Raw genomic sequence first — 72,089 nt, 5'->3', positions numbered from 1 at the left:
AAGTATATTATTTTATTTAGCAGCAACACTGTAGCTTCATTGAAGTTTGGAGGGGTATCAGAAAATATCAGATGTCTGAGTAGACAGCATTAGTTATCTAAGTCATGCATATGCTCTTCTTAGCATTGTCCTTGAGGGGAAAAAAAAATACTAATTGCTACAACACCATGATTGATACATTATGTACCAATGTATTCCAAATTCTGATGTTTCAGTTAAATCTGGAAGAGGAGTCATGCTTACATACATCACTATAGAAACCACTATATCTCAATATTTAAGAGATTGCTCCAAATACATTAATGATACTAATGAAAAAAAATTGAATAGCTAGTTATAACATGCCAGTTGCTTTTAAGTTACAAATGTAGGTTTGCTAAAATCTAGTTTGCAAAACAGCAAATACAGGCAAGGTGCATAGAAATTCTATAATTCAGCTGAAACAAAATTAATGTAATTCATCCAAGAACTCTTTCTAAACATTGCTGCTTTCTTCTTGCTTCGTACATGGAAGTACATGAATATTTTTCAGTCCCTGTTCATATTCACAAGAGCACACTTTAATCAGGAAATTTTAGATCAGTTTGTAATTAGTTTAACTTAAGCTTTACCACTGCTTTTGTTTAATTCTCTGTCACAATCTCAATTGAGGTATTGTCTGTTATTTGATTTTAATAATTCCTAGCTACAGGTGTGATGCAAGTGATAAAAACACATTATTCTGTGACTGTAGCTGTTGCCAGCCTTCTAAACAGCTGGTGTCCTTCCGTCAACATATACTCAAACATAATATAATACCTTAGTTTCCACTGGCATTTTACCATCCCTACTCTACTGTCATATTTATCTTGTTCCAGTGGACAGGTTTCTGGAGTACAGGTTATTTTAGTCTAGACAATAAGATTACTAAAATATAAACATTAATGGATGCAAATACAATTGCAATATTTAATCAAGCTGGCCAAAAACTACTCACATATCTGGTTCCAGGGATTTGACTACTGGACTTCGATATACTAGAATAATTGGATTGATCAGCAGTTTAAGAAGATAAATAGGACTTTGCAGGAGTTTAGTAGTAGTGCCATACAACTGGAAATACACTCCTACCCAGACTCAGGAACATAACCCTACATGAGGTGGCTTAGAAAATGAAATAGATTACTGAGCAATAAATATTTTATAGAATTATTTCCTCCTAAACCACAGAAAACATTGAGCTTCAAAAGATAAATTTTGAAAGATATAAATATGTAGATTTTTAAGTGTTCATTCCACTTCCAAGCACCATAGAGACGGTGGTTGTGAGCCTAGAATAAAAGCAGTGACTACAACTCTGGGCAAAGCACAGACCATATTACAGAATAGGAAAAAAAAGAGTGCTCCAAGGAGTGAAACAAGATTGTGGAGCTGCCAACAGCAGTTTCTCCTTCAGGCCATTGCTCCCTCAATTGCCTCTATGGCTTTCCACTTTGATCAGGGAAGAAAGCATGGCCAGGAAATCTTGGGAAAGACTTGTGATTCCATCAGTTTGTCCTCAGGCAAGGGAATGCAAGTGGATTCACTCCTTAGCTCCAATTTCTGCTGTAGATGGGGAAGACGAACTGAATGTGATGGGTTAGAAGGAAGACTTGGGACAGGGACGAGAGTAGGGCATCTATCTACAGGCCTCTATGGAGACAGCTGAGGCCTGAGTCTAGTGTGTGCAAAAGCTTAACCTTATCTGTCTTCTACATTCCTTATGTAGTCAAAGAGAGCTCTATAATAACATGTGCAATCTTGAATGCCTTATTAACCAAAACATAGAGAGACATTGTTTGCCAACTGCATTTTTGAGTCTTTCTTGGCTCAACTGTGAACCATCTGTCTTTAAATCATAAATATGCTAATAACATTTATTCTCTCACTTTCTAATCACCTAGGCTTGCTGATCTCTGTGTTATCATTGATTATTTTTTGACTTTGCACATCACCCACTCAGCAGCTACTGTTGTTGGACTATCATGCAGAAAAAAAATAATTGATGTGAAATTAATATGTAGTTCATTAGACTCTTTATAAAAACCCACATACAGATGTTTTTGTACATAAACACATTGCATTGATACCCCACTATTTTGAATAGCCCTTAGATCACAGGCTCATATTCAGCTCAAGTCCTCTGCACAGACTAGATGCAGCAAATAGAGATAAGCTCTGCAAGATCATTTTTGTGAGAGTAGATTCTTCTGAGAGCAGAGTCTAATTCCAAAGCACTGGCTTTTAAGTTATGGTATCCATTTTTTTGATAGCAGGAGTGTTCCTTACAACATATATTGTTTCTAAATATTTATTCAATTAGCACTTGAATATTCAAGAAGTAAGGCTTCCACTGCATTCATTGGGAAATTATTCTACAAGAATCTCTATAAAATGAAAACAAATAAATTCAGCTTATTGTTTTTCTTCTGTTTTTATGTTTTACCTCATTGCCCATTTTGAAAGAAAAGATGATCATACAAATGCTAAAAAATTAGCAGGCGGATGAATAAATCAATGGTTTTAACACTATTTTGTTCTTAAAACACTTCATCATCTACTGTAGCTCAAAGTCATCTGCAGAAGAAAGAAAAGCAAGAAAAAGAAGAGGCAGAAAAATGACAAAGAGAGAAAAGATTCTTGGCCTCTTTATACCTTCCTGTTAATAATGTCTATGTTCAGACTTGGCACGTGACTCTTCCTAGTAAGACTGCTTCAGACATGGTAATATTTCCTGTGCAATACCTTTGTAAGGATATACACATCTGCATAAGACAGGAGTAACAAGGAAGATATCCTAAAAAAGGATACAGAACAAGCAGAGAAGCTGGTAAGCTCAAAAAAAAAAGACTGAAATAAAAGGCCAGAAGAAAGATTGGCTGGCCTTAGCAGAACATATCCAAATACTTATGCTCACTCCCTATGGAAAAACACACATGTTGCATCCTCCTCATTTACGGGGAGGCAAGTGCATCATTTTTCAGTTTATGTGCCCACTCATGATAGTCCCCACATATATGTATATATACATGTATACTACCCATGATAGTGCAAGCAAAAAGACATAGAAAAGGAAAAGCAAACTCACTGCAGTTCTCTCCTGACTTTTCATGTAATATTCCTTTTACCTAGTAAAGTTCCAATTTCAGCTGCCTTCCCCAGCCTAAGCTTGTTTTAGTAGCAACAAAGCTTATTCTACAAAGAACACTACCAAAGCCACTGGCCTGAATTTTGCTACTGTCCTTCATACTTAGTATTAAACAACAAATGAAGAAAAGCACTGATGAATAAACATCCATAGGATGTAGGGGTGTTCTGCTAGCTGGAAGAGATACCAGAAAATTTTACACAAGCCCACCACAGGAACTTGCCTTCAGGAGACAGTAAAATCAGTTGTTTGGTAGAGGAAGACAAAAACAACCTTATCATCTTTATATGCTTGGTTTTCATTTTGATCGTTTGTTAAGTTATATTAATATAATGGAGACTGATGATTCAATGACAGAAGAAATACTCAATTTCAGACAGCCACAATAATGACATTTACATCTTCTGGTGATAAAAATAGGACTAAAAATTACAAACAGCATTTATTTTTGAGCTACTCTTTGTTTAAAGTATAAATAATCTTATGGCTTGAGCAGATTTACACAGACCATCCAGCTTTAAGACTCCAGTCCAACATGACATGATGTGCCATTTATCTTTTTTTGACTGCTTGAAATAATAAAATTCTGTGTAATTTTTTATGCTTTACTTACCCATTTACCTTAAACAGACGTCCACTATCATTTATTTCCATTTTACCAGTTGATACAGACCACATTGATTATTTTAGTGCAAATTCTATTCTTGCAAGTGTTGTATTTTGTTGATATCATGATGTGTCAGCCATGAATTTTTTGCTTAACAGGCAAGAATTTTGCCTTGGCACTGCTGGTCATTCATTTTCTGAATTATTCACCCAAAAGTATGCATTACTGTATAATAAAATAATGAAACTATCTTCTGTCTTACAGTCTGGCTTCTCAGGTGGGTTCAGAAAGTTCCATGGCCTCTGCTCCTCTTTCATCTTCCTTGCACTATGCCCTAAACTCTCTCAGTCCTGTCCCAAAGAGTTTCTGTTTGCCCCAGTTCTCAGCCCACAGGCAATGCACTGGTTTGTCACATTTGTCCTTGCTCATCTGCTTAAAAGCTGATCTCCTAGTTAGGAAATAAACAGAGAAAACAAACCAAATATAAACCAAAGAAATCTCGTTAATAAATGAAACATGCCCTACACTACATCCATTATCAAATGGCAGGATTAACATAACCTTCTCCTTACAAATGTAAACAATTTTCTCCATTGCTCCATATTTTACAGCTTTTGATATTGTTGCCTACTTATTTCACTTAGGGGAAAGCACTTTCACAGCAACTCATAAAATTCTATACCCTCTTTTCTCCTCCTTAATTATCATCCTTGTGATACTAGTAATTTCTCTTTTTATACATACACATCAGAATTTAGCTATCCAACTTCCTCAGTTTGAAAGAATATCGTTTTCTCTGTAAAATTTTTTACAAGAAAGAATAAGCTCCTCTGTTTAGGGTTAGATTGTAGAGTCTGGGTATATGTAGACTCATGGAATGCCTTCACCTTTGTCTGTTCTTTTACTGTGAAGGGAAATCAGACAAATTGATTCTTAATTTAGCTGAGATGCCTTGAACCCTAAACATGTGATCAAATTCAAGAGCAAACTCAACAACTCCGGCAAAGCTGCTACTTAGGAAATGTTCCAAGTATCTTGGTGTATAGAATTTGAAGCATTGTTTTGAGGGGTATAAATATAAACAAAAGAAACTCTTTTCAAATTATTTTTCCAGCCTTGATAATTGACTTGGTTAATGCAGGCAGGGGCAAAGGTAATGGGTAAAGGTAATGGCTGTCAGAATGTACAAGTTAGGTGACATTGCTGAAAGTTTAAGCTAAAATGTCTAAGGACTTTGGAAATAGTAATTTCACTGTTTTTCAAATCATAATGAATTGTTCAACAAGTAACACACAAGAGAACAAGAAAAAGCATTCAAAATGCTTAATCCTCTTTCTTTCTGCAGTCTGGGGTACAGAAAAATTAAGTTGTGTTTTCAAAGATTGTCTATAGCTGAAGAATTATCAAACATAAAAAAAAGGAATACAGATTAGTACAAATGAAAAACCCAAATTCCACCACTTTTTTTTTACAAGAATACAAAGGATTTTCTAGAAAATAAGAAACCAAAGAATTGGCTTCCTTTTGACCACCCACATAATGGATTACACTGGCAATAATTTCTAGAGACTCTGTCAGATTAAAGAAATTTTTCTACCATGTTCAGGTACCTTTTAGATAATAAACAGTAACTCTCCTACACAGATACAGGACTTGGCTTTCATATACTTGATTAAGGATACCTGGTGACAAAGTCTCACGGTGATAAGGTCTGTATATTGTACAAAATAATTTCCTAAAATTCCTTGCCATCTTGAGTGTAGACGCTAATCTTTCCATCTCTGCTCATATATAGCAAGAAAGTACTCTGAACTGTCCAGATACATGCAGATCACTTTGAAACACAAGAGGTGCCTGACAACAGAATTTTATTTGGAAATAGCAGCTAGAATATTTAGCATTTCCTAGTCATACTGAAAAGAAGAAAATAAGGGGAAATAGCTAGGGAAACACAAGCCTTCAATTTATACTATATATTCTTTCTAACATCTCACTAGCATTTCATTGATCTATTCTGAGGAAGTAAAGAATTTACATCACAAGAACTGTGGATAGCAAAAATCCAGTTGTGATTCTTACATGACAGTGTCAGTGTGTGGTGTGTTCAGATGATTCTGGTTAATAGTAGCACAAAACCAGACATGAGTACAACATAGAAACACAAGTTCCCCACAACTTACTGAAAGATATGAAAGGAACTATTGAAATACTACACATAAAATTGCTGCTTAATGATATGCTGACTGTCCATCTGTTCTAGAAGTGTTCCGACATGTCAGAGTATTCTTCATAAGACAATGCCATCAACCCTGATGTTCCAGACCACTGGATTTTTGTAACTGGAGTAACTGGTTTTCAAATCACATCTGTGCTACAGAATAAAACATTTTCCTTAAGTGAGGGTCTATATAATCATCCATAAGATTGAAGGGTCACAATACATGTGTTACTACTGCAGAATAGGTCTGGCACAGTGAAAATTGTGGACAAGTGCTGCTGAGTGCCAGATGGCATAAACATAATGCTAATGTGATGTTCTTCTTCTGCATGTAACCGTGGCTTCACAGTCTTTGAAGTCACACGCCACTGATGTGAATTAGTGCAAATCTGCCCCCTGCAGTCACCAGGCTCTTGCAAACATGGCCTTCATGCCTTTCCTCGTGTTTTATATCAGCTGATCCTTGTCATGATTCAGATATACAAAGGACATATGGTGCAGATCTCTGGCATTCAGGGACTCAAATTTGGCCAAATGGGAAGCAAGCCATGGAGGACACTGAGAGAAGGTTACTTTCATCACAAGCCAAGACTGTGGGAAATGTTCTAGACATTAGCAAACCTTTATGTGTAAGTTTCTCAGCATTGAAGAAGATGCATAGCCTATTCCATGTCTGCCAAAGTAAATAGTGTTTGCAGGACTCCCTTACTTCTCTGTTTTTGTACTAGACATCAGAAACATTTGCCAGTGTGATGGTGAAAGATATAAATTCAGTGCACAAAATACCACCTTCTTTGCTATTAATTGACAATATTTTAATGCTGCTGGTGAACCTCTCCTGTAGTTACCAGTTAGGCCAAAAACTATTGTACAGTTCTTTTTTAGATATCTCATGTTAGGCAAAGGCATGCCTAAATGAAACAAATATCAGAAAACTTTATTTTTTACAAAATTATCAAATTGAAATTTTTAGTCATAGCTTGGTTTTCATCCTCAGATAATTTAATGTCACAGTACAGCAAGAATTCCTGAGTGATTTGTCATTTGGATCACTCTGGAGAGACATTGCTTTTTCCATTTCTCTTTCCACAGTAATTCTATAGGACTCACATAGCTGTTCACAGCCAGTCACAAAACATACACATCAAATATAGCATTAGAATAATGTTGGGAAAACATGGAATCCTTTTAAATATTTTTAAATAAAAAAAGAAACATTCACTGTGTTCTGTCAACTTCAGAAAAAGTTGTTACACAAAACAGTTGTTTCCTCTATCTGATCTGTCACATACAGAGCCACTAAGAGGGAAATCAAAAGCTGTGTGCTGTGCCATTACCTATTAATTCAGTCATAGCAGGGATATTTGGTTTGTTCATGACTGTCCTGTGCCTAGAACAATGCAATCTGGAAACTTCAATTGTAATAGTTTTGGGAATAGGGAAACAGAAGTGTAATTCAAAATAGTTTTCATTCTTTACCCTGGAATAACAAAGAGGTTTCCAGCAGAAGTGCCTTTGCATCTGAAATTTCAGAGACATCAAAATTATTTTTATGCTAAGTACACCATCAATAAAGCTGTATTTTCGTATAGAAAAAAAGTAAAAATCACAGACATACTTATCTATCTGTATAGATCACAAAATATTCTGAGTTACAAAGGTCCCACAAGGACCATCGAGTCCAACTCTTAAAGTGAATGGCCTGTATGAGGATCAAACCCACAACCTCAACTTTATTAGCACCATGCTCTAAGCAACCAAGCCTATAATGTTTTACAGGACTACCTAATTATAAAGTATAGTCGTTGCCAGTCTTCTGAAGTCTTACTTAGAAAGAAACAAGCAGAGTGAAAAACATAGGCTTTAATGCTAGAAAGGATCATTAGATTATCCAACTTTTTATGTGTTGCAGAGCAAAACATCTAATACTTCCAGAGAATGGATCATACCATGATAGATTAACTTTTTTCACAGATCATTAGTGATTTAAGGCCATTCCAAGTTTGAATCTGCATAACACCTGCTTCCAGCTTTTGGTCTTTATTGTACCTCTCCATACAAATCTATGAAGTCCCTTTGTGCCTTACCCTTGGGAAAGTAATTAAACATGGAAATCTATTCATTACTTGATAGCCTTTAAAAATCAACTAGGCAGACTGAGCCCTTTGATTCTGTCATTCTAATATATACTTTCCAACTCCCAGACATTTGTATTCCTTCCCTGCTCTCTCTCCATGTATGCAACAAACTTAAATATCTTGCAGCTGTACAGATAAGTTACAGATATGGAGGTATAAAGAAAAGTTAAGCACTGTGATGCAACATACGACAAAGGTAGCACCATTTTTTTTTCTCTCTGTAAAAAACTTCTTAGCACATCTAATATGAACATAGAACTCTTCCCAGAATTTTCAGGAAGTAATTCTTCATTCTGTATATATGGTCTGTATTCCATATTTCTTTATGTGTAGCCTTAGTTTTGTTAATATTAATGCAATATTAAAGCAGCCCTGTCTTATAAAGTGGTCTGGACATCAAATAATCCATATGATTACATTTTTGTGATTACTTAACATGACTGTTACCAGCAATAACTTCATATTTCCAAATCATAAATCAAAAACAATTAATAAGCTTTATAAGCATTAGTTGATGTGTAGTCCCTTTTCAACAACCCTCCCAATTAATAACGAGTTGTTGGCAGTTCCTTTCAGATCAGTCTGTTAGATATTTGTAATCTGTCTACAGAGACAAAATGCAGACTATATATAGAACATAGAAAGCAAATTATGAGTGAGATTGTGGAAATTATAAAGTTTATTAAATGAGAAAAGAGCACATTCTGCCTTCTTCAAAAACAACTGATTCAATCCACCCAGTATATCACATGAAACTCAGATGGATGAATGCCCAGAATTTGTGGGGAAAAAAACTAGTGTCTTTTTTTCACATTGGGCCCCTATTATAGTCATTGTCAGTTAGGATCTCATAGACTGTGAAGCAGTGAATAGAAGTGTTCTTCTCCCACTTCTAATGTGTTTTTCCAGACTCTCTGCCTGTTAAAACAAACTGCACTTCTCTGCTTATTTATATACCCAAGTTTGCCCTGGGAGATGGTAAAAAGGTAGAGAGTATATAATTTTTAGCAAAGGCTACAGCCACAGGAACACCATGAAGCCTAAAACCAGAATGCATTTTCCAAAACATGTGCGAGATCTTAGTTAAAATCTGTGCTGTTACTGATTTTGTAAGTCTCATCATTTTCTCCCCATTCTTCAGGTCCCTTCTTCCATATAATTGAACATCAAAATATAAAACAAATTAATCTAACTTTTATCAGTGAGAAGGAGTGCTAAATCTTATAAAGTGATTCAAATTTCAAGATCACCTCCCAGTCTTTTTCTTACCACTGCATTTCCTTTAGTTAAGAAGTGGCAGGAATTTCGTGTACAGATAGCTTCTTTTACTGGACGTTTTGACTAGATTTAATATTCTTGGAGATATTTTGCAAATATCATGTTGCAAGTTATTATTAGACCTTGAGTTAATTTAAAAATAAAAGTTCCACATGACAAAAATATTACAGTACTTGTGCCTCCTCTGGCTCAAACATAGCAATCATCATGATGAAGTAGCCATAAGTTATGAGGTTTCCGTGGAAGAAACAATACTGGACAAGTGAGACAATGCTATAATCCAGCTGTAGCAATAATTCCAAGCAGCTTTCAGGCAGTGAAGTCTTAATAAACTTAAACACTTGTGTAAGCCAGATTTATTGAAGAAGTTTCACATACTGTGGTTCTGGTTTAGGGTTTTCTATTCTGGGCAGAGCACCAACTGGAAAGAAGCCTTGGAATATGCACTCCCTAGTCCACTAGAGAGTCTACTGAAGATATTATATACTTTTTTCTCTGCTCTTCCCTGTCCTCCCACCACACTTAGTACTAGTGATAAATAATAATATAGTTCACTATTTTGTGATGGAAAAGAACAAGTTTCTGACAGTTTTCATGTGAGAACTTACCATTGCCTTGAATATCTGGAAAAGCTTTCACAGCGTTGTTTATTTCAGGGGTTTTAATTAGGAAAAAGATAACTACACACTAAATTTTCTATTTGCATGCTTCATGATATATTGTATTACTTATCCATGCTATTTTTGACTCTCTTTTTTTAAAAAAAAAAGTAATTTGTCCTATATTTATCCCTCCAGAATTCTAGAATGGCTTCTACTTAGATTTCACTTTTTAGTCATATCCAGGAGCTATTATAATTACTATGACCACTCGTTCTGTCAAGAATATAGGTTTCTCTCCTCCTTCCTGACCTACTCAAAGTTTTTCCATTGGTATCTACATTTCATTTCTGTTTACAAATTTAAAGGCATATCATTTAATTTTGGGACTTCTAACCATAATTCTTTCCTTTCAAACATAAGCCAGTCTGGAATTCATCTCTATTCTTTCCAATAATAATTTATACATATGAAAACAGAGATTACTTCTCTTTCAAAGCAGATTAGTCTTCACCATACTGTGAGGTCTCCAGGATCTCTTTGAGTCTAGCAAGATTCCAGCTCAGCTCTAGTCTAACAAACGAGAAGCCATGTATGAAATAAGCTGCTTTGTATCATGCTACTAAATCTTCAAGTTCCTTGCTTCTCCAAAAATCAGTACTGTAATGAAAAGAATCAGTGTGACTCAGTCAACGCTTCTTGCTATTATTCAAAGTGGGTGGTAATTAAAACTGAAAAGAAAATTCCCTCGATTTGTCACTATTAGTGACACCTTCAAGTCTTAACAAAAATTACTGGAAAACCCTTTCAATCCAAAGCATTCTTTGAGGAAAGCAGTGAGGAACTACTATCCATCCTGGACAGAGGATAGTGGACAGTGGAGAACAAGGTGGTTCCTTCAATATCTGACACAGTGTGGTGCCACTCATCAGCCATGAGGCTGCATATGGTTTAACTGCAAGAATTCAAGCAGTGTTATGGATACAGTTACTTTGTATGGGAAATTGCAATATAACTCCATAAACTGAGAAAATCCAGTCCCAACAACAATTCAGGCCCATATTAACTTAAAAACACATTTCTGTTGTTCAGATGAGAACTAAATATAAGCCAGTGACTCATGTTCTGTGCCAGTCTGCTGTGTGCCCTGGGTTTGTGTGTGATTGGACATGTTCAAATCTCTAGTTTTCATAACCAGCATTTTTGTACTTTGTGCCTGGTTTTCTCCTGTAAATACACCCTGTGCCTTGAGAGGTACAAGTTAATCTCAGGGTATGAACACAAGATTATTCAAGAGAAGGTGAAATTTAAGACATTTCTCTCCTGTCTTGAAAATTTCAGTCTCTGATGTCAGTACTGTTATTTATTGCCTTTCTTCGTTGTATAGGAATATGAAAGAACTCCTAAGATGCAGAATTAAGCTATTATAGGAAGGCACCTTATAATCCTTTAACTAACAGAATTTAATAAACCTAATTGAGTCCTGTAATAAAAAATGTTAAAAACTTGTATTAGAAGACTGAGAACTAAAGTAATTAAAGTCTTACACTTTCAAAACATCATCTTGAAGTTTACCCCTAGCCAGCTCCTATAGAATACATCATTGTATAGACTTTTCAGATAGCGAATTATGACAAGGAGTTAGTCGTTTACGCTGTATGGGAACAGCAGTAAAGACACAGAGATCATGTGAGGATGAATTATTCCCATTGAAGATGCTAAATAACTCAAGTTCACAGAAGTTTAGAGATACAAAAACTTTGAGTAGCATTTCCATAAAGCACATTTACTTGCTTCACTCACTAAGATCAGGAGAAAAACAAATCTTTTTAAAGTGCTTTCTTGACAGCACTGTGATGTAAGTTTATTGTGTCCAATAAAAGATGCAGACATAATTAAAGACAAAGCAATACTTGGTGTTGGTTGGAAAACAATAGTTAGTAAAAACTTCAAATTAACTTACAACATAAGAGACAGTAATTATATCAGTACATTGTTTTAAAAGAGTAAGGTACAGGTTATAGTTAGAATAGATCAACAAAATAAGATGTAAGGCACACCATACATAAGCCGGTGGATTCCAAATTCTCAGTCCCTGTATCTCTTTTAGGACCTTGTTTCTCATCCTGTGCTCTATACTATCCCCCCTGTATATACCATATATTAGTGTCGTGCCATTTTTAGCAGTAGCTTTGGTCTTCTCACACGAATTTTCCAAGTAAGCTATTTTCTCCAGAGCAATAGCTACACTAAACCCTGCCAGTTCCTGATTTCCATGTATCCTAAAGAATCAGACACACAGCTTCCATGTTGGTGCATTTTTACTTCTGCTTTCGCACTGTCTCACTCCAGGTATCAAGAAAATTACCGAAGAGCACTAAGTACCAGTTCTACCACATTCCCAGGAGACTAGACATACAGTCAGAAATACCAAGGTCTGGGCTCCCTGACAGAGGGAATGTTGTAGCACTGAGGCAGGTGGCACAAAGGAGCTCTATCAGTAGTGTAGACAGAACTGGTATATATCCTGTTGAGTTCTTTACGCAGTCAGATGCAAGCAGTTGTCACAGCTTATCTTCACACTCCATTTCTTACACATTGGTACAGTCCTGTCCATGCACTGAATGAATGCAAAGGGCAAAGGTTACAGTTTGGGTGCCAGACCTATTAACTTGGAAAATTTGTGTAGGTAAACATCAACTTTTCTTATACAAACAAAAGCATGTTGGGAAGGAATCAATACATACATCCCTATACCTTCACCAGAGCAATGCGCAAAGTTGTTTTGGAGGGTAAGTTCAACCAGATTTTTACCCAAGGTGCCATGAGAAAATTATAGCTTCTGATATCTTCTAGTTGAAGCAGGGAGAACATTGTAAGGCAGAGGCATATTTACTATGAGAACCGGGCTTTGAAATAAAAAAGAAAGGAAGGGCTGCAGTTTTCTTGTTTGCGTAGCCCTCCCTTATGACCAAACACAAAACATACCCTCTCCCATCCTCATGGAGCAAGATCAACTGCTGATCAATCTTAAATATTGTTGTTGACAATAAGAAGTCACTCTTCATATCAAAGATGAGATTTGACCTGTAAAAGGTTACTAACAGATGTTAACATACTGAGTGACGGGTGAAAATGGTGAAAATAATAAATTTTATCTGGATAATCATAAAGCAATGCATATGAGAAAAGTCATATTATATCTTATGCACACATATAATGATGGGCTTTGAGCCAATATTTTCTAAGATCTGGAAGGAAAGTATTTTCGTGAAAACATATGTTCATTGTTCAGCCATAATTAGAGGAAGTGCTAGTAGAAAAGAAATATCAGTTACAAAAACTGCAGAGAACAGAGGACTACTGCAAAATGTGCTTTATAAGTAAGAGTGCATGACCATATGGGAATACTTTAAATAAAGATACCAGTTTTGTTTGTAATAAATGAGTTAGTAATCACTCCTTGAACTTGTTGCTTCATCTGTAAAATACAAAAATTACCATATTAACTGTAAAACTGGACAGCAATTTCAATGTCAGAACTATTCTTTTCAGAAAAAAATTGTCTTTACATTAGGGCAAAAAAATGTTTTGACACTGCAAGCTACTAAAGCAAAGATCAGAATTGTAACACTTCCATAGAATTATGGGATTGATAAAGACAAATAAGCACCAAAGCTAAATTACACTCATTGCATTATATAATGAAATTACATTAATAACACTCTACATGGATGGTAAAATGATGCTGATATGGTTGAAGTAAATACACATTCTTGGGTGAAAAAACAAAACACATGCTAACAAATGGTATAAACTCATCTGTCAAAGCATTAAAGAATTATTGTCTTACAGTGAAGTGAAATGACAGCTTTACAAATTTTTTGCACCCTGCTCCTTCTCTGGTGGACTTTGAGTGATAATAGTTTATATCTGATTTTTCAAAATACTCATCTGTGAGAGGTGATAAGGCATTCAAATTTATGGAGATAGTGAGGAGGGCATATCCAAGATGGGGTGGTAAGTTCAGCTATTATATGGCTCATGGAAGAGGAAAGCAGCAAACATTAGCATGTTTCAGTGTATGAAGTGCTGCCTATGCTTATTACTTTTATTTATCTCTTTCCTTTATTTCTCCTTAGCATTTTTCCCAGCTGAGGTCCAGTACAGGTAGCCCCTGACCATAGGATGATGAGAACAATGGGACATGCTTTCTTGCAGTCAGGCATACTTTCTTTCCCAGTGTGGTAGTCTTCTGCATCAAGTCGTTGCAGCTCAGTCTCTCATGCCAAGCCACCCTATGCTGGGTAGCTCTTACATGTCTGTGAGTAGCACCTCTATTTCTGCTCTATTAATGCAAATTTCTGACCAAGGTGAATTAGAGATCCCCATGGTGGAGAAGGAGGGTCAGGTGAGATAAAAGGAATGTCTGTGAGATGCTGATTTCTTAGGCTGTTGAAATAATTAGAATTTCTACATCTCCTCTGGCCACTATATTCATCTATGTAGTCAGCAGGTCTCTACTTCACCCATTTTCTCCCACAGCTGAAAACCAATACAGACATTTATAAAATCTTTTAGATACAATCTGAATATATGTTCAAGTTGTTCTTTTACATCTCAGTTACTCTACCTTCACTTTTACTGGTCTTCACAACAGGTGACCAGTGCCTGTGTCCAAGATGATTCCAACAATTAATGTTTTCCATACTTTTGCTTTTTCTTATTTTCAAGGTCTTCCATGCTATAATTTTCTTTTTAAAACTAATGTCTCATTCCATGTTGAAAGTTCAGTTTCTGACACTTACAAGGTTCTTATATGATCACTTATTACCTATGCAGGTGTAGATTGAGGTTCTTTTGGGTTTTGTTGTTTGGTTTTTTTTAGAAATACTTTCAGCAATCCCCTCTTCAATGAGAGCCCTCATGACAGGAAGTGTTCCTTATAAAACTCTGCTTGCCCATCTTGCTGTCTGCTTCAAATCTCTAGGTGATCATTTAGACAGCTCACAATGGAGTCATTATCCACCTCACCAATCATCAAAAGGTCATTGTTTTCATGTACACTTCCTCATGCTGTTTTACTCTTTGATTTTAACCTCTTTGAGATGAGAATAGGATCTCTCTCCAGCATTTGAATTGCACCCAAAATGCAGACTAGAACACCTTCTACAGTGTTGTGATAAAAAATTAAGATGGTCTCAGCAATAAAGAGAGAGAATTAAATTTTGCTTTATTGTCTTCATTTACACAGATCGATGTTAAACTGTTGTTTGCCTTGGGAATCTCTCTGCAATATGCAACAATGTTACTTGTCTACAGTGGTTTTACTTAGAAATTCAGAAATTTGGAGCAATGAAGTTGTTTGAGAAAGGTTATCAGTTAAGTGGAGTGAAAAATAGAGATGAGGCTCTACTGTAGCTGCGGGCTCTGTCCCTATGCAGTATTCTCCATCAGGACGGAAATTAGACAAAAATTTTGAGCATGGAAGGACAACACTGTCATAGGGAAAACCATAATCAGACCTATTTCTGAAGACAAAATATTTTTTTATTTAATCACGTGGAGAAAAAAATTAAAGAAAAGCTGGAAGAGAAAGTAATTGCATGAAAATATGACAAAACCACTGCTTACTTAAGTGTATCATCTCCTTTCAGCTTCTATGGCATTTAGTTCTTTACTGTGTTTCCAAACAACAACCGTCTAGACTTGATTCCTAAAATGCAAGACCATCAACAAACTTTTGCACAAAAAGAATATACAGTATATTTCAGATTATGTAGTAAAGTGACTGTGTTATGTTACCTTGTGATTTTTATACTACTAAGCAGCCTAGCATTTAAAAATATGAAGAAAGATAGTGACAAATAAATGTGTGCAGGCATGGTAAAGAAAAGCTGGTTTTGTTTCCTGCCATTCAGAGCGTACTGAGCATCAAAAAAAGGCCAAACAGAAAGATGGAATCCTTGCCACAGTCAGCTCTCTCAAAGAATAATATATCTTCAAAAAAAAAAATTTAAGCCATCTGACTTCTGACAAAGAACTATGAGATTTTATCCTCTTAATCACTTCATGCACTGTTTTACCAACATCAGCATTTTTACTTACATTAATCTCTGCTTTGCATCTTTGAAACTTTGCATCTTCTCAGAGATAGGTAGTGGATGACTTTTCTACAACAGAAAGAAGTTGTCTTACTGTTACAAAGGTGGAGATTTTGATTTAGCACATTAGTTTTGAGCCCAAAAATTTTATTAAACAAACCAGATTACGTTTTCTCATTGGAATTCAAATATCACAAAAAGTCACATTCAGAAAAAAATCACACTTTTTCTGCTTCTACTTTCATTGGTTTTAGTCTCTTGAGGAGAGAATGGAGAAACTTTTTTAAAAATTGAGATGCAAGCAAAGCAGAGTAGAAATAGAAAAGCAATACTAAAGAGAAGTGCTTTTCTTGGAGCTTCTGATTCTCTGTTCTGTTCTGAGCCTCATCCTTTCTCCTCTGACTGAAGTGTTTTGGCTGATAATCCTTCTATGTAGTAGATATCCACAGAGAAATAAGAATATTCAGCTCATTATTGAACCACTAGGATTTCCTATCTGCTACTGTACCTTCAGTATGAATTCTGCCTTCAACATGGATTAGAAACTGAGAACTCTGCTCCTAGCAAAAGAATATGATGTCAGAAAGTTGGAAACCCAATCCAATTAATTACAAATAAAAACAACACAGGAAAACCTTCTAGCTTGGACTACAGAGGGAGTAACTACCTCAATAGTCATGACTAAGGAGCTTGTTAGAAACAGCTGCTGTAATAAATTCTTGTCCAAACAGAACATAATAATACCTATAAAAGCTGTGGGTTGGACAGCCTAGTGCATCAAAGGACACTGTACAACTTTGGTGCTGTAACACAGAAAGAAGAAAGAAAACCCCTTTGGATAATAAGGCATCTGTTTGCTATTTGACTCCAAATCCCAGGGCAGAGTTTTCCTGCTATTCTGTAGACAGAAAACTGCTGGCCATAGAAGTTAGGGGGGGTCATGAAGCCCACAGTGAGGGAAAGGATAGAGCTGACTTCTAATCTGAAGAGATTATCCTGAATGGTCAATAAATCTCAGGAATTGTGATTTGAGCACAGTATTCCAGGAGTGTTGTCATTTACTCTGGGCCTGACCATAAAAACCACACTTCCTACATGGTTCTCTGTAAAGCAATCATATAAGCTTGCCATAACAGAGATGAGACAAGTGGATAGCAAATATTATGATTTGGTTTCAAATAAAAAATATGCAGCAGTTGTGCTTTGGATTCTTCAGAAATAGTTAAGATTGATGTGTCACCAGCTAAATTCATTCATTATACCCCTTGGGTTTATGGTATTGTTCTTTAAAGTATTTTTTCCTCTATTGGACTATTTTATTACCCTCTTTTCATCCCACAGATGGTTTTTGTTGTTCACAGTGTGACATGATGCATTTTTGTTTGCATCTCATTCAGCTGAAGAATAAATGGTTGAATAAAATTTAACACTTGAAAATGAAATGCTGTAAAATACTAAACCCACAAGTCTGAAATTTTCAGTGGAAAATTATTTCAAGTTCACCAGAGATATTAAATTAATATATTAAATAAGTGACCTTTTAATAAAAGTGACCTGTAAAATAGTTTATTTTTATGTTCTTTATTCCACCAAAACTGCATTGCAGTTTTCCAGTCTTTATATTTACATTATTTGCAACTCTTTCCATAAGTGCCAGTACAAATGTAACTGATGAAAATCCAGAATAGTCATACAAATGTTCCTGAAAGCAAGGTGCATTTCTGAGCAAATTTCTTCTGATGTGCAATAATATATATGTATATATTAACAAAGCTTCATAATATAAAATATCTTCCATGGCAAGTAAAACTTCCCAACTTACAGCTTATTCAGATTTCAGTTACACAGACTTCTGCATTTCAAGTTAGTGCAAATAATGACAGTAAGAGCCTGAGCAGAACAATGTAAATACAATGGAACAAGAGAAACAGCAAAATTTTACCAGCTCCCTGCATATGGTTATAATATTTAATCAGTATATCATTAGTACTCTTTATATACAATGTATTTAAATAATTGGCTTGTCTGTACTATAGGCAACAAATTTACAAAATAAAATAATGTTTCACAGAAATATGGAATGTCCAACAAATATATGAAAATAAAATGCATCTAGTAACAAAATGTTGTAAATCAAAAAGGTAAAAGATGTCTTCTCTGTTTTTGAAGATTTCAAGGCACTTTCTTGGCAAATCAGAATTCTCTCCTTGGTACAAATTCTGAAAGAGAAAAGGACATGCCATTTTATATCTAGTTTCAAACCAGAGAGGCAGACCAGTTAGTATAGTTCTGTTTATAAATCACAGTTTCTTGTGGATTTCACAAATCTTAACTCCAGAATGCCAACGGGTCTTGCCCTCCCATAAACAGTAATGAGTTTTGCTGCAGCAAATCCTCTGCGTCGATGCCAAGAGGTTTAACACATAATGGTCCTTGCTGAGGCATCTCCCGGGGATATTTCCCATGCACACAATCACGCGCATTTCTACATTCTGAGTTTCATCAAATGCTTTACTTCCATTTGCAAGGATCTGAAGCAGGAAGAAACCCAAACGCACCCAAACCTTTAAAAGTCGTAAGGGCAGCAGAACCCCGCGGCGTGTGCCCGGTACCCCCGGTACCCCGGCCCGGAGGCAGCCCAACAGGTGCCCGGGGAGCTGCGCCGGCCCCTGCCGGCCCTCTCCATGGTGCTGAAACATCCCTCACGGCTCTCAATCCCAGATCCCGTGGGATTGGCTTTCCGCAAATAAAACTTAATTTCAAAGAGGAAAAGACCACATCTCCTTTGTATTTACAGACAAGGAAGGAAAGTATTTGCATAACAACACTGCAGATCTTTTTTATTTAGTGCTGGCAGGACAAATGCTTCAAAACAGCTGTCAGTTCTTTGAGTGAGAGCTTCTTTCTTCAAGGCAACCAAGAATCTCCAAGAGTCTCTCAGATGTTAAAGTGAAGACAAATTCCCGTACAGGTAACAGGATCTATGCCCCTGTCCTCTCTAAACTATTGTGAGGGCTCTGATGAAAACAGGTCCCCTGTGACAAAAGATGGAGTAGAAGCAATCACAGAATCATGCTAGAAAAGCAGTGTTATAGAGGGATGAACATATGTAACTTCTTTGCTGCACTCTCTATTTGGAAGGAAGAGAGAGCAACTCCTGCCACCCTTCATCCTTCTCAGGAAAATGTATCCATTCTAAGAAGCATTGGATATGAGTAAACAAGAAGATCTGAGGCTGTCTTATTTATAATGGAAACTATCCACTTAGTGGAGGAACAGGGTGAGGGAGCACATAGACAGCTGGAAAACACTCAGATCATAGCTTACTTTTTGCTATAATGTTTTGTCTATTTTTAACAAAGTAGAGAGAAAGCCAGCCTAGATACAAGTTTAAGTGAACACAGTGCACGCGATCTGCTAGCAATGCTTACCATTTAAAACCTCCATTCCCCATTTTTCAAGTCTTTGAGTGTATTTTTGGCAGGCAAATTAAAACACTTGTCTTTGAAAATCATAGCAACTTTTGATCATTTTGTATTTTAGAGGTGGAAATAGAATGAGATAGATGTTTCTGTACTGTGGATATGTAGGCAGATCTTTGACTCATCCTCTTGAAAGAGGAAAAAGCAATGGAATCTCAGAAATCTTTCTGAAAGCCCTGATACATGAATCCAGAGGTGTAAACTGATATAGATGAGGGAAAAACACAAACTAAATGGGCAAAAGTTCAGAAAATAAGACCATGCTGTAATGTTGGAGAAAGCTGAGTTTTGAAAGAGAACACTAACAAAGAAACAGGAATTTAGGCACCTCATTTAGATATTCAGAAAAGATTCCTGCCCTTAGTCATGAAAAGGAAATCCAGGCAAAGTAATTATGTCCCTAGTCAATCTATAGTTCAATACCTTTGATATATTCATAACCATCTGCAAGACCTGAAGAGGCCAAACAGACTGAAAATAGTCAAGAGGAAGAGAAAGACATTATGTCATTTTTTCTCAGCATGGCCTATTCTTTAAAGCATTTTCTCACAGCCACCAAAATGAATCCCACCTCCACTTGGAAATCAAATCAGCTAACACTGACTCATATCCTACTCTTTCTTTTTCTTGATTAGTATGAATTGTTGATGCAGGAAGAAGTGACATACACAACTCCCCCAAACTCCAAGCTTGCAGTATTTGTTAGGAGGACATGGTGAAAAGAAACTGTCTCAAGCAAAATTTAAATAAATTAAATACACTGATTTTATACATTTTATTGGTCAGTAATAACCAGTGCCATTTTTCAAATTAACCTTTGAAAGTGTAATTCTTTCATTGAGATTCAAACAACAGGAGAAAACAGCTCACTTGGACCTATTGCTTATATCAGAGACAATGTTGTTTCATTAACACATTTAACATGCTATTCATAAACAAGAATGGAATGGTTCCTTCCACAGACTGTTAAGTGAAGTCTTTAGCTTTGTCACATCTTTTTGTTCGGTTTCCTTCCCTCACTATGAAGTGGCATTAGCTTTACAAAAATCCTCAGGAGATAATTTGGGAATGAAAAGGGGTCCTGAAGATGAATGACAGGTGATCTGTGAAGATTGAACTGGCAGACCTGAGACCAAGACATTCTGTTTCTTCCATGGATTAACAAAAAAACCCTCTGCGAAATGGCTTGAAATAAATGTGCTGTTGCAGTCTTCAGGCATTTTTCTTTCACAAACCAGATACCTTCTTGAAATTTTGATTAGTAAGAGGCCACCCAGTACATAATTATGGACTGTGGTGCCACAAGTGACTTACAGAATACTACAGTGGGGCCTGTCAGAGGTATCTGTGCTTCAATCTGTTTCCAGGGGGAACCAGTCAGTCCCGCAATGCCAAAGCTGCATGTTGATGCACTCTGTTAATACCACATTTTTGCATGTACACCTCATACAAGGTACAAGTGTGAAGTAAACCACTAGACCATTCAACAATTAAGAAAATGAGTGGGGAAAATGGTACTTACATAGCAAACATCCTAGGACTGTGTACACAAAGGGCTCATTGCTAATCTTGTTAGCAACCTTGCACACCTTTTGTAATCTATAAAACAAAATTACCCACAGCAATAATGAATGTCTGCTGCCAAATACCCTCAAAAAACTACACAAAATTAAATGCAGAATTTGTACTAGAATTTTAGACACTCTACACAGTGAAACTGTTATCTGATGGAAATTAATGAAATTATGTGCGCAAGATGCAATATTAGGTTGTTCCTTATCACAGCCAGGGCTCTAGAGAAAATGTGAGTGATGGTAGGAATTAAATTTCTATAAGGTAGTTTCCTCCTAGGATGTGGAAGACCAGGTTCAACTTCCAATTTTGTATGAAGAAATTTAACTCATTAAGTAGGAGGTTATTCTAACCAGCAGCCTATGACATCATAGGAAGTCAGTCTTTCCAACATTTCATTTTTTTCAAACATTTTATTGTTCCACTTATTATTGACATCAGTGGAAATCCATACATCTTCTAATCATCAGACTAGAAATACTGATGTCCCACTTCCAATCCCTATCTATAGTGTGCTTGGTTCAAAACAACACTTGGTTCAAGTGGACCCTGAGTCTCTGCCACCCATTCTGACTATTTGGTAAGAAAAAAAATAGTTAGGTGCTATTTCATTCTCTTGCTTGATGGGTATTTTAATAAAACTTAATATAAATTGTGCCAAACAGCAAGAAACTGAACGGTAATATGGTTTCAGTTCCTCAGGGAATATTTTTACAGCATATAAACATGTCAGGAGGAGAGGAAGTAACTCATCCTTAGACATCCTATGGTGGATAAGGTGCTCTTGAAAGAAAATATCAAACCCCCTAAAGAGATAAGAAAATACCTGATCTATCATCAGCCTTGGTAGCAACTCTAAAACCTGAGTGCTGCATACGGCGAAGACAATTCTGAACATTTAGCTCTCATTTTTAGACTATAGAGCATTTCAGGTTGAATGTAACTCCTTGTGTGCTTTGGGTTTGGATGACAAAAGGCAGAAAAAAACCCCTGCTTTAGTTTTTTATTTTACATTTTGCTTTGCTTTGATAAATTAAAAATCAGCTCTTCACATCATTCTAATCACAGTCAGGTTTTGTAACTTCAAAAAAAAAAACCTATTTAATTAGAAGTGAAATAATATGACTGTGTTTCTTTATAAATAAAGTGAAGCATTCAGACAATACATGAGAATCCAAATAATATCCACATACTCTGGATCCATGTATCAAGGCACACAACATGCAACATGCATGGTATTTTTGTAACGCATCATGTAATATATATATGCCTAACCTATTCATATGTCTACTTAGAAAGCCATATGTACATCTTTTAGGGATCAGTCATGGATTTCTACATTCCAGCTTCTGATAAGTGTAAAGGCTAAAGCCAGATGTAGATGAGGGCTGCTGCATTACCTTTCAAATTCTAGATCCTCTGAGGAGCTGAGCTGTGATGGGAGATCATCAAAGCTGCTCACAAACAGTGCTTCTAAGTGATGCAGTCAAAAAGTGTCATTCTTTCACGTTAAGTCCTGAAAAGCTTCCAAAACACCCTGGTCCATACTTTGAGTTTACAAATCACTGATGAGATTCACATTTTCTAAATAAAAGATATTGCTTATTTTCCTCTAACCCCCTTGGAATTGTCCACTGCACTAGAGAATGCTGAAGCAGATTCTACTTAAGAGACATCCATTTTGTTTCAGAGGTTTTGTTTGTTTGTTTTATCCATTTCATAACATCGTTAAATAGTTTTATTTTTCAGTCTCTGATAAAATTACATTCAGGATGTGTTAAGCAAAGCTTCTGTAGGTCTCATACAGAAATAGAGTTTGGTAAGAACTGAAAGTATCAATAAAGTAAACGATGAATCAATTGATTTTTTGTTGTTTAATAATGGGCATATAATAAAAAATTATCTTCAAAAATTGAAATATACTGAAACCCCAAGATATAAACATACTATTGAGCACTAATCGAAGGTAAAGAAATATTCAGATTTTATCTTATTGCACAAGTTCATAAGTAAAGCTAAAGAAAGCAGGAAGAAGAACATGGCTTCATATCTGCCCTCTGCATAAGCATTCCCTACCTTTTTTTTTTCAGACTGTAACATTAATTTCATTTATTTCAGTCTCACTTTGAAGTAACTCCATGGTATTCAGCTGATAGCAAGTGCATTAACAGAAGATCTTTGTATATTAGAGGACTTTGGGTATGTTTTGCAGTAGAGTGCTAAGCAGCAACAGTTAATAAAGGACCAAGACATCAAACACTCAGTAGGAAAAGTGGGCTGCTTTTAAACAAGTATCACAGCTACCATTATAAGGTACTTTGCTACTTACAGGTTGGTGTTGAGCAGTCCCTTGTGTTGTGATACAGTCGATGAAAGTGTTTGCTACACTCTGATGAAAATGTGACTGGCCCTGTTTGAAAGTAAGCAGGAGTTAACCCCAAGTTCTCAGTGTCACTGCTCTGCAGCTTCAATGAATGACAACAACACATAGAATTAAGTTCCTTTTTTGTTGGCCGAAATTGCATTTAGTCTTTTACTATACTTTAAGCAATTACGATGCAAGAAGTATAATAATACTACTGAAGTAGACGAATGAAATACTATTGCTACATCTTTATGCTCATAACAGAAGAATGATCTGTGGAAATTACGGGCTAGCTTAGCCTTTAAATTCCAGTACTTCAAAATTAGCAGTAAAATTTCTACACAAGGAAAATGAAAAAGGTGCAATTACAGGCAAATTTAGCTTACTCAGTAGTTATCTGTAGTCTTATGTAAAAGGAAAGATACATCTGGAATGTGGTCATTATTTCTAAAGATAAATAAAAACAGCATTCTAAAGCAATATGAGTTTCTAATCCCTTGAAAGGTAAAGTACTTTTATGTAATAATGCTTCTAATTTGCACTTAGATGGTTTATGAAATTCTTAATATACAGTGTGGGTGTTGAGTAAAAAAAAATTATTTCTGAATAACATCTAGGAACCCGATCTGTTGAAATAATCCTAGTAAGAAAGGATGCAGATGTGCAGGAGGCAGGATGGACTTCATCTTTTGGATGAGGCAAATCCCTGTCTGCCCAGAGTATAATGTGCTGCTCCCTTCTCTGGATATGCAGTGTCATCTGCTTACATAAATATTTGATAAGAAAGGTGTCCCTGCTCATGGCAAGAGGGTTGGAACTAGATTACTTTTAAGGTCCCTTACAACCCAAACCATTCTATGGTTCTGTGATTCTATAAAAACATGGATCAAAGTTAACAAGTTCCGAAAGAACCCTTCCATAATTGCTGATGGCCCTGGGAAAGTATTCCTGATGACTTCCAAGTTGAAAAGGAGAGCAAAATGTAATACTTAACACCATGTAACTTGCTTAGCAAGATTATCACTGACAGCTGGGGATGAGTATCCTGTTTTTGGAACAATAAACATTGATATAAATTGACATTAACTGAGTAAGACTAAATTTAAATCTAAATTCAGCACAAATAGGAATCTTGAGTAAGAATGGCTTGTTTCAGGCAATGCTACTAAAGAATCCATAGAAAGCACACTGCGTTGGCTAACTTTCCTGTCAGAGGAAAACACAAGCATTTCTGGGCAAAAAATTACTTATTTCATAACTTGAAAGGTGGTTTATGAGCCTGACAAAATATACCAAACTAATTCTCTCTGGATAATGAAGCCAAACTGCCATGAGAAGGTTCTTCTCTGTAACACTAAACACACTGGAAGATTAGATATATTTCACAGTAGTACACGGATTTCATTAGTTTTTAAGCCACAAATAAACTTTTCAATAAACTGAAAAAGCAGCCTTTGCACTTTGAACTGTAATACTGTTGCCATTTTTTATCTGAGTAAGTAATTACAATCAAGAAAAATTATGTAATTTGAAATTATCCAGCATATATGGGGACAACATTGGCTTTAGCCACTAAAGGAATTCCATGTCCCTTCAGATATGGTTTGCTAGCTTTCTTCTGTCATCAGAAATAGGCTGTTAATTTTATTTGTACCTTACAGAGCACTCTGTGTCAGCTGGCTTTTCAAGCTAAATTGATAGATAGATTTATGACTCACAAGATTATTTATGATTTTTCCTATAGTCAAGGACTGTTAAATATGGTTCTTCTTTGCCTTTAAAATGTTTCTACTATTCTTGGTATACAGAAGTGTAAATAATTTTCTTAACTCTGAAACTGCAAAAGATAACGGGCAGTAGAGATAATGTTGTAATGCCAGAGGGGTTTTTTGATAATTTGATTATTACATTTTATAAATTTTAGGAATACAGTAGCTGTAGCAAAGGCAAATTTAGTGGGTTAATATTTCTAGTAGCTTAAGTTTAATATAACCTCTATCACATATCCATAGCTCGAATTCTCTGAGTTTAGTCTTGCTTACAAGGTAAAACACTGAAGAATAACAGAAGGCTTGCCACAGGAGACATAAAGAGGGGCAGAGTGACCCAGAAGTCGGAACATTGGAAGAGCTCCAGTAGTCTGAGGAAGAGGAAGATGAAGACCAATGGGTCCCAAGCAACCCCCAACCTCAAATCAGAGGGATTGGGACTGGGCAGGACAGGGGTGAACTGGGAGATGTGTAAAATAATGATTGGATAGACTGTATTATAAAAACCATTGAAATTAGAGTTTGGACACATGCCTTGATGTATTCCTGGACAAGCTTAGCTCATTAAAGTCACTGCCTACTTATCTCCTACAAAATTGGCTTGGAGTCTTTTTAACAGACTTTTGCAGGCAACAGTTGATTTCAACTTCTCTCATTTTTTTCACAACCTCAGTAGTTTAGGATGTCCTAACTGTTGAGCTAGTAATGACTACAATTGAAAAGTTTAATTAATGAAGGTTGCTAGAAGAAGGATTATGATTGGAGGTGTAGGCAGAAATTCTGAAATTATGAGCCAACAAATAAACCTTCAGTATTTTGGAACAATCCTCTTTTCCTTATTCATTCCAGCTAATGTTAGTCAAGTAATTTCAGCAATTTTGATGGCAACTGTTCATGCAGAAAAGGACTACTAATTTAATGAATAGCTCCAGAGACAGGCCTTCAATTATATCTTTCTCTTTTCTATGATTTAATAATTTCAAAATACCTTCTGTAAAAAGCAAGGTTGTTTTTCACTGGTTTTGAGTAATGAAACTCTTTCTGTATTCATTATTTAGCTTCCCTAGATTCTTATGTTGAGCTTTATATGGTAGCTGAGGAGTTTCCAAAGTTAAAAATTAAAAGGAAATGGATTAAATAGTAACATAAACCTTTCCTGTCTGTCCTTCACAGGAGAGGAATATTCAGTACTGCTGTGCTACACAGCATAGCATAGTTTGAATCTCTATGTAAGTTTTTTTCTCATATGGACTGAAAATGGGCAGGTTCGTAATTCTCTTGTTTACTGCAAGAGTGCAGGGCCAGCTGGCTCTGGCACATTTCCGGTAGTTGCTCATAGGTTGCAGTTAGCCACTGGCAGAAAGATCCTTAAATTTTTGCTTTTCCCAAAGGTTTGAGTACACTTCCTCCAAGCAAAAGAGACAACATATTCCTTCCTTTCTTGTCAAGGACTGCCTGAAATTTCCAACAAAGAGGAAATGCATAATTATTTCCAATTCTCTTTTTCATGTTCTTGCTGCCAACTATTTCTTTTAGTTTTACTAATCGAAATAACCTTGAAAATCACAACAGATTTGCAATCTAATACTTTGAGGCCTTCATTCTTCTGAATTACAGAACAGTTGGAACTGCAGAGTGAAGAATCAGTGCAAGCACCTTGCTATTGGCAACACATATTGCACATATTCATAGAGTACATTATTTTTCCCAGTAGCTACAAAACAGAGTCCCAAAGGTAAGTAAGTGCATTATACAACTCCATCTCAGTTTTCAAGTACTTAACCGTAATCATCATAAATTTTCACATTTGAAACAGCAAGTTATTTTTCTTTTTCATTTACACTGATTTAATCCTTCCTTGTTTTATTTGTTTCCATTGTGAGAATAAGTTCCACAAGTATATGTCATGAGATGGAGGCTAAAAAGCTTCCCTGATATGGTGAAAACTTACTTGGCCACATAGATCTGTTTCTGAAAGATATGTTCGTGCAATGAGAAGTTTTAAAATTAGTGAATGTGAAAAAAAATATGGAAAGCATCAATAGAATGATAGAATAATAAAAAGAAAAAATAGCTTTTAAATAATGTTTTAACTTACCATGTTTTGAAAGTAATTTTAGGCCAGATAATTCAGTTGATTAGTCAATGCAAACAGAGTTTTTCAAAACTTTCTAGTTCGAAAAAAATCACATTTTACTTCAAAAATGTTAAACTTGGTGTCAAGCCTCAAAAAACCTAATGGTGTGACTCTTGTGACTACGTAGAATAAGCACATGTATAGGAGAATTACAAGCAATCAGCTGCCTTACCTGTAAAATGCTTTATGAACTTGTCTTTTAGGCTGGAATCTCTTGGAAAAATTTCTGAGGAGAGAAGAAAAAAACATGCAATTATGTAGCATAGAAATTACAATGAAAGCCCTGAAAGCATAATATGACTACATGTCTTGAGGTAAAGAGACCAAATAGCTTCCCAAATTAACTATGAAATTATTTTTCATAGTTGGGGGCAGAGGGTGGGGGTGGGGAGATCAGTGTGTAAACAGCACTGTGAAATATTTCAGGTCATCATGGCTAGGCATCGCAAACGAAGATTTGAGAAGGGCACTACCCACGCTTGCTGCAAGCGTGCTGGTGGCTAAAAAGGCCGATACGGGATAGGCAGGTCCGGTCACAAAAGGCACAGCGAAACGTCTCCCTAGGTGACATTGGCACAGAACGGTTCTTTCTGCGTTTTCTTTTCTCCTCAAGACTGACTCTCCGTGCATTCTCAAAGGAAGCAGCAGCGTCGTGAATGGTGTGTCTCCATGAATCCCGATTGGAGGCCAGAGTGGACCACTGGTGGCAGTCAATGTGGCCAAGGCTGAGGTGTTGTTTCAGGGAGTCCTTGTATCTCCTTCGGGGCTCCTCTCTTGCGGCAGCTGGTGGCGAGTTCACCATAGAGCACAATCTTTGGGAGGCGGTGATCCTCCATCCTGGAGACGTGCCCTGCCCAGCGCAGCTGCGTTCTCATCAGCATGGCCTCGATACTGCTGACCCCTGCCTGTTCAAGAACAGACACATTGGTCACGTAATCAGTCCAGTGATGTTTAGGATTGAATGGAGGCAGCGCTGATGGAAGCGTTCGAGAAGCCGCAGGTGGTGGCGGTAGACGACCCAGGATTCAGACCCATATAAAAGAGTAGACAGTACAATGGCTCTGTAGACTCTGATCTTTGTACTTTTCTTCAGGTGTTTTTTGGACCAGACTCTTTTATGGAGTGTTCCACAGGCTTTTGTATGCCTTTGCTAGCCTGTTGTCTATCTCTATGTCAATCTTACTGTCTGAGGAAATGATACTTCCCAGATAGGTGAACTGCTGGACTGACTTAAGCTCTGAATTGCTTATGGTGATGTGAGGATGGAAGACTTCTTGAGATGCAGGTTGGTAGAGAACTTCCGTCTTCTTCAGGCTGACTTCCAGCCCAAAAAGCTCAGCAGCCTCAGCAAAGCAGGATGTTAAGCGCTGCAGAGCTGCTTCTGTGTGAGGCACGAGGGCGGCATCATCAGCAAAAAGCAGCTCACGGACAAGGTGATTCAGGGTCTTGGTGTGGGCCTTCAGTCGCCTTAGGTTGAATAGGCTTCCATCGGTACGATATCGGATGTAGATGCCGTTTTCTTCATCGAGGTCTGCTGTGGCTCTTTGGAGCATCATGCTGAAGAAGATTGTGAATAGAGTTGGTGCAAGAATGCAACCTTGTTTCACACCATTGGTTATTGGAAAGGGCTCAGAGAGTGCATCGCGATATCTGACTTGTCCATGCTGATCCTCATGTAGCAGGATGATCATTTTGAGGAACTTGGGGGGACATCCTAAATGTTCCAAGATCTGCCACAGGCCTTTTCTGCTCACAGTGTCGAAAGCTTTGGTGAGGTCAACGAAGGTTACATAGAGACCTTTGTTCTGTTCCCTACACTTCTCTTGCAGTTGTCTGAGAACAAATACCATGTCTGTGGTGCTCCTATTGGCTCTGAAAGCACACTGGCTTTCAGGTAGAAGATCTTCTGCAATAGTGGGTACTAATCTGTTCAGAAGTAGTCTTGCAAGGATTTTACCAGCAATGGAGAGCAAAGTAATACCTTGGTAATTTGAGCAGTCTGATTTTTCTCCTTTCTTCTTGTACAGGGTGATAATGACTGCGTCACGGAGATCTGGTGGTAGTTCCCCTTGTTCCCAGCAACGCACAACAAGCTCGTGGAATTTGGCATGGAGTGCTTGACCTCCATGCTTCCAGATTTCAGATGGAATTCCATCAACCCCAGCTGCCTTGCCAGTTTTCACCTCTTGTATGGCCTTGAGTATCTCTCCCATAGTAGGGGCTGCATCCAATTCATGTTTCACCAGTTGTTGTGTAATGTGCTGAATTGCTGAGTCTTGGACTACACGGTTGGCACGGAAGAGAGTCTGAAAGTGCTCAGACCATCGCTTCAGGATGGAGGTTTTATCTGTTAGAAGCAGTTGACCATCTGCACTGGGTAGGGGGCTTTGAACCTGGTGTGTGGGTCCATACACTGCTTTCAGGGCCTCATAGAATCCTCTTTGGTCACCCAAATCTGCACATAGTTGTGTCTTTTCTGCTAGGTCGAGCCACCATTTGTTCTGGATGTCTCGAAGTTTCTGTTGGAGCTTGCTGCATGCAAGACGAAAGGCGGCTTTTTTTATATGGCAAGATGGCTGAGCAAGGTGTGCTTGGTGAGCAGTTCTCCTTCAGCAATTCCTGGATCTCTTGATTGTTCTCATCAAACCAGTCTTTGTTTTTCTTGCAGGAGAACCCTAGGGACTCTTCAGAGGACTGCAGGATGCAACTTTTAATATGTTGCCAAAGCGCTTCAGGAGAGGGATCTATGGGATTATCTTTAAGTCTAGTTTGAAGGTTTCCCTGGAAGCTGTGTCTCACTGTGGCTGTTTGAAGATTGCTGACTTGGAGCCTCCTCCTTGGAATGCCGCCTCTCCTAGGTTTGGGCTTGAAGTGGAGGTTAAGTTTGCAGCGCACAAGGCGGTGGTCTGTTTGACATTCTGCACTCGGCATCACTCGCGTATGACGGACATCACTGGCATTTCTCTGTTGTACTAAGATATAGTCAATGAGGTGCCAGTGCTTGGATTGAGGATGCATCCAGGTTGTCTTCAGGCTGTCTTTCTGTTGAAAGATAGTGTTGGTGATGGTGAGCTGCCGTTCTGCGCAGAACTCTAGCAGGAGGCGTCCATTGTCGTTGCAGTTTTCAACGTCATGCTTGCCCAGGACTCCTTTCCAGGCTTCAGAATTCTTACCTACTCTGGCGTTGAAGTCACCAAGGATTATGATCTTATCATCTGCAGGAACATTTTGGGTGAGGTGGCGCATGTCTGTGTGGAATTTGTCTTTTTCCACTGGGTCAGCTTGGAGAGTTGGGGCATATACGCTAAAAAGAACAACATGTTGCTTGTTGTGTAGAGGGAGGCGTAAGGACATAATGCGATTGGAATGACCTGTCGGCAGATTTTCAAGTTTGGAGGCAATGGAGTTTTTAATCATGAAGCCAACTCCTGAAAGGTGTCTTTTGGTTTTGGGTTTGCCTGACCAGTAGAGTGTGTAGCCAGCACCATGTTCTTTAAGGCTGCCTTCGTCATGAAGACGAACTTCACTGAGAGCAGCAATGTCAATGTTGAGCCGTGACAGTTCGTGGGCAATTAGAGCAGAACGACGCTCAGGACGTCCACTATCCCCAGTATCAAGCATGGTTCTGATGTTCCAACATGCGAGTGTTAGTTTGAGCACAACTTTGCAGGCAGGTGTATGCCTTTGAAATCTCTTTCTTTTTGTTTGACCACATGGAAGATGCCGGTTGGCCGCGGTTATCCAACCGGGTGTGGAGATGAGCTTTGTTTAGGCCACCTTTGCTAGGCCCCTCTCCGTGTGGAGCAAGCAGTGCTGTCCCTAGAAAAGGCTGCTTGGTCATTCAGGATGCTGCCGCAAGAGACTGTCATCTCCGGGGTCAAGTCTCTAATGACCCATATCCTGAAACGCCTGCATGCAGGGTTGGGTCTGCGGCTTCCAGCTGCTTCCTATCACCTGCCGTTTTCGACCCTCACCTGTCGCTACAGGGCTTTGCAATGTGGGTGAACCCTTCAAGCCTGCGCAATGGATTTTTTAGGTGAGGCACAGCGTGCGCAGAACTGGCCCCACCCTTTACTCCTAAGGTTCATCTGCCACGGCCTAGTGAGCTTGGACGGTGACAGCGAATACCTCAGGACGTAGGTTTGGTTAGAGTATCCTTCTCTTAGATGGATGGCCTTACAGGGCTAAACGAGCTCCATCTGCCTGGGTTTGGGGTTGGAGTTGTCCTTCTCCTAGGATGGTTGCCAGACGGCTAGCGAGCCCATCCTGCCCGTGGACACACTTTGTCTGACCCTTCAGCTGAGACCTGTCTGGCATGGGAGACCCTACTGGCGGCACAACCAACCTCCAGCATAGCTCTCAACCTCATGAGGCTACGCAAGCTTCACCCCCACGACAAGGGGGTGTCCCCAGAGAAGAATATTTCAGGTAATTCACAGATAAATATCAAATGGTCATCCTACAAGGCACTGTCAGAATTTCTGACAAGAATTTCTGCCCGTCTTAGGTCTGAATGGGGCTGTTAAGTTTAGAAAGACTACAAATAATACAAACATATCACCCTGTTATGACCAGCATATAAGTATCTGAACAAATAATGTTAAACATGTAGATAAACACAAACCAAATACCACTCCCTGGGTTTTGAAATAACGAGTACCTGAGAAGTCTCCTACAGATCACATAGCCCATCCATATTTTAATTGGACTATTAGTCAAAAAATAGTTCTCCTCTTGTTTGAAAACAGTTCTGCATTTATGGCATTTTTTTTCCCAAAAAGCACAAGACCAGAGAAGCCTCGTATCAGCAAAGGAATCATGAAGAACAGATTTATTTTTTTTACTAGGATGCTTACAGTAGAAACTCTTTATGCAAGTAAATATTCTCAGAACTGGTACATCTGCCCCCAGTCTTATAAATTTTTAATTTCAAAACTATTAAAAAATTCTTGGTCACTGCAGTTATTACTGCAGACAGTAACCTGTACATAGTAGCTATCTTTTTTTGTCACATTCAAAAGAAATACCTTTCTTAGCATTAATACAAGGAATATGATTAACTCATAGCATTAGGACCTGCAGTTAAGCATATTTATTCACTAAAAATACTTCTTTACAGGTAATGTAATTTTAAATCTTTGTATTCTTTTTTTTTTTTTTAATTTTCCCATCTGAATTAACATTTAGCTCAGAAGATAGCAAGTTCCCTTTCATACTATAGGAAGATGCTGGTTATTTACCACGATAAATTTTAAGCACTGGGTTTAGGCAGTTTTTCAGAGGTTACGTGAGTGTATCTTTGGGTGAGATTTGAGCTCAAATGTCCAATTCTTATTACAACTTAGCAAGGTTAGGAGATACTTCAGATTCCTCAACAATATCAGTTTTAACTAACTTGTTTACGTATTGCAGATGAAATGCCAATGCTTCTCCATTAAACTTAGAATTTTACTGACAAGAAATATGAGGCACTTTAAAATTATACAGAATGCAGGTTATGAAAAGGCAAAATAGGGGAACAGTCTGTGTGAAATTTGAATGAGATGCCTCAAGTGGACAAGTTCTTACAAGTAACTGTAGCTTGGTGAAGGGTAGGCTAGGAACTGGCCACTCTTGCTCTGACAAAGACCATTTAGACATAGGCCCTTTCAACATTCATAGAATTTGCTATGGGAACAGTAGCTGCCTTTTGCCTCATAAAATTCTTTGGGAAAGGTCTGTATACAGCCACAGCCCTCACCCGTTAATGCCGAGAAGGTAAAACAGCAGAATGGATTTGATGCTCTGGCAAGGAGCTAGGCATTGCAAGGATAAAATTGCAGCCCCACTGTGTCGGTAAGCCTGAGAAGGAACACTGAAAACTCTCCTTTCCACGAGTAATCCACACTGGCCCAAGGTTCACACCAGCCCAGCTTTGCCTCTCCCAGTGGGGAAAACTAGGTCAGTTTTGCGTTGAAAAGCAGCTGAGTGATAGTGCCTGCATGCCTGCAGCTCCCCTGCTGCGGCTGCCGTCCCTCCGGGCAGCAATCAGCTTTTCAACATATGCCCATGTTTCAGCTCTCCTCAAGTGTTCATTTTCTTAATAATACAGTGCACTTGCTTGGTAAAACACAATCAGTGAGTGCCAGCTCTGCACAAAACAACCTAAGCTCATTTGTATAAGAATCACGGTCAGTGCAGGTTACTGGAACACTTCTGTCCAATTGCTCTAATGGCAGAGGAAGTTCCCCTGAACTATGAATTGCCCAACACAAGCACAGTCATTTTCTTCCATCTTCCAGCAGTGTAGCCAACCTCTTCTGTCATATACAACTGTGAGGCTGAGATCTCAAAGGACTTAGCATTTCAATCAAACTCATGAACAGCTTCTTTCAATAGAATATGTATCACTGACTCCTGATCACACTGCAGCCAGAAATAGGATATCAAGTCCATACAGGATGTTTTTATAAAGCAGTGAAAAATCATCATGACAAAACCTCTGAGCTAGTTTTTCCTGGCATCTAACAAGCTCTCAGTTACTCCAGTCATAGTTCATGTGTTATCTATCAACTATTAAGGCAGGTAGCTTAATATCCATTATCACAACGAAAACTCACATCCTTACAATGCAAGTAAAGTTCCTTTGACATATGAATTTCACAAAAGAAATACAGAAACATTAATAAGATAGATTTGCAAAATATTACTAAATCAAAACACTTGAAAGTCACACTGGGAAAAACCACAAAAGAAACAGGAAAACAAAATAAAATGTAGCAAGCGTGAAATCCATGTGAACTGGAAGTATTGAGTAGAGAAAGTCTACTCAATCCATTCTTGCTTCAAGACCACATTACACAAACTACTAAAATACAGCCAGTATATATCCCATGGGATATAGTAATAATATTTTTAATCAGCTGGGTGAATATTTAGGCTATGGCATTTTTATGCCCAGGCTTACAATCTGCACTGCTCACCAGAGAGAGTACATCTGAGTTAAAAGGCACTTGTGAGATTGACCCTATGTGTAATTCTGGGCAGAATCTCAGTTTATAATCATTAATAACCTTCAATGATTTATTTCTTATTTACATTGGGACGTCTATATGTATCCTTACATAATTACTCATCCAAGGCAAAATGCTGCCCATCCCACACCCCTTCCAGAGACAGCAATGGCCATGGACAACTGTTAAATGGTGCTAGGACAGATCTGATGCTGGATCTTCTTTCTAAAATAGTAGGAATATCTAAGGCAAAGTCTAGGGATAAGACAAATTTTGAGTTTTTTCCAGCTCTGCTTCACAGAGAGAATGGTTAAGTTTATACTGTGAAGTTGGTTCTAAACCATCCATACTGTTAATTTTATCAAGCTGACACTTCACAGAAGGTCTTGTGGCTACAGGTAAGAGGAGATTGGGTCTGCCTGCGTTTTATCCCATGCTGGGATAAATGGGATGATGGGAAGAGCTAGCAAGTTCTGAGTTAAGAATCAGTGAGCAACAGCTGCTCAAACTCCCTTCTCACAGTTTGTTCTAATCTTTCCAAAGTTGATTTAAACCACTGCTGTAAAGCTAATTCCCTAGAGAATTCCTATGCACACTTTTCGATCGGTATTCAGCACCCAGCAGCCGATATGAATGTTTAATTTTTCACTACTCTGGGTGTGATTACAAAGAGGTGGAGGACTACTACATTACAGCCTGGTCTAAAGCATGTCCTCAGCTTGCAACATAAGACATAATTGCTTCACCTTGTGTGACTCTTTTCAACATTCTGTATCTTCAGTTTCCATGTTTTGCCTGTTCAGATGACAAAGCTGTGACAGCAGGTGCTGACTTTTATCCTGTGTTTGTACTGTTTCCAGTATCATGACATCATAATTGTGCCTGGAAAACCCATGTCCTGATAAAGGATAAATCACAAGAGCAGTGCTTGCAGCCCTGAAATAAGCTAAATCCACACAACAGTTCATTGACTTGGGGCATGAAACCTCCATATCCCTAGGTGATATCACTGTGGTAGGAAAAAAATCAAGATCTCAATTTGGTTTTGCTCCCAACAGGAAGCTTTTTCATATTTTTAGTTTATTCAGAGGGGCAGTGCCAATCCAACAGCAAAAATTACTCCTGCTCTTGGCCTAGTCCAGGGCTACACCAGAGGGATCTGCGTCTCACTCGACAGGAGGCAGGCACAGAATATTTGAAGTAACAGAGCCTGGGCTCTGTTTCATTGACAAAGTTCTTTAAGATTTGTATATAAAGAAAAAAGATAAAGGGTCTTCATCAAGAATCTCTTTGTAGAAATATTCACACATCTAAACAAAATTTTAAAAGTTAAAAAAAATTAAAAACTCCACAAAAAACCCCAAACAAAACAACCCCCCCAAAACCCAAAGAAATAAACAAACAAAAAAGCACCCAAAACCCCAGAAACACCAAAACCTCCAAAACTATATTTCTCCAATTATTTAAATAAATTAAGAAAAAAAATCAACTTATGAAGCACTTGTGGAAAACCTCTCCATAGCAGGTGAATGTTTCAGAAAAATGTATCCAACAGAACATGAAACCAGAAATTACATCAGTTATCACTATACCTTTTCCTGCCACCTAAATTATATTAGATTGACATGCAGGCGCTAAGGGCTCTCTACAACACACTTCAGCATTTAAAACACCACATTTTTTTACTTGGGTTTGATAATTACCCATTTTCCAGAATATTCATAGCTAATTCAGAATATCCATTATTAAGTTGTACAACATTCCTGGAAATGACACATCACATGATGGAATAACAGATGTTTCTTGTTCTCAGGTTGTTTTGCACTTCAAGAGGTTAATTAACAGGTGGTTTGAATGATTATAATCTTGCAGAAATTTGTTTTCAATATAATATTTAGTCCAAGATAGTCTCTAGTAATTACTATAGTCATCAATAGTAATTTCATTATGTCTTTCAATGGTTTTATGATCCGATTGGTTCATATTCATTCAAATAAAGCAATTTTGAGTTAATACACCAGTCTATTCTTCAGCAAGAGCAATGCTTTAGAATTATTCTTTTCTTTTTGCTCTTTGTAATTCTTTCCTACTCACATTTTCTCTTAGTTTATAGTTCTTTTAAGTGAAATTAATTTTCATACAAACCAATAAATTTTAACAGGTCTTGCATTACCAAACTAATAAGACATTTTTCCTAGTTTAATGTAGATTTACCTAAATTTTGCACAATGGCCACACATACAATCTTGCAAAAATCTTAATTCTCACATTTTCTTTAAATTTATTTTATATCTGGAGCATTTAGAAAACCAATGCTGAGCATTTTCTTCTTTCTACCTGTAATATGGCAGAAGAAAACTGTCAGCAGTAAGATGCAGCTGACTCTTCTATTATAAATATAGATGCAGGCTTCCAAAATGTTATGGCATGAAAATACCATGTAAAGGGGTTTTTTGTTTGGTTTGGTTTGTTTTTTGGGGTTTTATTTTTTTTTATATCATTTCATGTCATGAAAGTGCTTAAAGGGCAATATGTATTAGTAGAATTTTAAACCAAAGCGACATTTTAAAGAACAAGACTCTCCAAAATTTCAACTTGTACAAAGGTTATATTTGTTCACAGTATATGGATAAATCTTGCTGCAGTTGAAATATCATGTTTCCACAAATATTGGAACCCTGCCAGTAAAACTGTCTTGAGTTCTTATATAGACAAGCCACATTTATTTGGATGGAGCTTTGCTTTACTACAAATTCTCCACAGTGCCTAAAGATGGCAACCCTTGCTTACTGTGACAATACCACAACGTGAAACACTAGGAGGAGGAGGTTTGCGTGTTTTTATTAATCTCAAGATGGTTTAGTTTGCACAAACATAGAATGTGTGTTGATATAAATGATAGTAAAATCTTCCAAATGTAAATTCATAATGAAGCTTATAAGGTCACAGAAGAATTTAAGCTACAGAGGTGAAACTCAACCAGAACATGATAATACCCAAGTAAAGTGATATGCTAGGAAGATGAGTGAATGGAATGACATTGCAATGCAAGGATGAAAATATCATCAGCATGAAATCCTGCAAAAGCAGTGTTTAAAGAAACCAACAATACAAACATATTCAGAAACCTTGATGTCCCACAGTCTTTTCTCTGCATGATTTAATCTACATAAGTAATTATTCCAACAAATTTTAGAAAGAGATATATTCCCTCATTTAAAAAAAAAAGGAGTTTTGTTCAAAATCAAGAAATAAAATAAAAAACAGTAAGATAAGGCATACTAGTGGAGAAAAAAATAATATTAATGTCCATTTATAAGAGTTCAGCGTGGTGTAGAGTAAAGCATAGGTGTTTGACTACAGTGGTGTATTTGGGAATCAGGTGATAAAATAACCTGTGAATAAATGGAGCATCAAGCATTCAATTACAGATCTGACCCAGCTATTCCTGCTAGAGGTAAACAGAAACATGCGGGCACCACTGTGGGCACCTGTCAGAGGGAGTCAATCCCAATCCCTGCCTAAGGCACTTTCCACTCCACGGTTTCACAGAGCTTGGGAGAACAGCTCCTAACACAGCCCTCAGCAGCAGATGACATTAAGCATAACTGAATCAAGTAACATCTACTTCTTTTTTAGTGCCCCAAGCAATTACGGTCTCAATTTCCTACTTTCATTATTATACTTCGGCTGTGACCAGAGTGCACAAAACTCACTCCTGGGCCCATGGCTGGACAAAGTTCTTACCTGAAAAACTGAGGACTTCCAGCAGCTTTGGCTAGGCTGGAAATTCTGATTTTTCTATGCTGTCATTCCACTGTTACCAGAAAGATATTACTTTTTGTTCTGCATACAACAGCCATATTAATATAGATTGAAATGTTTCTCTGGATCCTCATGGGGTGACTGAAACAGCAGAGAAACAGAGTATGCACTTCTTTGTTGAAAATGTGTGACATTTGTATTCCCCAGTAAGGGACCACCAATTGATTCTGGGGTCCCATAAGAGTGTTCAAAATCCTGAGGATGAATTTTTGGTTGTATATGTAATGTCTTTCCTACCTCAGTATCCCATGGGGAGGCAAGAAAAAACATGGTTGTGAAACATAAAGAAACTCCTTCCTTCATTAACAATCATAAATCATTAAACATTTTCCACTATTTGTGTTAGAAATAACTGCCATATGAGAAAATATCTGCTTAAATGATGTAATTTAATTCTCTTAGACTACTCATCTGTGTTTTCTACCACTTAAATGAATTGTATTTCTTACTTTGTCTTGCTCTTTTTCTTCATTTTCCCACAATTAAAATCTTTATAATAATTTCTATATCCTTAGCAATTTGTTTGCTTATACACTCCCACACACCATGTTTTCCCCCAATCGATCTGCAATTCATTCCTTCAGATAAGGGAAAATATCTATTTCTGTGTGCAGTATTCCGAGAAGTCACTGTGTTACTACTCCGTTTAAGTAACACGCACAGTCCCCACTTACTGAATACTTTTGTTTTGAGACTTTGATGTGTACATTCTGAGCATAGACGGAAAATGAGTCAGTGTTCCAGACAGACACATTCCTTTCTGTATGTAATATTGCTGTTTGAAATTCAAAACTTACCAGATTTCTCCCAGTGCTATGTAAAGAAGATTACAATAAATTAGCAACTTTGTTTTCATTTTCTATCACTGTCTGCTCTAGCAGGTGAAGAATTATCTGGTATTTCATAGTTTTCTGGGCAAGAAAAAGCCTCAAATAAAGCTCTAAATCAACACTGCTTGGATTCACAGAGATGAGTGTCTGCTCAAGAGAAAATCCTGAATTATCTATAACTGCATACCACTGCCACCTACTGAATGTATAATATGCTGAATGTACTTATGCATACCTTCCTGCTCTGAGAGCTGAGTTTACTAGGCTTCCCACTAACTCTGTCTTATGGGAGCCCTTTAAAAATTCCCACAATACAAAGTGTACTCTAGAGTTTAAGGGTTACAAATAGAGTGCAATTAAGAATTCATAATTAATGACTAGGCCAATTTGTCTTCTCAAAGAGTAGACATAAACAGTATTCTAATCTCTCTGGATTTATTTGCTGTCCATAAAGTCTTTGTTTGGCGTTACAACTTTATTTAAAGAAAATATTTGGAATGCACATTGTGATATATGACTGTACTGCATTAGTCAAGTCCTAAAATGCTAGTTCTGCTCTCATGTCTAACAAATGCTTCCATGTTTAATTACTTGTCCAGGTTTGAAACAGTGCTTCTAAGGATACTTAAACTAACTACTTAACATTTACTTTTCCTGGTATTCATTCCAGTAATGTTTTTCAGACGTGAGCATGGCAAATACTCTTTTTAAATGCTGATAAATTGATGTATTTTCAAATTCCCCTAGTTTTAGTTTTGAACACAATATCTGGTGTTTTATATATAACACTGTAAGACTTTATTCTGTAACATTCACCAGGAATTTGAGTAATGAAGTGGGCTGTGACATCAGGCATTGTAGAAGTACAATGCTGTGACCCCAAAGAGAAAGCCTAACAGGGTCTGCTTTCATAATGGTTGGTAGTTTACCATGTCAGGCATCACCGGCAATTACATTAAAAAAATCAGTGTTACTCTTCCATGTGCTAAAGATGGGCATAAAAGGAAGCGCAAGCTTCCAAAATCTCAATCTGGCATTTAGTCACGATTTCTATTTTTGTCCTGTTTGCTCTGCCAATCCATCACATGTAGTGCCAACCATTCATTCTTATACTAAAATGTCTATTCACCTGTGCCTTCTCTCTCTTACCCCCATAAGCCTCATCTACATCAGCTGCTCCTTTAAATCTAGGGCAGTTAGTAACTTCAGGGCATTCACAGGAGTGTAACTGAAATGTATTCGGTTCTACCAAAACTTCAGTATTGGAAATACTAAATATTTTTTAAAAGGCACAAAGTATTGTACAAAGGTATTCCTAAATCTACCACTAAAACCAGATAAGGACAACTCCTAAAAATGGTAATAAAATAAGAAACTGCCCACATTGAAAACATACAAAAAGCAAAGCCATACTGCTTTCATAATTCAGCATGCCCAGTTTTTGTCTGTAGGTTTATATGTCCTCATAACATTTGTTTGATGGATTGACATATGCACACTACAGATGTGAACAGATATGAAGTATTTCAAATTTCTCATTATTTACTTTTTGCTTGGAATGGAATATTCATTATTTCGTTAAGATTTCTAAAAACAGTCTTGAAATTTAGTTTGAAGTGCTGGCTTTTTATAAGTGACCAGGGTCAAATGCCACTCTCACTGATGGCTGTACAGTCCCCCTCACTTATCAACACCCCATTAATATAATTGCAAGGGAATTATGGAAGGCATTTTGGACCCAAATACTTTTCAGCTGTATGGTTATTATGGAGACACTCAGGTGGGTACCAAGGAAACAGATGACTGACTAACTGGAAACACCTAATTTCAGCTGGATTTATAGACTTTATTTGAATGATGCACCAGTAAATTTTAGCAACACTGTTATAAATAGTACAGAAGATGCTGTACATACTATAATACAATATAAATAGTAACAGAGAAGGCTAATGTGACCTGGACCTTTCTTCAAGAATAGAGGGATATTTATTTATCTCTACTAACTGATAAACTGGCAAGACAAGTTTTACACTAGCTAGTCACATTCCAGTTCTTTGAAAAGGTTATGAACAAGATCCTTGGATGTGTTGCCTGAAATAGCAGATGGCTGGATTTAAGAAATCCAGTAGGTTTCAGCCAAATTATTCTAAGTGTGGAATACCAGCTTTAATTCAACAAATCACTCTCTCAGTTATGTTTTATGTACTATTATTCCCACTGGGTCATGGCCTATGAGCAACTAATAGGGAGGATTTTATCCTTAAATCCCTACTATGATATGGAGTCCTTCTGATTAAATGATACATCTTACCTAAAAACAGGGCAAGCTTGTAAAGATATGAGGATGAACCATGTAAAATGAGTTCTTTCTACCTTGAGAAGAAACACATCGGTTTGCTATGGTATTTTATTCCTAACTCCCTCATTCTTTACTGCACATCATTAAATGGAGTCAGTTTCTGAATTGATTTGATTTACCTACTACTGCATTACAAAGGAATACAAGGGATTAAAAATTAAATGTCTTAAGCTCCTTGCCATATTTTTGGCACAGGGTATATCTGTAAGTAACATCCCACTGATTAAGCTACTTTTTTTGAAAAAAATGTCAATTATCTAGTCCCTTTTTTGGATGTTTCAGACTGTAAAATATCACCGAAAATCAAATGAACTTGGGTGTACATCATGAGAGAGATAACTTTTAGAACAGTCTCTTTTTGTCAAGTTTCTCTTTCTGAAGCACCAAAGCCACAATTGTGCTGCTGTCTCAGAAGGCGTTATGTGCTCATTCGTATTCTAAATTTATATGCTAAATTTGTGCTCATTTGTATTCTAAATTTTCCTCACTGCTGCAGTTTTCTTTTCATTCATCTGTCATACAAAATGAATGAAAGTGAAGTTTGTCCTCTTTTTTAAGAAAGAAGACCTTGTAGCTCTCTATTAGATCTCACAGGACATATTGGTCAAAGTGCCCTGGTCAAAGATCCTGTGCTATTGCAGCTACTATCATGGCACTCTTGCCAACACAGTCCATCCCAAGCACAATCTGTGGGAAACCTGCCTTTTTCAGTTCAGGTGGAGGAAGATGAATTGACACAAAGTCCTCTGAGACAAACTTTTGCCTCCAGGTTTTTTATGCTTCAGGTCAGTTTTGCAATAGAAACTTTCACAAAATCAAATCAGTAATGGCAGACAAAGCAAATATACTGATTGTATTTGACTTTGCACTTTTACATTTTATTATGCTGCTACTTGGGAAGGAGACAGAAGTTCTTTCCTTTATAACCCAACTTTCTAAGCTGAACTCAAAGGACCATCTCTGAGATGCCACAACTGCTCATGTTCCCTCAGTTTCCCACTCTCTGTGATCTATGTCCACATATTCTACCTAAGTGAAAGCACCTGTGACAGTACAAGGGAGGAGACTGAAAAACACATCCAGACATAAGGACAAAAGTAGGAGAAACAGGTATAGAAGTGTTTGGTGTTCATCTTCTATAGCTTGAAGCACCTACAAAGGATATAAGGCACAGGAGAAAGACACCTATTTGTCATTCCCGTCTTTACCCATACCTAGGTCAAGTCTGCAGAAGTTACGGAAGAAAACTATCTTTAAATAAGCCCCTCCAGTAGCCTTAGCAAAAGAAAAGGTTGACTTGCAGTTAGGGGAGGATGATAAAGATCTGTTCACATCCATGGAAGGACCCAGATAGGCATTGACCTCACTCTTCCCTGCCCATGCCTTACTTGCCCACATATTGCACTTTGCCTTCTCCCCTCCCTTGCACTCTTCTTGGCCTCCTCACCTTGTCTGGTCCCTGCTGAGCTGCGAGTAGGAACAGAGAGTGACAGGAATAGTTAGCAATCATTGCTATGAAGATAATTAACAGCACGAACAGTAATTCCAGGAAGGCCTTCCCATCTCAGCAGAGCAATGACTAGTTATGGCCTGCAAGGGGTTGCCAGCCCAGTTCAACCTCCTCTTAAGGGCAACAGATTATACCTAGAGTTGGCTCCTTCAAGCCTGGGCACTGAACTGTGGGAAGGACGTAACCTGATGCTGGAGCAAGGTAACTCACTCAAGCTACAGAAGAAATATTTAATCATGTCTGAAGTGTCAGAATAGGTGGACAAGGGATGGGGAGGATAGTTTTGCCTACTGTGAATTATTCAGGTCTCTCGACACTGGGACTATTCTGTTCTTCCTTTTCCCCTTTTTCTTTGCTTAGTTCACCATTTGTGAAGGGAATGTAATTGCTCACTAAGTGCTTAGACACTATATCTTCATTTCTCAGAAAAAGAAATCACACCTTGTTGCTGGTTAAAAGACTGCTTTAACAGTATTATTATCATCATGAACTTGGAAAAGCTGAGCCCTAGCTGGGGAAACCAGCACCTAAAAACTGTCCTACCTAAATCAGAATATTTCACACAGTATTTTCTGAGTATGTCCAGAAATATGATACTAAATAATTTCTCTATACTCTGTTCCTTTATAATGTCACCAGGTATTCATCATCCAATCAGAATTTGTAAAAATATGTGTCAGTTGGTAAATTAGCTTTAGGTACTTCCAAACTTTCTTTCTGTCACCTGTTTATCAGTATTTCACCTTGTCACTAGAACTATGTGAAGGATTTTAGCCAGGTAACGGAAATGTATTTCAATAGCACATGTGAAGCCTACTCCCAAAACCATCACCTTCTTCCTGAATGTCAGGTTGTCAGTCAGCTCCAGGTAATTAAATTTTGGTTGTAACTAAAAATTCCTTTCGTTTTCATGCGCCACTATCCTTCTTCCTCACTCTTGTAAAGCCTGCATGATTAAACATGATTTTTTCTTTTAATAGAGAATTTTAAAATACTAAAGAAAGCATGCAATAGTGTAATGATAAGATAAAAAATATTTCCTCTTATTTATAAAGGTAACAAACATCTCTTATGCATTTATTGCTAGGAAAAAAAATAAAACCAAAAGCAAAAACCAAACAATCTCCATGGAGTTATAAGGCTTTTAGATTTACAGTTTCCCAAGGAAATATTTATAAAATAATGTCTTTGAGTTGAGGCACAGGTCTAATTCTGAGACTGTCAGAACTGTAATGCAAGACTACAATAAAGGGAGAAAAAATCATGTACATCTTGACTTATCTCTTTGAAACTGACAACTATCGGAAACCATGCCTGAACCTGCAGTTCCAATTTCCATGGTTAGTCACAGAAGCCATTGTTTGAGTTTCACATTTTGTAATAAAAACTAAGAGCAAGTAAGGAAATGCATTCTGTTTACAATCTTAGCTTATGTCTACAGTAATAAACAACACAGCAGTTGTGTACTAGCAGCTCTCTGGATTCCCAGCTGGTACAAGGAATTATTCTAGGAACTGGTGTACTTTCAAATAACACATTTTCAAGGACTGAAAAACACTGGAAGAAGAGTATGCCCTGATTCTGTTCTCCTTGATTTCAATGGGAGCAACACCACATCCTCAATCTGTGTGTAACTCACATGATCTACTTAGCTAAACAATTAAGTCACAGCTCTGACATCTGATATTTATTTTAAGTTCTTTGAGCCAGATTCTCCTCTCTGAGCCAACCTTTTTCTGTTCTGGTGGCACAAAGTCTATAACAACTGTGGATTTTCCCAGCTGGAGATTCTCACAGCACAAATAAGTCTTCACCTGTCTGGCAAAACCAGCTTTCATGTTACTTCCTCCCCCATTGCACTCTCTGAATCCTCACCACCTTAAGTGAAAAAGTAAGAAGCCTGGCTACAGCCATCATTACCGTGCTTCAAATATTCTTAGCCTGCATGCTTGCCTCCTCAAATTAAAGCTATTGGGTTAATTTTAAGTAATCCTTAGGTTATTGTAAATTAAGTAAAAACATAGTATTGCTGTGATGATCTTTCTGTTCTATTTCAGAAGACATACAACTGAGGATATGTCCAATGCGTGTTACCATATGAGACATCTCAGAAGTTCTGAACCCTTGAACTTTGGGTCACTCCTATCTGTGCACGCCATGCTTAATAATTCAATCACAGTGCAAGATCATCCTTAAAGAGAAGACCCTCAATCCTAGCATGCCAAATTTTTAAACCCCCACCTCCACACCAAGAGAACAGAGGCTGTGTGAAAGCGTAGCCTGAAGACAGGTTCAATCGAAAAAGTCCACACAAACCAGAGTGTTTGTCAAACACTGCCTGAGTGGGGAACCTTATGGTAAATGGCTGCTCCTTCTACATTACTGTAGGTGATGCACCCAATGAAAACATCTTCAAGTGAGACTAGTTTAATGGAGATGAAAAAAATCAGGATGTAGTTTAACACTGCTCTTATTTGAGTTCACACTAAGCAATAACGCAGAGTGCAACAGATCTGCTGGGAAATATGAAAGCTCACAGAGTGACTGCCTCACATGTATGCTGTGGGAAGCTATGTAACAATGCTAAGTCACTGTGAAGGCAGCACCAGCTACTCAAACTTCATCCACATCTTCAAATATGTTCACATTGTTAAGGAATTGCTCAACGATTTTACTCCAGTATCAAGATGAGATGCAGTAACATTGTAATCTCTTATGTCTGTGCTCTTGTTCGATTACCCAAAATCTGAAACTCTCCAGAAGCATATGCCGGTACATAGTGTAGACCACAGTTCTCACCCAGTGACACACAGTGGCCTCAGTGTCACAAACAGATATTTTTGCATTATAGACTCTGTCTTAGAGAGCTGAAGAGGCATTGATTTCAGAAGCAACTGGAAGCAGATAGTAAGCAGAGTCACAAATAGAAAAAAAAATAAAGGGATGTAAGTATGGAATGCATGGTTAGTCTAAGAAGAAACTAAATGTCTGCTTGGATATCCCACTTAGTTCATTGAATCCCATTTAGCCAGAATGCAGTTGCGACCCACTTCTGGGGAGAATTCCATTCTAAGGTGTGAGTTCCAAAAAACACGTAAAATGTTCACTAAATAGCTAGCTACCATATTTGTCTTCCAGACATGCACTGGAATATAATGGTCCCACAAAGAAGGCTCACAGCTTCACATACCAAGATTGTTGGCCAAGGAAATTAGTCAACTTGGGAGGTAAACCACATCAAAGGGAGCAACATTCAGAATGGAGCAGCCCCTTCTCATTCAATGGTTTCTAATCAGCTACTTTCCAATAATTCATTAAGACTTGAACAAAGAGTTTAAAACATTGGCTTCTCCTAGGGCTTTACCCAACTGTAATGAAATAATAACAGGATATATTTACAAGGTTGAATACCTTGAACTCAGCTATAATTATGTTTATTAGTAATTCTTCAATGGCTCTTCAGAAAGCATATTTGTATTAGTTAATCCTTGCCTGTGGAGACCTTTATATTTGCTTGGCAAAAGAACATTAAGAAGCATGGATTTCATTTTTTTCCTCTCCGTAAATCCCTGTTTCTGTCATAAAATTCTGTGGGATTGAGAAGTAAGCTAAACATTCTGTATATGATTACTTTTCTGCTATTACAGTTAAGGATCACTCTAGAAAACTGAACTAGAATGGATAAAGATCTAGATTAATATATTGTCAAGATTTCATTTAAAATGTAAAAAGATATTGAACAACTCTACTTCACATTATAAGTCTGTAACAGCATCACACACATACAGATCAACACTATGTACATAATTTAAAGACATTTTTTCTTTTCTCCTCTGTCAGAGATGTGAACATGGAAAACACTGATATTTATTTTGAAAAGCCAATGAAAAAAACCTCAAACTATTACAGATATGATGTACAAGTTTATGTAAAAGAGCTCTTCTTTTTATTAAGAGAATTTAATAAACAGGATCGCATATCCCTCAAACAACTCAAATGAGAAAATGTAGGGTCTTATGAAACCTTTGCTATTTTGAGTACTATGCTGTGAATATCTACTTCCCTCTTTCCAAGAGGAAAGATATATTACAATGCAAATTGTTCATTAAACTTATAAAAGGATAATTCACTGAAAAGGAGACACTATAGGTAAGACTGGCAAAACTATTCAAGGCATTATTTACTGAAGCTATCTCTTCCTATTAATTTTTTTCTGTAACAGATAACAATTTCCATTAATGCAGCTACTTGAAATCACTAAACCAGCAAGGAAAGTATTTCAAATGAATCCAGAGGCAGCAAATTATGCCTGGAAAGTTATTGGAGGGCTCCTGACTGAAGGCAGAACCACTCTTAGAATGAGAGAGACTACACATTGATAAATATGAAGAGGAAATTCACATCTTGCAATTCTGCAGGACTCTATACAAAGTACTCTGTTTTAGTTGTCATGGCCGCTAATAAATGTAGATTCTGGAATATTTGCATAAATTAAACACAAGAACAGCTGCAATACATCAAAAGAAATATATGAACTAGTTGAATCAACTGAATGAAAGCTGATGACATGTGCTTAACTGCATACAAACCAAACTCAGCACTGACAAACACAGGCAAACTCTACTGGTGTGAAAGGAAATAGAACTGAGTTTGCCAGAGCTTAATTAAACACTGATCTTTTTTCAAATATGAATAGGCTCCAGGTTGATTGCTGTGCAAATGGTAATGTTTAACTGTACTTTACATTTCCTGTGCTTATTTTAGGAATGTTTCTGTTTCTTTCTGAATTAGAATAGATACAGAACTATCACAGGAGATTTAACAGAGAAACCATGGATTGTTAAAGTTCTTCATTCTAAACTACTATTTTAAAGGCATTCCTAGTGATTGTGTACCAGATTTACACTCAGGCTAAGGCCATTTTACCTTACCACAGTTACATAAGGATACATCTTACAAATTATAAATAGGATCAAAATACTTTATTTGAGTGTTACATATACATGCATCAAATGTAGTAAGTTACTTAGACATACTAATATTGAAGGTTTTACCTTCAAGGATCACAAACAGCTGTAAAATACATGCAAACATACATTTCAGTCAGCCAAAAGGCACCGGGCAGAAAGAACTGACTGTAAATAGAAAACAGAAAACACTTTCTATATCCTGGGACTGAATAAGTTTAATATTTCTCTGATTTTCTAATACCACTGTCACTGTTAAAACATTCTGAGATAGAGTGGAACTGCAAAGAAACTGTTATCCTTAATATTCAAGAGCTTTTCTATTTATTTTAAGATAACACTTACTTCGTTTGTAATACTTAGTGTCTAGATTTTGGGTTTTTTTCAGCTCCTTTCTCTGAAAGGGAAAAAAGAGCTATCAGATCTAAAAGTAAAGAAGGAGAAACAGGGCTTTTCTGGAGGTGCTGATTAGTTCTGGGTCAGTGTTCTTCAACATAAATGTGTAGTTTGGATCTGTTTCAAGAATTTTGAAAGCTCTGACTGCATCTTAGATAAGGGATCTTCCATATTCCCATGCAGCTGAATCACATATATAGACATGGAGTGACTACTCCATGCAAGTGATGTAGAGTCATTTTGCTCAGGAGAAGTACATATGTGTGTAAATTCACTGTACCTGTGCAGGTATTACCCACACAAATTATTTATTTTGCAGTAATCCTTTTCCTGAAAGTCCGAAAATTGCCTGATATCCAGAAAAATTACTTGTTACTGAATAAAGGGGGAAATTTGTATATGTTAATTTTACATGCAAAATTAGAATTTGATCGTGTAATAATGGGAAGCACATATTGTAGTGTCTTGCTAAATTAGTACTGACCATTCAAACTTTAGGTGCACAGAATCAAATGCGAGCAAGTCTGTTCTAGATTGTCTTATGACCCAGAGGATTTCCCTGGAGAACACCAGAAATCCTCATATTAGTATGTTGTGGCTGTAAGTCTTTGTCGACCGTGGAGAAGACAAGCTTGAAAATCTCTTCCCTTAATATTCTATACTGAAATTTTAGGGACAGCAGAGAAGTCTCTCACGTGTTAGGCATGCTATGTCATTAACGGACAAAGAAGTAATTACTCTATTGAGATTAGAGTAATAACATCACAGCTATCTCCTTAGTTATTTTAATCCAATGGGATTTAAGGTTTTGCTAATCCAGTGCACATTTCCAGTCCTGCCACATATACTGACAAGGATGCATTTCCTAACACTTCATTTCAAAGGTTCCTTCTACCTCAACATATCATAAACATTAAAGGTTAAGAAAAAATAAAAATATGTCTGACTGTTTTCCAGTAGAGTTTTATTCTACTTTTCACCTTTATTTTACAGGTTCAAGTGAAAAGGAAAACATAATTAATTAGCTCTGTGCTATGTCACTCTGGAAGCTGCCTAAACCAAACAAGGAACATGACTACAATTGCTTTGAAGATGGAACCTTAAATGTTTTCCTTTAAGCCAAAGATAGAGATCTCAAATCATGTATAAAGATGTGTACTAAAATACAATCTAAGCAATTTACTTGAATTGAAAAGAAAAAGCTAGTAGACTTAAAAAACAAAACAAAACAAACAAACCAAATCAAAACATAAAACTTAAAACTCTCTTTGGAAGTTTAAATAATATTCCTAATATGCAAAGTTGTGCCTTTACTATGAGTGGGATTTTTTGACTACATAAATTTTAACTGTGTGATTAAAAACAAAGTAATGAGATCAAAAACTCTGAACACTATTTTTCACTGGAGTTAAAGCCTGTACTAAACAAACATATTTTTGTGCACTGTTTTAGCAAAATCAGTGGACCGCTGCACATCAATGATTTTTGGTGCAGCAATTATAAAACATAGGATATTACAAAAATGGCCTCTAATCAATCAAATGCTTGGATCCTTCATCTTGTTTATAACCTAAAGAATTGTGCCCTCAGTATGTAATCAATAGTCAATCAATTCCCTCATTGGAGCAACTGTTTTCCACTTGACCGATATTAAAAACCCACAAAACATGAATAAATAGCCTGTAGGACTTCCACAAATGTAATAACCTCCAATTCAAAAGTGGCAAAATGAAACATTCATCTCTGAATAGAAAAGCCTAACCATCAACTGAGGCTTTCATGGGAGATAAGCTGCACATTTCATAGCAAAATGCTTCCCATCATGTATCTTTACCAGATTTTAGTAATTTTGCAAATTTCTTTTTGACATGTTTTCATCATTAGAGTTAAGTTTCAGTTGTAGCCTCATGGGCAGGAACTGTATGTAGCTACTTAGGTGTCAAAACAAAAGAAAAAAGTGTCCCAGCAACACGTTTTTCCAGCTAAGAGCATATATTTCATTCCAAGGAACACTACTCCTGTGGGCATACATTCAGAAACTGCTATATTCTTTTCTAGTAGTCTGCTTTAATATTGTTCTTCATCATCAAAACCAGAAGTAAGCCAAAAATTATGAAAAAAATTTTTAGTACAATACCAGCTGAATTCATGTAGTAAAAAAAAAAAAAAGACATATATATCATGGCTGTTAAAGTGCACTTATTTGGTGTATTTCAAAACAAGTCCTATAGATTATTAACATAAGATATGGTCACATTTAAGTCATTTTGTTTGTTGCTGGTTTTGTTTTTTTTACTTTAGTGAAAAGTACTAGAAAAACACCACTGAAAATGTTAGTTCTCTAGAAAACAGGGAGGTGTTATTAAGGGGGATATTTCCCGCCTCCTACAAACTACTTTTAGGTCACATGGAGAGATCTTCTTTACAAGTAAGATGATTTCAATGTGGACAGTGGCTCTACATGTATTTTAGACCTGGAACCACTTTCCCCTTTCTCTCTGCAGCCTTCCAGTGGCTATTTTCACACATGGTGCATCTCTCTCTGGTCTCTCACTGATTATGAGGCTTTGCTTACAGCTTTGCACAGTGACTACTACTACTATGTAATTATTTTTATGTAGTGTTAACACTTTGGAAAATATAGTCTACCTTTATAAGGCATCTTTGTAACTTTCAAATCACATGTCATCTGAAACATTGCATCATTATCACTCAAATTACCCTCAAACCCTATTAATTAAAAGAGGAATGTGTGTGCCTATATGTATGTATGCACAGTAACACTTTGCGCCTTTTTAAATCTTTCTCCCTGTATACATGCAAATTTAATAATCAACATCTCCAGATAAGAAGCACTGTATTTTCAAGGCTAAAGGCATTACAAAGACTTAACATGTGCACTACCATTCTTGCACCTCTCAGAGTCTTTCCATGGCAGACTAACTCTTGAAAACACAAACCAGTAAAACACAGAGACCTGCCTTTCTCTCTTGATTGAAAAATCAAATTGTGCCTAAAATAAAGAGAAAAAAACACACAAGATATATCAACTCTTCGGTGTGCTCACAGGCTCAAGGACAAGCTAGACTAACTCTAAATGCATGCTGTTCCTGAATAACAGACAGTTATACATTCAGATCAACTTTGAAACAAAACTTCTGTCTTCTAGGTTATTCAGTTCCTTTCATATTTGAGGAGTCCTTCAGTGTACTTCAGGCCCAGTCTGACATCCAGAGCTCTCGGGCCAGAACTGTACACATTGGCAGCTGTGTCTCTTGTCATGTTAAATACAGTTTTTACAAAAATATGAAATAAGACTAAAACAAAACCCTGAAGATCATCCTTTACTGGCTAAGGCTTTCCATATGTTGACATCCTGTCTTGCTCCTGGAACAGCACTTGTCATCTGAAATATTTCCCTCTTGGTGTACTGTGGTTCCATGAGGCTTCTCCCTTCCTGTGTCAGGACACTTCAACATCAGGTCAATACTCGCAGACATCAAGAGCTCTTCACTGTGATTACTGGGAGAGAGAGCAAAGCTACTTGAAGAGTCAGTGTCATCACTTCATTTGAAGGACTACTCTGACGGACTTCATTATATTTTAAGCCTCTATGTATGTAACAACTTGTTTTATCTCTGCTCATCAGCTGTCAGAGTTGGTCCATAGACTTGACATTCTCCACCATGAAATGGAAGACTTCTGGCTTTTCCTAGATTTCAGATGCCTTTGTTCAGTGGTCTGGCTCTACTGACTGGCAGTTATGTTTGCCAAACATGGAGTATTGCTATTAAAAGTTATAAAGAAACTTAGCAGTAGTGTGACAGGTCACAAAGGTATCATAACCATGAAGGAACTATCATGACAGATCCAAGCACTTGGGTAGAATTGAAGGCTGAAGAAACATATAATCTCTGCACCATTTGGGACTTAAATAAGTTAGAAATTAAGAAACTCGGCATGCAAACTAAAGACACTAGGATGATGGACATCTTACAGATTGGGGAACTAGTACAAAGGTAACATTTTCTGGAAGGAAATGCAGGTGAAAAAGAACAGCTGACCTAAAAGAAAAGCAAAGTCAAGGTCCTTTCTATTAAAAACTGCAAAAATTATGCAAAAAGCAAAATTTTCTTATGAATACAAATACAGTTGCAAATAGGCATTTGTCAGTATTAAACTTATAGCTGTGTGGAAGTATGTATTTGTTACAGGAAGCATCAAACAAATGGATCAATAAAAGTGGCCAGTATCAACTTGTTTAGGAGAATTTATCAAGGAAAATTTGAGGATGGGTTTGAGATCAAAATACTGTCAAGGTATTTAATGAAAACTAATTCCTTCTCCTCATCCATATGAAACACTAGTCAAAAAAATGTATCCTGCCCACCTGCATCTTTTGGGTAGAACTGACACCTAATCTTGATACAAGCAGAGGTAATGCTTATTTCCACTGAACTCATTGGGACTGTTTATATTTCTGCCTCATGATGTGGTGAGATTGTCACAGCCCCTCTGATCCTGCCTCAGTAACCATTGGCCTGGGAAGCATATTGTCCTATGGCATCTTCACTGCTTCCAATATGATTCCTTCAGTTTGTTAATTTATGAGAATATATTTTCTTTTAAACAATAGATCTTGAATATGCAGATTTTGAATTTATTTTCATGCCATGTCTCTCTCAATAAAAATAAACATTTAGAATATGGATTATATTAAGATTCTGAATGCAGAATATGGTTGCCTGGTTCCCGTCTAGAAAAGCCTACCCATTAATTTCACTGTAAAAATAATTTATTCAAAAACTAGTTGTAGAATCAGTAGTGATTACTATATTCAACAGAATTTATTTGGAGTTTTTAATGTAACAGTTATTCGTTTGAATCCATTTCACCCACTGTTTTGCTAATTTCTGAGGTAATGTCTATTTTGGTAAAATGTGATTTTGGAGAAAATAAATCTATTAACTCTCACCTTCTTTTAAGTCTCCCGAATGCCTAGAAATTCCTATTAACGCAATATGCTAAAATAAATAAATAAATAAGCTATTTTATTAGTAAGAATGATAATTGGACAACACATAGGTTTTACAAGAAACTCTGTGTTATGTCATGTCATACATTTTAATTTCCTAGAGATAAGGTTTACGTTTCTCAGTAGTCTCTTTTTATTCCAGATCTGTAAATATATCACTGAAGTAGATTAGTATTAGGCACAGCAGGTCTTGCAGAATTAGGGACTTCCAGCTGTAACTATCAGTACACTTACAGGAGATTTTTCAAGTGAGTAAAAAGAACAAAACGTTTCTTATGCCCAACATAAGTATACATAGTTTTGATTCAACCATAAACTAAAATAAATATCAAACATGTCTTTCAAATTTAATTCATTAGGAATAATGGTTAAACTAGCCCATGGGGCACCTTACAGTTTTCTGCTGCTGATGTGTTAGAAATTTTGGCATAAAACTGAAGTGTAACCTCAAAGTTTAAATAGGTGGAGGGCTATTTCTCTTCTCTGATATGTTATTCTAAATCTGAAGTAGATATGTTCAGGAGGCTAATTTGAACATACTAGTAAAATGCGAGTAATATTTATCTTAATTGCTTCATGCTTGAAAATCAATGACTCAAAATGTTTTAAAATTAATGCTTTTCCATGTGCTAGTCTCCCAGCACAAAAAGAAATTTCAGCCCCTAATCCATGTAGGTTTAGACAGCTCCTTTCTCCACTGTGGTGGGGAATATGTAAGGAAAGAAAAGTTAATGCAGATTTTTTATTTCTCAAGATTTCTTTATATCTAATTACGCAGAAGCTATTCTGGTTCTGTGGAAAGCGTTTGGATAAAGATAACAAAGAAAATCTGAGAAGAATGACAAACTATTAGTTTCCCTGATGTGACATCCAAAAATAACCTGATGTTGAATCTTGTCTTTGCAAAAATACCCATTTTCTTCATAAAAAGACCCTGACCACAGTTATGCATCAGAAGAAAGGGATAGCTAAAAAAAAAGATTGCCCATTGAGGAACTATCATCATTAAACTTAAAAACTATATGAGATACTTTTTAGTGAAAAAAAAATCATAGTCAAGCATAGAAACTTCATGGAAATCAGGCAAGTAAAGGTTGTTATGACAGAAAATTTAATCCCACTAGATACGATAATTCAAAGGAACAACTCATGTTTTTAGTGACATCCTACAAGAAATCCAAGCAAAAGATAAAGATTGCATTTTGGTTAGTTGGAATTTCTTGTAAATATACTCTTCAGAGTAAAAGCTCACTCTCATTAATCAGGTCACCAAGAAAAGCAGCGACAGATCTGTTCGAGATAAGACTCTTGAATATGCAGGGATAAAAGGGATAAGATGTTAAGACAGCTAAAGTGATGGTGAAACTGGTATCTTTCTTGCATATGTGGGTGTCCTTCCGGGTTCTACAAGAACCGTAATACACATTTTCCTATGACTATATCCCTGATTATTAAGGAAGAAGAAAGACCTAAGGAGTCATTTCTGGGCAGGTCACAGCAGCTCACTGCCCCAACATAGCAGGGCAAGTCTGAGTGTTCATCATTCCTATTTCAGTCATGCCCCTTTGCCCTGCAACAAAACCACATGAACTAGAGAACAACTGCTACTCCCATGATATAGTTCTAGCCCAGGACCTGCCCTTGAACCACCTGCAAGCCACATCCAGATGGGGCATCACAGACCAAACCTTCTGGCTTTTATAGCCTATTTATGTATCTATAAATGAGAAGTACATGTATGATGTCTGACAGGTAGCATTTTGCTCTCCTCATTTCTGCTTCTTTGTGTCCTATGGTGCAGTGTTTTTCTATTATGTCTTGAACTAAATTTAAGGAGGAGGTCCCATCCCCTCTCAAACCTCATTCCTGGTCATGCGCTCTAGCCACTTGCCTTGTGGTATTCTTAGATTTCACCTAGTAACACTCTAGACCAGCTCTCTCACTATATAAATAATTTTAAAAGTCTTCAAATTAAATAAAAGTGTGTGGAAATGCAGCTCAGTGAGTTGAGTTAGCCCATGGTGTGACTAAACTAACGCTGAAGTGAATCCCTAGAGTAAGGGAATGAGAGAAGAGGAGGGGAAGCACATTTAAGTCCTCCTGCTATTCAACTCACTGATAATTTGGAGTAACATCCTCAGAAAACAAAAAAGAGATAACATACAGAAAATATTCATCTTGCATTCCCTGTTCTGTATACAACACTGTTTCAGATGCTTTTTGTTTCAAACAAAAGAAGCAATTGAGCTGCTCAGCTGTCTTAAATCAGACACTTGGGATTGATTTTCAACAACTACAGACAATCCAAATATATAACTCCAGTTTTAAACGCTTGGCTGAGTATTCAACTGAATACAACAACTTTCCTGACTGAAGGGAAGATAAGACATTCTTTCCTGTTGATGATCAGCTACTACCAGCTGGAGTAAAAAGCTGCCATTGATGTGTTGGTTTCAGGAGTTGTGAAAAAGAGTTAATGACCTGTCAGAAAAGGTTTGTCACAGTTCTCTACCTTAAAAAAGAAGCACACGCCATCATGACAGGTACTGATTTGTATTCTAGATGTTTGTTACAAAAAAATGGAATTAATATGAAAATGTGACTATTATTTAAACTGTGGATCTGCCCTTTCTAGGCTGGAGAGAAAGCTGCCTTTGTGGCTGCCCATAGGACACCGAACCATTGCCAGGGGCAACTGGAGAATTTTTCTAAGGATCCTTCTTTATAGAAACAGGATTAATATTTAGTAACATAGTTACTAGAAGTAACAATAGAAAACTAAACTTTATGATATACAGTACTGATGGATTCCAGAAAGGTCCCCTTCAAAGTTATATAAATATAATTAAATATTTATGCATTCTATAGTTAAATAGAATTAGTTAGAAGCAAACTTGTCAAATGGGAGATGCAGTTATACAAAACAATTTTTTTTCCTCAAGACACTTGCTACTAGTAATTATTGCAATAATTATTGCAAAGTATAGATTGAGAGTGAGTCTCAGGTTCATACTTTTCTATTTGTGTCAATCTGTGTCCCCAGGTCAGCTGACAGCCTGTTAGGACCTATTATGAGAACCTAAAGCCCAGTCTAGGCCTAAAATATCACACTTATCTTTCATTCCCTTGAAAAGAAGACACAGGTAAGCCTTCATGTATTCTGCCTTGAAAAGACCATTTTACTTTTTTTTTTCCTGAACTCTGGTTTTGCCCACAACATATACAGAAAAAACCCTGTAAGTAAACAGTTATGACCAGTCATAACCTAGTACCTTCTTCAATCAGCACACAAATCTGTGGCAATCTGGTTTGGGTTGGTTTTCCTTAACTACCACAGTCTTAACAGTCTGAAAAAGCAGGAATATCTGGAAGTTAACTGGGACACTACAACGCCTTACTGATGTACTGCTCAGTACCTGAGGCAGATAACACTGAGAAGCTTTCAAGGCCAAAGCACAAATTACTTTTTGATTGATAAACTCTTTTTTTTTTAGCCCAGTTTCCATAGAATGTGCAGCAATCTCCGGGCACAAGTGCCTGCCCTACCAATCAGTTATTCACCTATTAAATTCTGAAGTTGTCACCCACCTTGAAGGTTTTCCAAAATGGGGTTTAATTTTCTTTAAAGCAGACTACTGAACAGAAAAGAGTGAGTCCACCAGCAAGACTTGTGGAGGGCTGCATCTCAGCTTCACCCATACCAGCCATCAGCCACAAGGGCTCTCTCCAGGGACACAAATCCCTAAGAAAATGAACTTCCTTGGGTTCCCTTAGTTTGGTTTCTCTCCAGTAGGGTCTCTGGCAAACAAGAGAAAACCATTGGTGAGCTACAGCCAAGGACAGTCACTACAATCTCCTTTTTGATGAACTGCACCATACTAGCCCACACAAACCCCTCAGGCAGCTTCATTCTAGTAAGAAAAGTTTTTGCATGGCTTTGCATCAAACTCAGTTGTGACGGTTTCCTGACCAAGGACAACGTGAGTATCACCAAGCAGCTGTGCTCGGCTCTGAACTCTCCCTGCTGTCACAGCCCAGCCTGGCTTTGCCAGTGCTGGAGACACCTTCGTGCCCCAGTCTGAGCATCCTCTGAAAGGTGAAACAAGACCCTGTGCCCAGTGCAGCCTGATCTTCCACACCTGCCCTACAAAACTAGAAAAATGCATCACACGGGAACCTGTAAAGTTGAAGAGGAAGTTTAAAGGATAAGTCCAGACAGCTGTCCCTCAGATTAGTCATTTTTCCTCCTTGCACAAATCAGAGGAGCAGTCCTAAGATTGAGGAGAAACGGGGCTTCACCAGTGCTGCGCGGCAGTGTAGGGAAGCTGGAAGACTTGCTTTGAGGGTCTGTACATCACCGATGACGGCACCTGACCTCTCGGCAGAAGGTGCTGAAGCCCCAGTGACCCTCTCCTTCACTACGCCTTGGACACTCGCCACAGCTCCAGGCAGAGAGTGGGGCTGGGCTGTCTTACCCTCAGTGGGGCTTGAACCCAGCAAAGGCAGAAACCGCCGTGGCTGCCACGGGGCCGTCGCAGCGCAACCCCCACCCCACCTCCCACTCGCCCGCTCCCTCCCGCATCGGGCTGGGCGGCGAAGGAGCCGTCGGGTTGGGCCGCTGGAGGAGGTGGCAGGGACGGGATCTGGAGTGGGCTGCAGCCGGGGCTCCCTACGCGGGGCAGCGCGGCAGCTCTTACCTCCGTGCCGGGCGGCGGCGAAGAGCCGCGGGGGCGGCGGGGCGGCGGCGGCTGGGGCAGGGCGGGGGGCGGCGGCGGCGCGGGGGTCTGCCGGGGGGACGCCGCCGCCGCTGTACCGCCGGGAGATCACTCTGTCCCTCCGCGGCGGGCGGGGAGGCAGCGGGCGGCCGTCGTCTCCCAGGGCTTGCAGGAGGATGTCGAGCAGCGCCCCCCGCTCAGCTCCGGCGGCGGGCACGTCCCTGCCCTCGGCGCCCGGCGGCGGCGGGGCCGAGGCCAGCAGCAGGAGCACGATAGCGGGCAGCGCCTGGCGCTTCTTCGCCCCTCGCATCTCTGCGGAGCTGGGAGGAGGCAGAGGGCGAAGGCGGTCAGCGCAGGGCCCGGTCCGCATCTCACCCGCCCGCCCCCCATGCCGCGCCCGGGGGCACCTCCCCTCCCGCCGCTCCCGCACGCCCGGGCCGGGCTCAGCCCTCCCGGTGCGGAGACCCGACGGGCCGCCACCCCCGGCCCCGCCGCGCCTCCCTGCTAGCCCCCGGGCAGTCTCGCCGCGTTCGCCCGGCTCCCCGGAGCGTGCGTTTATAGGCGCGGATTAGGGGAAGGGTATTAAACCCGCCGCGCATATTCGCGGTGCAGGGTTTTGCAGAGGATTTGCTCGGCTCCCATTGCCCAAGGAGCCCTCGCCGGTGCCTCCTTGCTCCGCCGGCGGGACGGGCTGCCCATCCGCCCGCCGCCTCCGAGCAAGGCCACACGGTGGGGTTCGGGTAATAGAGCACGGACGGGCTACTGGATGCAGTTCAGTGAGGGGCGAGTTATATCGGAACTGCTGCAAATCGGGGTGTAAAGGGCAAAACCAATTACAACAGGCTAGGGCTTCAAGAGCGGCGCTTAATGCCCCTAAGTAAGCTATTCTAATTATAGAAAACGGGTAGGATTAAGGGGGAGGGAGGGAAATTCAGTTATTTACAAACTGTTTTATACTTGGCATCCCTTGCAAATCCTCTGGAGCGAAGAAGTTAATCGGAGCCGCAAGGGAGCCAGCTCTCCCCGACGGCTTCGGGCTCTCCCTGCCTCCGCCGCCGCCGCTCGGCAAACCCGGAGAGTAACGCGGGGAACAACCAGGGCTTCGCTGCCAGGGCAGCGGGCTCCTGCCCGCTCCACGCCGAGGTCCCCTCCAGCGACCTGGCGGGCGTCTGCTTACCTTCAGACGGAGGCGAGTCCGGCGGAGTGCGTGCGGGCTGAGCAACGAGGTCCTGGGCCGCCCTCGGAGAGCCCGTGTCCCCGCGGAGGCTCCGCCGAGCGCGGAGCGGGGCGCTGAGTGCTGCGCCCGGAGATGGGGGATGCGCCCTCCAGGGCCATGCGCTTCTCTTATATAGTCCGCACCGGCGTGCTCATTTGAGTACTATCGACTTTAGGTGGGTGGCGGTCGATGGAGAAACCTCTGGTAATCACTCTTGGGCTCAGAAAAGGTCTTTTCTGACAAACTTCCTTCTCCCCGTTTGTCCTCCGGTGGATGGCAACTGAAAGCTGCGTTTGAAGTGACAGATCTATTTGTGAAATTAGATTTCCCTGAAGATTGGGAAACGCTTACTAATAAAGCTGCCGGCTCAAGAGATTAAAAAGTGCTTTAACTTAGCGGGATTCCCTTGGGAGTACAAGGGAACTATTTTATTCCCCTGTTTTCATATTGAACCAAGAAGCCGTGGACAAAGTCTGAAGTGTATATAAATTTACTTGGGTTTTGATGTCAAGGAAAGTGGTAGACTGTCTTAGGTGGGTGAACTGACAAACTAGGAACTTTGTAAAAGTTTGCTTCTTCAAAACAGCTTTTTAAATTTTTGTCAATGAGACTTAATGAATGGCTAGCAAACAAGGTACTGACCTAGTAAAATCATTAAACCCACAGGTTAAAAAACTTGCCTCCTAGAGCCCTAAATAAATAAGCAAAAAATTAGTGAATAAGACCTCAGCTTTCAGAGAATGCAAATGGTATTTGTAGACTGAAAGGTAATACATATTTTTGAAATTATACCAGAAATATACGTTATGGCAGATTTTGGAAGTATAACTTTTTGTTATACTATAAACAGAAAAAATATTTGAGATATCCTTGAAGATGTGAAAATGGGAAATTTAGATTTGAAAGAGATTTAAACTATTCTGATCTGGCTGGCATACAACATTTCCCTACAAACTGTCTTTTTCCCTGAACTCCATCATTCACAGCCTTCTCTAGTTCTCTCAGGCAGTGCATAGTCTGGGCTGTATCTCACAGGGACTGGATCATTGCTGGTGATGGAACCAGCTTCTTCCTCAGATCCTCCCTCACTTTTGCGAGGGTGATGCCACAAAGATTGGAGAGCAAAACAAGTTGAACTAATGAAGGCTTACAAAGGGTTTTATCACACAAATTTTTTAGAGGTCAGTGTACAGCACTAGATACACTGGTCTGACCTGTGGATTCCCAGGGTAACAGAAGGGAGGTTCCATTCTCTTTCTTTCTACGTGATTTCTTGATTTTACATCTTTATTGGGGCACATAAGGAGTTTTCTTTGGTCAAGCTGATGGCTAGGTTCAGTGAAGAGGGAAAGGGGAGCAGTAATAAGTTGAGAAATAAAGCAGCAGATTAACTAACCAGTCCTAAAATAAATCCCAAAGTTTCTTTCCGTTCACTTTTTGTTTCTTTGCCTCAATTTTACCCTCAGAAACACATACTGCCACCACAGAATGAGACTGAATTCTCTAGAATTTAGATAAGTGTTACATTAACTCAAGCTCCTCTGCCCACCTTCATTTCTAGTCATGGATTAGGTTTATATCTTATTCTAGTCCTGGGAGTAGGTCACACAGGAAGGAAATCCATGTGGCACTTTCAAGACAGAATAATTTTGCTGTTCTTAAAAAACCCAAAGTCTTTATTGGGTGTGTGAGTCAGATAGCAGAGTATTCATAAGAATTAAAAGCAGTATTGCAAAAGATGAGAAAATAGTCCCTCTTTTCTAAGATCTAAGATGTCTGCAAACTGCTATAGCTGACTATGTAAACTTTATGAACAACATCCTGAGCTGCTGCTTCAGGGCAGTTTGTAACTTCTTCAGCAAAGGTCATCAAATTGTGACCCACACTCAGTGTCTTTCCAAGATACAATTGCTGCTACAAATACTAAGGCCATTACATTTTTTCAATTTAATTTACATGTTGATTATTTAGGGGTTTAAAGTTTTTTTATTAGAATCCAGCTAGGCCCTTTACCATTATGAGCGACCCAGTTTTACCCTTGCCCTTTACCTCCACTGTAGTTGGTTCCCTCCCTTGGAAGAACTGCATCCTTCTTATGGACATTATGCCCACCCAGAGGGCAATTGACTGTTTTATAGTTAGTTTTAAGGTAAACCAAACAGTTTGGTTTAGTTCCTTCATTTGTACCAGGGTTTCTTTTTTTTTCTCTTTTTTTCCATGCGTTATCCTCTTGTATTTCCAAAAGAATAAACAAGAAGTCAAGAAAACAAAAGCGTGTCCCTGCAGAGCAGCTTGAGAGGCAGATCTATCAGGCCCTGTCGTGACTGCAATGATTTCCATTCACTTCTGTGGGAGCTAGAAGAAGCCCTAAAATAAAAAGAACCAATTAGAACCACAGCACATCTAAATCACAAGCTTTAAGTAGCTTTTTCAAACTCTTGCTATGGCCAAGAACCTTAAAGACCTTTTTAAAAACAAAACACAGAAAAAGATTTGTTTTCTATTATTGTGCAAAGCCTTGTCTCTTTTTAAATTGTTTTGATATTTGAATTCATCAGAGGGCAGTTGAAAGAAGAATGAGATTGCATCCAGAAGATGACTCTTTTACTAATCCCAGGCAATTCTGGCAGGATGAAACCCCATTCTTATTGACCCTTTTGGTATTAGCTCTAACGTTCCTCCTCATCATTATGGAGAAAGAACCTCAGCATGACATTTACATCAAAGAGAGCATCTTAAGACTGCACTCAGTATCTTATTGAGGAACAGAAAACCTGTTCATAGTGACCTCTAAATAAGCCGGGTTATTTGCTTCCTGTAGTGAATGGATATAAACAGGGACATCACATTGTTTTTCCTGTGGCATGTTCTTTTCATTTTCTGATCTGTCTTAGCCACAGGTCTCTCTGATTGAAGTCAAAAGCAAACTAGTTATGTCTAAGTATCATAAGACTGACAGCGACTCAGAGAGATGATCAAGTGCTTTCCGTTGCTCAAGGCAGAGACAACTGTTTCTATGTCATCAGGGCTCAGTAATAAACTTTTAATTTTTCCTATTGAGCTCAACACTTCATCACAAATCCATTAAATGAAAAATTGGTAAGTGTTGGTTTAGTAGTGACATTTACCTCAGGATTTACTCTGAAATATAAAAATTATCTAAATCTATTCCCTAAGCACATACTCAAATAAAAGATGAGTGAAAACAAAGATTTAAAATTTAGGTGTCTTGCTGTCTCTAAATAAATCTGTCAGCCAAAGATTTCCATGGTCACTCATCTAAATCAAGAAGAAAAACAAAGAAAACCTGATTCTGTTGAAGTTAATGGGAATTTTCCTGTTAACTTTGTTAAGCAGGGATTTAACACAGGGTTGTTACTAGAGAGGTGAGGAAGTGAAAAATCAAAAATACAAATTTATTAGCCATGGCAGAAATTTATAGATGGCTGTTGCAATTTATGGTAAGTAACAGAGGACTCCAGTTGGTTTTCAGATGACACCATTTCCTTAAAACCAGAGTTTTTAGTCATACACTTATATGCCTTTTGAGGCTGATATACTGGATCCTGCCTCAGTGCAGAGGACTTGATGAGATGATATTTTGAATATCTTTTGCAGTCCTTTATTTCTATGATTTTTTTTTTTTGTGAGTGGATTTTAAGGCACAGGACATGCTAATTAACTGCCTGAGGATGGTCAGGCAATTATAGAAGTAAAAGAGATGTGAGAATTGGTGTGTTGCATAATATATATCTTAAAACTTAGTGCATCTCATAACTTCATGCCATTTTTTGGAACATTTTTGGCAGAAACAGCACAGCAGAGAATTGTAGTGTGTTTTTAACTGAGTTTTAGGTAGCAGCTTACAGTAGTTATTTCATACAATAAAGATCATAATCTTTTCCATTAAAAAGAGCAGATTAGTTTTATTATTACATTTATTATATTTAATATCTAAGTATATTTTACTACAAAGCTATAATGATCTTCACTGGTGTTATCATTAAGAAATTCTACCATGAAGTCACCACCTTTTGGGTTTGAGGGGCATTTTGCACCTCCAATCAAGACATAATGAGTCATTTTTGGAGGACCCTTGGATCCTCTGTGCTCTGAATTGCTCATCTGGAAACATGAAGCAGCTTCTAACACAGAGGTTTCAAGCAAGAAGCTGAAAACTAACCTACAAGTTCTTCAGCAGGAGGCAAAGAGGTTATAGGGGAGAACACTGTGAGGAGCAGAGTCTGGTAGGACTGTGAAATAAGTCTTTCCTCCATCTTATTTTTCCTGAAACAGTTTTGTTCCTGCACCACATGACTGCCAGTCTGTAGCTGTAACTGTTCAGCTGAAGGTGGTAAAGGAGAAAAACTACGGCATTGAAAAGCAGAGTATGGGTCTATAGATGTTATTTCACAAGAATCTAATCCAAACAGTTTCTCACTTAGACTACCTGATACCAAGAACTTAATAGCAAGAAATGAACTTTACTTGCCTTTTGAATTGTTCCCTGGACAAAATCTGCAGCAAATCTTCCAAAGAAGAAAAGTGGAAATACTTTAAAACTCCAACAGATTTTCCAGGACTTGAGAGGAGAGTACTGATGACAACAGGTCGTGAGGCTGAGCAATAACCACTCGGACCAAAGGATTCTATTGAACTACTTGCAGTCCTTCACAAATGCTGGAACATGGATGATTTGAAAGAAGTTATTTGTATTATCATGACTAAAGACTGACAGTTTATTTTTGAAAATATCCAGTAGTTTCTTGGTTTGTTGTCAGTTTCAGATTTTGAACAGAATTGCATTTAAGGGCGTAGCAGACCTTCCTCCCAGGAATCCTGTAGCAGGAACCTGCTGTTATCTTACCCCATCATCAAAGCAAAAATAGATACCAAATAGTCCCACTGGTTTGAGTCTTTTGCTTTTGAACCCAGATCCTCATCTCTGTCAGATGCACTGCAAAAGACAAAAGTTCTCTTTTTAAGGTAAAGACAGCTTATTACACTGTCATTATAGCAGTTAAAAGAATTTATTTGCAGATGCAGCAGGTCTAAATTAAATCTTTTGCCTGGCACAGAAGACGTCTTCACCATGTCCCCTTTGTGACAGCAGATTTGTGACTGGAGCTCACTGACACCCCCTAAAAGCTGAGTGGTGATCAGAATAACTGTGCAGGTGATGCGGCTTCCTTGAAGAGATCTCCCTGCCCAACATGAGGACTATCGCCCAAATGTTTCCTTTCAACAGCACCAAAGACTGAGTGACATTTTCAGGGCTTGGCAGCAAGGGCAATATCAAGCAGAAGACTTTACATTCAAAAGCTAGAGTTTCTGATTCAGAAAGAAAAAATAATTAATTTCGTCTTGCTATGAAAGCTTTCACAAGGGGACCCTGAATTTATGGATTTGTTTTGTAAGGAAAGGTTCAAGGGCACCCTTCACTGCAGATGAAGAATCACTGCAAATATTCTCTTAGTGATGAAAGCGGAAGCTCAGTAAGTTTTAAAAAAGTTCATTGTAGGGACCACTCCAAAAGCAAAAGTCCTCCAGCTCAGGTTCTTGCTACTTCCAGAGCAGAAGTTCAGACATTTGATGCCATCCCTTACAGCAAAGACATTTTCTGATAACCTATTACATTTAGGATAGATTTCCACAGTGGTCTCTTGTGAATGGCCACTGATTTCTTGCCTGATTTCTCGGCAGACTGGCAAGGTTTCCAGACCTGCTGCACACAGATGGTTTCAATGCGAAAGTTTTCTAAAAATCATTTGACTTAGTACCACATGACATTTTAGTCAAGAACTTCAAAAGTTAATATGATCTGAATTCAGTGGATAAACTGGTTCACTGAGAAGTTAAATAATAAAATGTTAGTGGGATAACCATTGAATAAAATCCTCATCAGTGTTAATTTTGGAAGACATTGTCAGCAGCAGTCAATTTTTAGACTGGCAAGAGGTAAAGGAAATTGGTCACTGTTGCAGGCCAATGTAAGTGCCGGTACCAGGAGGGCACAGTCAATCAGAAGGCAGCCAAATGCAGAGGGAAGCTACCTGAGGGTGGATTTCCACTTGAAAAACAGTTCAGCAAAACAATGTTGTTGATGTCCAGAAAGAAGAATCTCGAGTAATACTGTTTCTCACTGATGAGATTGTTTCTCAGATCTTGTATGTGAATCACCAATTCACACTCCATGAAAATTAACAAAACCGGTGGACAAATAGGGAATACGCTTTTAAGTTTGGAAAAAAAATACTTTAAAGGAGAAGACTCAAGCTTATCAGAAAGAACTTTGAGCTCAATCTAAAAATATCTTCTCAGAAAACAGAAATTTGATGTTAGAGAATCCTTTACTATAGGAACATGAATTTGTAAAAGACCATTGTGGTCATTCAGTCCATAAACCTGAAGCTCTAAGAGTGCAATAGAGACCTACTTCAAACAGAGTATAAAACATGCCCTCCACATGTCCTCACAGACTTTAGATGACACAGTATTTTTAAATAGTCCAGGGCAAATTCAAAATGTCTGTAACAGATTAAAAGTAAAATCTGTAACATCTGAAGGAACACTGGGGAAAAAAATCAAGAGCAATGCCAAAGCCTTATGGCCTTGTTGGGAATTTTTAAAATAAACCGATCTGAGGAAGCTGGTCATCCTCTTGCTAGGAATGTCAGAATGCTTCTGCCTACCTGACCTAGAGGAAAAATTTCATGGTGCCTCCAGCCCTGGTGACTGATTTATAGTTGAACCTGTGATTATGATACACTAGCCAAGCAGCTGAGAATTTAATAAATTACTAATGGATCTTTTTGTCATACAGTCTCCAGCTGTGAAAGTCTCCAGTGACTCAAAGGGAAGGAAAAAATACTAGTCTGCTCCTCCTCTCTCCCTCCTGAGGAAAATGAGGCATCAAAGGAACACCAAAGAAATAGTTCCTGTTTGTGCTGGTTTAAAGGTAAACCGGCAGGAGAAATGAATGCAACACAAAAGAGATTATGTCAGAGTTACAATTTAATAGCAATATTACAATAAATGCAATGGCACAAAGAGAAAATTGGTTTTAACCGGCAAAACCCAAGAAGTATAGCCCAGCACCCTGGGGCACAAGCACAAAGGGGTTTGTTGGCCCCTGTGCTGAACCCTATGTGGTTCTGTCAAGTCCAAGTAAAAGTCCAAAGTGGAAAACCTGTTGGTGCAGCTGACAGTTGCACTCTGGTGGAGAGTGGTGGTCACAGTCTGGTTGAAAGTGATGGTCTCCTCCTGTTGAGGTTTTTGGTCCTCCTCTGGATCTGATGAGTGACTCCCTGAGGTGTTCTTACCCCAAGGTATGTACCCCCAGGTCCAGGTGGGAGCACCCAGTACTTCCCCCAGGGCAGGGAGTCACACAAGGGATGATCTAACTCTCTGAGTCATGGGGTATTTTGGAATCGTTGATGGCCCATTAGCAGACATGCCCCCTCAGGCTGGGTGTGGAGGTGCTAACGACTTCCTGGAGGGGAGTTATCACAGCTGTTATCTCACAGGTGTCTTTCACACTCAGCTCACAGCCTGAGGGGTCAGATGTGCTCTGGGCAGCTGCTGCAAATGGTCCATTGTTCTTGGGAAATGAATAGAGGGGTTAGAATACGTAGCTTTGATCACACATAGTGATAAACTGGTCCCACCTGCTGAACTAGGACATGTTTTCATCAGGTGGCTAGTGAAAACATGGGGTTAAAGCAACAGAAACAAAATAGGTTAGTTGTGATCCTGTAACTTCTAGATCTACTTGGATATAGTTGGTTGTAATTTTTAACAGATTACTTCAGGATATAGCAAAGTTCTGTTAACAGAGGCAGTGGGGCCAATGGCTTTGTTTCCCCAGACTTCACATCCTGCCCACAGATTTCTTATTAATTTTTGAAAATTAAATAATGTTTCACAGGAATATTTGATAGTAGATTTTGTTAATTTTTTAAGATGTCCATCATTTGATAAAAGTTAATTTGTAGAAGTCTATAGCCAGTGAAAGAGAAAGATGACCCTATAACAAATTATGTAAGTGCCTTTGGACCTTGTAAATAAAAGAAATCACTGTTTAATTTGTTAGCATAACGTCTGAAATCCTTTTAAGGACCTTGCTACATCCCTGGTGCCAACTAAAGCTTTTGATGATAATAAGTGGCACTAATACATTACACATTATATAATTCACGTGTGCTTTTTCTGATAAATTTGAAAAGAACAAACATTTAATTTTGGTTTGCCTTCTACTATATTATAAGACAGCACTGTTGAAGAACTCAGCTCCAAAACTATACAAAAATTAAAAAAGTTAGCTCTTCCTAATGCTTTTCTATTGTGTTTCTTTTTGTCCACTTTTCTTATGACCTTTCTGCCATGCTACTCCTAAATCTGGAATCATCGCCTTCAACTGACTCACTTTCTCCTTGGTACACATTCATAGATCCCACCTTCTTCTTTTCAACCATTTATTCCCCATGCTCTTCTTTTCAATTTTATTTAAAATGACACATGACACTACAGCTGAAATATCAAACATGTTCACTCATGCCGTTTTTTATACATCTCTTGCATTTCTAACAAACAGAAAGCCATGTATTAAGTTCTTTGTTACCAAGGAGAAGGAGAAGAAACTATACAAAACACACACAGAATTTCTGCTAAACATTGTTTTGATACCTGAACGAGGATAATTCAGTAAACAAGCTAAGTAACTGTTTTAATGTTTTTAATGATTTAATTTCAATAATTATTTTCTTCTTGTTGTTAGTCTTGTTTTTTCTTTTTTTCTATGGAGTTGCTTTTCCAAATCTACTTGGACATTTTTAAGAGAATAAAGATTGACTGACAGAAAATCAAGCTGTGTTAATTGCATAGTGTATTGTTGTTGGAGATTATTTTCAGTTTAGTTGAAACTAATATTAAAACTGGAAGTTGTGCTGAGGTTGTACATTCCTTGATCTGAATTATTGCATCTATTGCCACAAATTCTGGCAGTGTGACCCTATGAGAGCTAAGCTCTGCCTGTCTAATAGCTCCCACTGGATCCTTTTCGATTCCCTGCTGAAAAGGCTCCATAATTCAGGTAATCCACTTTACACAAGTGTCCTCTGTCTATCAGAACTGGGACCACTTCTGCTGTAGAAAGGACCAAACAGAGCAGAAAATAGAGACAAAAAACCAAATATGTGTAAATCCTTCCCAATCATTGACAGGATTAATATGAGGCACACCATGATCATAGAGTCATAGAACTTCCCTGAATTGGAAGGGACTCACAGGGATCATCAAAGTCCAACTCCTGGTCCTGCACTGGACCACCACAAAAACTGATACCTTATGCCTGAAAATGTTGCCCAAATGCTTTTTGAACTCTGGCAGGCTTAGGGCTGTGGCCACTTCCCCAGGCAGCCTGTTCCAGTCTCCATCCACCCTGTGGGTGAAGAACCTGTTCCTAATAATGAGTAATTGCCCAAACACATTCCCTCAGGTCCTGTCACTGGTCAACAGAGAGAGGAGATAAGTGCCTGCCCCTCCGCTTCCCCTTGAGAGGAAGCTGTAGGTCTCCTCTCAGTTTCCTCCTCTCCAGGCTGAACAAAGCATGTGATGCTGCATTGCAGATTAAGACAGCCCTAAGGGTGCTTGCTTGACTGCTCAGAAGCAGCCTTGCCTGCAATATGGCCTCTTTCAAGAGCTGGGGAAGCTGCTGATCCTGCTCTGACAGACAGCAAAATGCCCATGATGGCGAGCGGCCAGAGAACATATGATATCCAGATGATGAATCAAAGACACAGAGTCAGTGGAGGCTTGCCCTCCCTAAGGTAATACCCCAAGGCATTGGGGAAGGGTATTTATTAGTTTTGTTGGTGACTAATTTTTACATGATAAATGCCTATTTGAAGAGGCTTTCTTTTTTTTACCAGAATGGCCACAGCAGTTATGTGCTTGACCAAAAGGACAGAGAGAACAGCCTGCAAAGTTCACTTGTAGGGGTTTACCCAGTGCTTAGTTTTGCCTCTCCACACTACTCTACTCTTCATAGCTGGAAAGGAACATGAATATTGATTATATGTTGTTAAAAATCTTTCTTTATTTTGCCTGTTTTCCTGAGGCAGTGAATTCTCACCCAATTATTTGTCTGTAGTTTCATGCACAATTTAAACTAATAAAATTTGGAATGGCTACTACAAAAGATCAATGCCATACACCAGATGCTTCTGGCCACCAAATTTCTGCCCCTGAGCTGCCATGTCTCTTAGGTGGACACAGGAGTTCAGATGGTTTCTTGCTGAACTGCCTCAAGAAACTGATTCAAGCTAAAATTAATTCCTAATGTCTGGTTCCCCCATGCAACCCACTGCATAGCTCATGACTCCTCTTGTAGATATGGAGAAGTGAATACCACAGAGATGTCTTGTTGCAAGGGACAGCAGGACTCCATCTTCCAGAAGCAATGTTGACTTATAGTGTTCACAAATTTATAGCTGCAGATGAGACTGTGGTGCTGCCTGCCCCTCGCAACAACACTTGAGTGAGCTGGCCATTTGAACCATTTCAACAACTGTATAGTAACAGTTAAAGAGATGCTCATAATTTTCTAAACATAAAAGAAAAGTAGAGTGGGAATTCTTACTGCATGGAGAGCAAAAGGAACTAAAGATGTTTATGACGGATATGCTGCTCTTCTGTTCTTCCCAAGTCAAGAGAGAATTGACTCAGTAGGAAGTGGACTCACTACTGCATTCACTACTGCTCCATGTCTCCTGTCTTGTCTCCTGTTTTCCCTCCTCCACAACTCTAATTATCATCTCAGGGCTTTGAATATTCTGATGAGCAAACTTCACAAGGCTACTGCAGCAGCAGTGCTAGCACCTGCCTGCCAGGCATCACCAAGACATGTAAAACCCAAAAGAAGGCTAGACACAGGCTGTATTTCCCAAACCCTTTCTTCCCTACACTTCTAAAGAAAAAGCTATTAAATAGGTTTCATCTGCCAGATGTGAGGTTTTAGGCCGCTTGTAAAACACTGTGAAACAATATGTTACTAATGCCAGTGGATCTAAAATAAGCAGATCTTCTTTCCCCAGACAAAGACCCTTAACTGCTTGAGAAGGAAGACTAAGATTAGGTATAACCTGTCACACTGCCTACCTGCAATGTATGGACCTTTAATAAATTTGAATTGAGCACATTTAACTTGCTTGGATACAAGCCCTACTAAATATTTGAAGAGCAATTTAGATAAAAAAAAAGACAAAACTCCTCTTTTTCTTTTGCATAATAAAGTGTCACTTCATAAGGCAGAAGAATAAATACTGTGGACAATGCCGGAAAAGAAAGAATATAGGTTTGTCTGACAAAGGATTCCAATGGCATAGTCCAAGTGCTCCCACTCAGTTACCTGAGGCAGCTACCTATCTAAAGGGAGATTTTCAGGTACTTTGATCCCTAGTTCAATTTTCCTCTAGTAAAAGATTACTTGAACAACAAAATTATGGAGAACTAAAAGAGGACTTGATTGTCTCATTAGGTGCTATTGACTCTTTCAGTCCATTTCACCTCACCTTTCTCTCTATAGTCTCTTTTTATATTGTCAGGTTAACTGGCAGAAACCTCTTTAGCTCTCTATGGAAAGTTTCTTTCCTATTAACAGTAATAACACTGAATGAGTCAAGGAGAAAATTTAAATAGGAAAGATAACAAGCTGAGTGGAGGAGGCAGAAAAAAATTTAAAAGACTTGAGTGACTGCATAAGCAGTGATGCAGTGAGGAGGAAAGATGCAAGGCAATGAAGGGTTAAAAGAGGAGGAATAGAAGTCTGAGTCAATGCAGAGTAGGAGGAGGTGATTAAGAAGAAATCAAAACGTTGAATGTTAAAAGGAAGGAAGAATTTTCTTACAATGAAATCAGAAGGGCAAGGAGAAAGACATGGAAAGACAGAAAATCCTGAATAGGCTGAAGGAAGGAAGTTGTGCTCCTCACCTCTTCTATAATGTGAAGACACTGAAGCAAATTAAGAAGAAATTAAGGAATTGGGATAGACTAGGTAAAGCAGAAGAAAAGGATAGTGAGCTAGGGTAGGAAAGGAAATTATGAACAGTAAAAAATATGTGTTTGATACAGGGAAGGGAAGAAGCTCAGGTATTGGTCTAAATACTATATTCTCCATATTTTCTTATAAAATGAAGGGATCTTTTCACAGGAAGAGTTAAGTTAGAACTGAATAACTGAAAAAGGAAGTAAAAAACCCAAGGAAATAACTTTTATAAGGTGGAGGAGAGGTGTTTAGAGGAGAAATAGTGCTTTAAAGATAATAGTTTTTTGAAGATGATCACCAAAATGTCACTAAAAACATACCTGCAACACATACAGATAGGTCAGATATATTTCATACACTTTTCTCAAGTATGAATTGTTTTAAATAGATTTTGTTTGGTATATTAGCTGAATTTTATTTACTAGCTGAAAAAGTCCCAAAGCAAAACATTTTCTCTGGCATGCATAGGTTATTATAGTGGCATTTGGTTGGCTACTGAGGTAAATGAAAGATGATGAACTTGGCTTTGCTCTTGCATAACCATAGGTGATTTTCTTTAGCTATAATCTACCCGTGCAACAACCTTAAGTTTTTGTAAGTTAGCTCTGGGCATTTCTGAAGCATGAGGCATCCATAGCTTTCTAATGCCTAAGACCTAAAAACGTTGGCTTGTCAGGAATTCCCTCTAAATTTCTACCATTCACTTAGATAATTCCTATCCTTCTAAAATGCTCTGCCTGCTCATTTCTTGCAATACCTGAGTGCC

At 38.3% G+C, this 72,089-nt stretch overlaps 1 protein-coding gene across 3 annotated transcripts; it reads right to left on the bottom strand.

Annotated features, from left to right (window-relative positions):
- Window positions 1–17,753: 17,753 nt before the first annotated feature.
- Window positions 17,754–59,294, bottom strand: ALKAL1 (ALK and LTK ligand 1). Of its 3 annotated transcripts, XM_071553116.1 has the most exons (6): window positions 59,242–59,294; window positions 58,047–58,384; window positions 27,608–27,661; window positions 23,494–23,574; window positions 21,115–21,191; window positions 17,754–18,329 (listed from the first exon to the last, which is right to left on the bottom strand). In XM_071553116.1, exons 2-5 carry the CDS (start codon window positions 58,372–58,374, stop codon window positions 21,127–21,129), a joined length of 528 nt encoding a protein of 175 aa, XP_071409217.1. In that variant the 5' UTR covers window positions 58,375–58,384; window positions 59,242–59,294; the 3' UTR covers window positions 17,754–18,329; window positions 21,115–21,126. The 3 variants fall into 3 exon arrangements, with proteins under 3 accessions (XP_071409217.1, XP_071409216.1, XP_071409218.1); XM_071553115.1 differs by lacking the exon at window positions 59,242–59,294 and having other exon boundaries at window positions 58,047–58,443; XM_071553117.1 differs by lacking the exons at window positions 21,115–21,191; window positions 59,242–59,294 and having other exon boundaries at window positions 58,047–58,443.
- Between the last annotated feature and the right edge of the window lie 12,795 nt (window positions 59,295–72,089).

This window comes from Pithys albifrons, chromosome 4, assembly GCF_047495875.1.
Source record: "Pithys albifrons albifrons isolate INPA30051 chromosome 4, PitAlb_v1, whole genome shotgun sequence".
Classification (NCBI taxonomy): domain Eukaryota; kingdom Metazoa; phylum Chordata; class Aves; order Passeriformes; family Thamnophilidae; genus Pithys; species Pithys albifrons.
This window is presented reverse-complemented; position numbering and strand designations above follow the sequence as displayed.

Coding starts and splice junctions, on each gene's coding strand:
- ALKAL1 (XM_071553115.1), bottom strand. CDS start 58,434: ATGCGGACCGGGCCCTGCGCTGACCGCCTTCGCCCTCTGCCTCCTCCC. Junction 23,575..27,607: donor GTTCATAAAGCATTTTACAG/GTAAGGCAGCTG, acceptor ACTTTCAAACAG/GGCCAGTCACATTTTCATCA. Junction 21,192..23,493: donor GGACTGCTCAACACCAACCT/GTAAGTAGCAAA, acceptor TTTGTTTTATAG/ATTACAAAAGGTGTGCAAGG.